We start from the raw sequence: 72,089 nt of genomic DNA, 5'->3' as shown, positions 1-72,089 counted from the left end.
TGGGAATTGAAATCAGCACATCTGGAAGAGTAGCCAGTGCTCTTAACCACTGAGCCATCTTTCCAGTCCCAAGAATGGGGCTTAAATCCAGGTCAGTCACCTTATCCAAAGTCCACTCTTCTGGAAAGAGGCAGAAAAAGAAAACCTCCCTGGGGACATTTGGAATGTTCTTGGCTTGACACATCTCCCAAGAGAGAAAGGGGGCTGTCTCTGAAGCTTGCTTAGGGGTTCTTTGAGAGGTGACCCTTTATCCAACGCCCTTTGATATTTGTTTCTGATATCATCATTTTATTAACAGGTTTATATTGGTCTGGTTCACTATTCTACTATTAAACAAAACAAATTACCTAAGGATTTGGCTCAGTTGGTAAAGTGCTTGCCTTGCAAGCATGAAGACCTGAGTTCAATTCCCCAGAACTCATATTAAAGCAACCTATGCTTGTAAGCCTGGTGTTGAGGAAGCAAAGACAAGTACACATTCCTGGGGCTTTCTGGCCAGCCAGCCTAGCAATGTGAGGAGTTCCAAGCAAGTGGGAGATGCTGTCTTCATAAACAGCATGGATGGTATCTAAGGAATGACACCTGAGACTGTCCTTGGACTTCTACACACAGACACATGTGTACCTAAAGACACATGAACATACAAACAAATGCACACATCTATTCCTTAGGAAACTGGGCAGCTGTTAGCAAAGGATCAATAAGTTTTGGCTTTGTATTAGGTAATTAATAAGATTGGGGAGTGAGTCTGAAAGACCCCCGGAGCGGGGAGACCCTCACTCAAGTCTCAGGATGATGCAACCCCCCAAGAACTCACGTGAGACCATCCTTGCTGTAATAAACATGGGGTTTATTGATAGGAACCAGTGCACTGGGGTCGAGACTCATATCCCATGCAGGGGCAGTGGAGTTCAACCCCCAGTAACTAAGACAAGGGGAATTTAAAGGAAGAAACCTCAACCCAAGCGGGTAGGGAGGGCATCATTGGAAAATGTCGAGAATACCAGTGAAAAATCACAAGGAGGAGCTTCCTGCTTCTCAAGATTGTTTACTTTATGGTCCATCAGTTCCTGGGAGAAGCTTCCTGCTTCTCAAGATTATTCTCTAAGATTTTAATCTAACTTTATGGTCAGCTAGTACAGGTAGAGGGCAGGGTCTGGAATTTGAGGTATTTGGGGATTTTTTAAACGTCTGACTTCTTAGCTGCATTTTTTATTCTTTCATTCCCTACTTCTTCTATTGGCTAGTTCTAATCATAGAACTAAATTTTAGTGTCTTTATAATATTGGCTTTCTTGTCCTCCTAAAGCATGATACTGTTGGCATAACATCAAAATCTGAACAGTACTCACTCTTTCTCTAATGAAGGTAACTAGTTTATTTAACACACATGGACCTATAATCAGAAGCAGAAGCAAAACTAAGAAGGGTCCCATAAGGGAAGATATCAGAGTAGTCATCCAAGGAGATCTACTAAACCAGCTCTTGAACCATCCCTGATGCGCTTCTCTGTCTCTCTGTCTTTTGTCTAACCTTTCTCTAAGTTTATTCATGGAGTCTTTAATTACTCCTGAATGGTCTACATAGAAGCAACATTCTTCTTTCAGTGTAGCACACAGACTCCTTCTTTAAGGAATATCAGGTCTAATCTCCTATTCTGAAGGACTACCTCTGAGAGGGAGGTTAGGTATTCTTGGAGGTCAGCTAAAAAGTCTTTTTCACTCTTTTTATATATGAGTCAATGGCAGTTCTGAATTCTCTATAAGTCTTGCATTGCAGGGCAACAGCAGATGTCCTTGTAGCTGCCCTTGCAGCACCTAGATAGCCTTAAGTAATTCTCAACTCTTAAGATAGCCCTAAGTAATTCTCAACTCCTTTTTTTGTCTTACTAAGTCTTTAGCATCAGGATTCCAATCTGGACACTATCTAAACCTACACACCAAGGTCATGACTATCTTAGAACTTCTAAACTTATGATCCCTGAGGCACAGTCCCAAGAAGTGTTAGAAGTACTAACGCACATAATGCCTTCATAGTAAGGGTATGTTACATCATTTGCAATAGAAATCAAGCCTATCCCCACACCTATCCCAATGGAACCCAGGGCAAACATGAAATTCTTGTTTCTAAGGCACACTCCTTAAGTGAGTATTATAGCAACCTCCCAGTCACATCTCTGATGTATCCACTTATCTGATGTGCAAGTCTAGGGAGCTTTTTGAAGATCTGAGTGTCCCTCTAGGTCCCAGCTCTCAGCCCCAACAGCTAGTACTCAGCTGGTGAGGGCTGAGACTTGATGACTGTCAGGGTGGTCAGCAGCACCAGGTACGGTCCTTTCCAGCGAGGCTCGAGTGTCTGGGCTCCGTGTCATTGTATGTAGCTGTAGTCTCCAACCTGGAACTGATGAGATGTCTCAGGGGTCCCCGGGGCATAGGCTGCTGCCAGCTGTGAGCAGATTTCTTTCTGTATCACCTGTAGGTATTTTAGCCTGGCATACAAATCATTATTACTATGACATGTTGGTTCAGTAACATCATCTAATACAGTCAGAGGAGCTGAGGCCCCATATAAGATCTCAAAGGGGGTAAGGCTGAATCTGGAAGGGGTATTTCTTGCTCTGAAGAGAGCAAGAGGGAAGGAGTGCCACCCAGTCTGCGCAAGTCTCCATGGTCAATTTGGTCAGGGTCTCTTTTAGAGTTTTATTTATTTACTCTACCTCTCCTAAACTTTGAGGTCTGTAAATACAACGTAATTTCCAATAGACCTCTAAATACTTGGCCACACCCCGGCTTACCTTGGCAACGAAAGTAGGGCCATTGTCTGACCAGATTACCTTGGGCACTCCAGACCGGGGGAAGATGTCTTCCAGTATCTTCTTGATGACTACCGAGGCCATCTCTTGCTTGGTGAGGAAAGCTTCTATCTATTCCTGAAAAGGTATCTACAAGCACTAGGAGATACTTGTGATCATATTTTCCTGGTTTTATCTCAGTGAAGTTCACTTTGACTTTTCACTAAACTCTCTAGATCTCTTTGCCCTGTTTGCTTGCTAAGCATTCACTTACTGACATACCTTATATTTTTTACTGCCTCTCTGGCTAGAATCTTAAAGTCTATTACATACACCTTAACTACTTGGACAAGCTTCTTATCTAAGTGAGTCCATTTCTGTATTTGGCAAAGTGAGTCTTTTGTTTGTTCTCTGAGGAATAGTTTTCCCTCAAGTGTGCCATTGTCTTTTTTTCGTTTAAGCAATTTGGGCCTTTTCTTCTGTTGTACATTCTAAGTGAGGCCATCCCTTAGTCCAATCCCAGTTCCCAGTGGCTGTCTCTTGCAGGCCTGTAACCAGGATAGGCTCCTGCATAGCCATTTCCCGAGCCACTTTATCTGCTTTGTTACTGCCCCATGCCACTGAATCTCTTCCTTCCTGATGTCCTGGGCAATGAATAATACTCACAGTTGCTGGCTTCATCAGGGCATCCAAGAGATGGCAAAGGCATCTGTGGTGCTGTCGTGCTGGGAGGTTGAGGTTCAGCCATCCCAGATGACATTGTGTTGTCCACCATGGCAGCACCCACTTATCTCTGACCTTCATGAAGAGAACTGTTCCCGTCTATGGACAAGGTAGATTCAGCTTTCAGCAGGGGTCGATCAGTCAGTCACAGAGGTCTTCCCTCCACCCATGGGCTTCTGCCAGTGCTTGACACTCGTGCTGCGGTGGCTCCAGGTCAGGATTGGGCAGCAAGGTGACCAGATTGCCCCCAACAGGTGGAGAATCTAGTCCATGTCAGCTGACCAGTGATCCCATCCTCTGAGACATTCTATTCAAAGGCAAAACATCAGCCACTCTATCACAGTTTAATTCCTGGATTGGGTGATAATTGTTAGTGCCCGGCTGGCAGGAGTGATATGTTCCAAGCAGAATGGCACTAAGCCACACATCTCCCAGCATCAGGTAGTGGTGCACTGAGACAAGTCTTAAGCTCCACATACACAGTCTGCAGATATGCATACACATGGCCTCACCCAGCCATTTCAGCCCACACAAGACATTTTGGAGAGCAAATTTCCTATGAGCAAAAGATAGAGGCAGTCAGGGATGACCATGAACTAGTGGGTTACCCAGCCCACACCAAGGTCCACTGTTCTTCGGGCAGTCCATAAGTATTGTTTGTTGCCAGTAGCCCCCTGTACACCTTGGATACTGGCCCACTGGGGCATAGGAGCACAGAGTGTTGGGTCCCTGTATCCACAAAACAACTGGGCGGGCTTCCCTTCTATCTCTGCGCATAGCCAGCACTCTAGGACTGAGAGGCTCTCCAGTGGCCCCTCTTGTTCTTTCTGGGGCAGTCCCTGACCCAGTGTCCTTTTTCTTTGCATTAGGCACACTGATCTTTAGCCAGGAATTCTCTTCTGTTGCCAGGTACTGCCTTCCTAGGTTCCCTAACTACTGTCTGTGGCCAGTATATGTTCCTCTCTTGTCTTTTATCTCTTTATCTCTCTAGCTTCCTCTTCTTTTTGTCTCTTTTCTTCCCTAGCTTTCTGCTCTTTTTGTCTTCTTTCTTTCGTTCTTTTTTCAGTCTCTCTGTCTGCATCTTCTTCTACAGCTATTAGTTGCTGTCCACTTTTGTGCACAGACCCTGAACCACACATCAACTTTACTTACAATAACTCTCTCAGTGACTTAGCTTAACCCTTCAAGTTTCTGCAACTTTTTCTTCATATCTTTTCCTTACTTTAGCCAAATTGGTGGGGCGTTTTTTCAGCCCCTCAGAGACCCACCATTGGAGTCTGACAGTAGACCTGGCGCTCCCTACCTTCAGGCATATTGAAGTCAACAGGCAGAAGTGAGGGCCTTCCATCCGTGTCTGGAACATTTTTTCTGGCCTCTAGTAGGATTCTGTATCTCCTGTAACAGCTACTAACAAGCATCTCAAGTGGGATGACAAGAAAACAAGAGTCCAGAAAATAGAGGTCCGCTGAACAGGACAAATAACATTCAGTCACACAGAAAAACCATCAAAAGATTAACAGACAAAAAATAGAAGTGCACACAAAAACAAAAAACAAGCGGCCGCCTCGAGATCACAACAAAACTGAACTAATTTAGAAGGGAGCTTACAACGACAGATGAAGGAGAGCGGATTCCACATCACTCTTCCTTCTCAACCACAGACAGTTGAAGGGGAGCGGATTCCACTTCACTCCTCCTTCCCAAGGGGACACCAAAGATAGATGAAGGACAGCAGATCAAAAATAATGGTTAAGTCAAAGGTGCCTTCTGGAGGCCAGCCAATATCAAACGCTGGCCACTCCAAGGAGCAAAAAGTCTGCCACGGTACAAATTGTGTGCTCTAGCAGTCCAGTGGTCTAAAGTCAAACTCAGGAGTCCCATCATCAAAGTCACAAGTAACACAAAACAAAGACCTAAAACACACAAAGACCACTCTAGAAATACAGACGGCTGGGAGGACGGGTCTTTTCTCCAGTCCAGGAGAATCACCAAATCCTCACCCAGATGGGAATCTCCCAGGCGTCCCTGGGGTTCCCCCAGACCTCCTGGGATGTCTCCCAGGGCAGCACAATCGGTGAGCCCCTGGCACGTCTACCGCTCACACTCGAGTCTCTCCTGAGACACGAGCCTCCCTTCTCAACCCAAGACGGGAGCGACTGCAAAACCAGAACTCCAGAACTCGCGGTCAAATACAGACCCAGAGTAGCAAATACAGACCCAGAGTTTAGCCAGCACAAAACACAAGGACACAGACAAAGACACAGATGCTATCTCACCTCCAAGTGGGTCTTCGGAGATGAGGGTGGTCGATGATCCCGGACGAGCCCCCAAATGAAAGACCCCCCGGAGCAGGGAGACCCTCACTCAAGTCTCAGGATGATGCGACTCCCCAAGAAGTCACGTGAGACCATCCTTGCTGTAATAAACATGAGGTTTATTGATAGGAACTGGTGCACTGGGGTCGAGACTCATATCCCACGCAGGGGCAGTGGAGTTCAACCCCCAGTAACTAAGACAAGGGGAATTTAAAGGAAGAAACCTCAACCCAAGCGGGTAGGGAGGGCATCATTGGAAAATGTCGAGAATACCAGTGAAAAATCACAAGGAGGAGCTTCCTGCTTCTCAAGATTGTTTACTTTATGTCCATCAGTTCCTGGGAGAAGCTTCCTGCTTCTCAAGATTATTCTCTAAGATTTTAATCTAACTTTATGGTCAGCTAGTACAGGTAGAGAGCAGGGTCTGGAATTTGAGGTATTTAGGGCTTTTTTAAACTTCTGGCTTCTTTGTTGCATTTTTTATTCTTTCAAGTCAACCACACTGGTTCATTACTCTGAGGTCCACTTCCGGGTGAGCCTCCATTACCTTTATAGGAGGCTGGTGGTCCTTAGTCAAAACTGAGGGAAATCCAGATTCTCAGACACCTGAACCTAAACATACCTAAGAGGTGAAAAGGAAGAGAGCTGGCCCACGTCCTGGAAGCCCCTTGTTCAGAGAGGTCACTTTGTGTTCCTTAACTGTGTGCAATAGAAACGAAAATCCAGCCAACTTCACAAAAGGAAACGACTGCAATCATTTGGGGACTTCCACATGACAGAAAGATCTGAGCTTAGGAAGGAAGAAAACAGGTCACAGCACGAGGCAGGAAGCTAGGCAGCTGGAGGTGGTAAGGCAAGAATGATCTGATCAGAGCAAACTTCAGGCCAGGAATTCACAGCCCCATGGAGTGGCCATCAAGGAGTCAGACCATTGGTGTAGTCTGCTCACCTGACCTGTTCTGGTTCCCTGTATGAATGTCATGGAGTGATGGACAGTGAGGAAGACAGGTTGTGTGTCCTTCCTCTTTTTCTTTCTTCTTCCCTTTCTTTCTTTCTTTCTCTCTTTCTTTCCTCCCTTCTTCCTTTCTTTTCGCCATACTCCCTCCCTCTTTCTCTTCCTCTCTTCCCCCTCCTTTTCTTGAAATAGAGTTTCATGTAACCCAGGCTAGCCTTGCTTCTGGGGAGTACAGACATACCCCAATACATCCCATCTATACAGTGCTATGAATTGGCCTGAGGACCTTGCATGTGCGAGGCAAACACCCTACCCACTAAGCTAGATCCCCAGTCAAGAAGAGATGATTGTGATGAAGGAAGGAAATTAGGAGATTCTTAGAAGGGAAAATGAATTCTGGGCTGCTCCAAGACCTGTGAAGTTAGCTGGTTGTAGCAACCCTGGCAAGGACCTCCCAGCCCATCTTCAGTCTGTTTTGGAAGTCTAAGTGCCTTTCCATCCATCTCTGAGTTCAGCTCAGTTCAATTGCCCAGTGAGTACTGATCTCTTAACTGCAGCTGAACTCATTCCCACACCTCCCAGAGCCCCCATGGGCCTCTGCTTCAGCCAACATGAAGACAGTTTGACCTCAGGCTTCTCTTTACCATACCACTGATCACAAAGCTGTATTAACTATTGGTCACATGAAGTGCAGCTGGCTGTCCTTCCTCTGCTGTCCCCTCATGTCCTCTAGGTTCCCTAGCTTCATTTCTATTGCTGTGACAAGAAATCTCGCCCAAAACAAGTCAGGAGAGAAGAGGGTGTATACGGTCTTTGATTCTAAGACACAGTGTACCATTGTGGGCAAGTCAAGGCAGGAACTCAAGCAGCTTAGCCCCATCACATCCGAGGTCAAGTGCAGAAAGAAATGGATTCTCGATTCCCAGCCAAATTTCTCTAATCTAACACAGTTCAGCAGGGGCTGCAGTGATGCCTCAGTGGCTAAGAGAGCTTGCTGCTCTGTAAGAGCATTTGAGTTTAGGTCCCAGCCAGAACTTTGGGCAGTTCATAACTGTAACTCCAACCTTGAGGGATCCAACATCTTCTAGTCACCAGCACACATCACACCACACACACACACAGACACAGACACAGACAGACACACACACATAGACAGACAAACACACAGACACACAGACAGACAGACACACACAGACAGACAGACAGACACACACACACACACACACACACACACACAGGCTAAATTTTCCACAGTACAGGGCCTAGCCCATAAAATGGTACCTTCCATTTTCAGGATGCATTTTTTTTTTGCCCCAATTAACCCAACCACAAAAGTCCCTCACAGGCCAAACTGACCTAGATAATTCTGAAACTGAGACTCTTCTCATGTGCCTCTAGCTTATGCCAAGCTGACACATGGAACTAACCAGCACATTGAATATCCATGAGCCTTCACCAAACTCTTCTACACAGAGCACTTCTGCCCTCACTACCTCAGCTCTCACAGTGCCAGGGCTGCCTGCTAACAGTGTACAGAAATGAAAGGAGAAGCAACCACAGGGCAACACTTGAAGCCCCAAGTTCGCTTTCACAAGCACCCACTTCTGTTTTCCGAGGCTAAGATCGCTCCATTCATCCCCAGAGTCATATGACACTAAACAGCTAGTAAATGAACTCTGCTCTTCCCCCAAGGGAGTCTCCCTCTGAACCCAGTCTTCACGAAGGTAAGGGCAGAGAAAAGAGGAAGACAGAGTCTCATTCTCCATATTAACTAGGGTTAAAGACCTACTACTCAGCAAGGAATGGGAAGAGGCCATATTGGTCAATGTCACATGTGCTCTGTCTCTGTCTCTGTTTCTCTCTCTGTCTCTGTCTCTCTGTCTGTCTGACTCTCTCTCTCTCTCTCTGTGTGTGTGTGTGTGTGTGTGTGTGTGTGTGTGTGTGTGTGTGTAATGTCAACTATCTTCCTTGGTTATTGAGACAGAATTTCTCAGTGAAACTGGGTTCACTAATTCAGTTAGACTGACTGGCCAGAAAGCTCCAAGGATTCTCAGATCTCCATCCCCACCCCATCACCCCAGCTCTAGGATTATAGATGTGTGTGTGCTGCCTTATTCAGCTTTTTACATAGATCTGGCCACCTGAACTAGGTCTCCATGCTTAGGCAGCAACTGAGCCATCTACAGCAGTAGTATCCATATGTGTGTGTGTGTGTGTGTGTGTGTGTGTGTGTGTGTGTGTGTGTATCATATACATCTACACCTATAACTAATATACATGTGCATGTACATATACAACTGTAGCAAAATAGACATGATGTCATAGTTGAAGCCTAACCACTCATAAGTGTATGTAAGCTTTGGTGTGTTGTATTTCTATCTTCATTATCTATTAATGTTTTCTAGTATTTCTTGTATGTTTTTATTAAGCATAACTTTTGAAGAGTGTGACATTTAATTTCTACATACTTAAAATGTTTTCCAGTTTTCCTTTAGTTAATTGGTTTCTGATTTCATCTTGTGATTGAAAATACTCAGTTTATCTAACTTGCAAAATCAATTAAGACCAAGTTTGTTGCCTAATGTGACATCTCTTAAGAATGTCCCTTATGCTCTTGACTAGAATGTGCATTCTGTCACTGTGTATTGAGCTTCTGTGTGTATCTGATAGACCTAGTGGGTTTACTGTATTGTTCAAGTCCTTAATTTCTTAACTTGCTGTGCTGTTTAATTTTGTTTATTTATTTATTTATTTTTTCTGGTTAGTTTTAATATCATTGTAGTACCACCTAAAATCACCTAGGAAGATGCTCAATGAAAGATTCTGTACACTGGGCTGGTCTATGGGAAGATCCAGCCCTACACGGGAGGCGTCATTCCCTAGGTCTGGGGGTTCTGAGCTGTATAAGAATGGAGAAATGGAGTTAAGCACAAGCAAGCAAGTGAGATGCATATATTCATCTCTCTCTCCCTCTCTCCTCATTGCAGATGTAATGTGGGCACTTCTTCACAATGATAGACTATAACATGGAGCTGTAAGCTAAAATAAACCCTTTCTTCCTTAGGTTTTTTTGGTTGCTGTTTTGTCAGGGGATTTTATCATTAGCAACAGAAATAAAACTAGGACACTTGCCATGTATCTGATTGACCTGTTATTGAAAGTGCTGTGCTGAAGGGCTGGACCCATTTTTCCCTTTGTTCTGTCAAGTTTTGTTTTATATATACATTTTAAAAATTTATGTTTCTTATATTCATGAGTGCATGTGTGCATGTGTGTGTGTGTGTGTGTGTGTGTGTGTGTGTGTGTGTGTGTATTCAAGCATGCCTGGATATGTGCCACTACATTCACCTAGCTGGTTGGTTTTTAATTGGTTGTTTTTTTTTAATGTGGGTTATAGGGGCAAATTCAGGTCCTCGAGACTGCAAGGCAAGCACTTTTCTACCTGATTCCTCTCTTCTGCCCTCATTCTGACACTCTTGTACAAGTGACAGATGTGCAAATGTGATTGGGTGTGCCTTTCCTTTCTAGTGCATGCAGAAGACAGAGGACAACATCAGATGTCCTGAGTATCACTCTACCTTACATTAGAGGTACACTCCAATATAGAGGCACACTCCATTACACTCTACGACCTATATTAGAGCCCAGATGGCTATACATGTTAAGCCATCTACCAAGAGTCTGCCTGGAACCCCCTGGCTTCAGGTCCTGGGTCTAGGGGACAGCAGGCTCCGTTTTCACTTCACCAAGAAAGTCCACAAATCTCAGGTTGCCAGATCCCTGGCTTCTGTCCCCAGCACCACACAAACCAGTCATGATGACACACACCTGTTCATCACTGAAGGAAGTCAGGATAGAAGCCCAAACCGGGGTGTGGGGTGTGGGCAGGAATCTGAAGGCCAGAGCTGATGCAGAAGCTGCTTACTGGCTTGTTTTCCCCATATCCTGCTTGCTTTGCTTTCTTTCTTTCTTTCTTTCTTTCTTTCTTTCTTTCTTTCCTTCTTTCTTTCTTCTTTCCTTCCTTCCTTTCTCTCTTTCTTCTTTCCTTCCTTCCTTCTTCCTTCCTTCCTTTCTCTCTTTCTTACTTTAATTCATTTTTCTCTCATACATTACACCCCAATTGCAGTTTCCCCTCCCCCTCTCCTCCCAGTCCCTCCCTTCTACTCCTCCTCTATGTCCCTTTAAAAAGGCAGGCTTCCCAGGGATATTGACCAAACATGGCTATCAAGACTAGGCACCTCCCTTTGTATTAAGGCTGGACAAGGCAACCCAGTGGGAGGGAGGAAAAGGGTCCCTAAAGTACTTATGGATCCCACTAAAACCAACCCAGGGATGGTACACTCACAATGGGCTGGGCCCTCCCCCATCAATCACTAGTTAAGAAAATGCCTTACAATTGGATTTTAGGAAGGCAACTTCCTAATTGAGGTTCCCTCCTTTCAGATAACATTAGTTTGTATGTCAAGTTAACATAAGAACAACTAGCACAAGTAATGTCTTTGGGAGTAACTAAAGAGCTTATTTCATGGAAGAAACAACTGCACACAGTGCTTCTGGTAAGGGGTGAATGACAAACATTGCCTGCAGGGTCCATTGCCATATCAGCAAAGGTAGTTTCAGTTGATTGACAATGAGAAACTCCCACTGCGGTTGAAAGACTATATAGTACAGGAGCAGAAGAGTTGACCATACTGGGATAGATGTCTTTTGAGGAAGTTTAATAGAAAGAAGGGGGGGGAGTGGGTGTTAGTTTATAGGGAATTAAAGAAAGCGAGAGAGAAAGGAAGGAAGGAAGAAGGAAAGAAGAAAGGAAAGAAAGAAAGAAAGAAAGAAAGAAAGAAAGAAAGAAAGAAAGAAAGAAAGGAAGGAAGGAAGGAAGGAAGAAAGAAAGGAAGGAAGGAAGAAAGCAGGCTATGGGGGAAACAAGCCAGGAGCTTATGCCTTAGGGTGAACTACAGCCAGGGTTTGTATTCTGCTGTTGGGAGTGCACCAGGGGAGACTGTAAACCCAGGTACAGGGAAGAAAAACCCACACCACTGAGAAGGTGATGGGGACAGGTGCAGAGAGCAACACTGAGGTCCTGATAGAAGCCTGGAAGTGTTCAGGAAATTTTAGAATTGCAGACAGGATCCTTGGACCAGACACTGATGTGGGGAGTCTGGAGTTCTTTCCCTGGTGCTTGGGGAGGCTGGAGTCCTGGCCCAGTTGGTACAGTGCTGACCATGCAAGCAAGAGGGTTAGTTTCAGGCCAGAATTCGTGTTTTAAGAAGCTGTGTGTGTGTGTGTGTGTGTGTGTGTGTGTGTGTGTGTGTGTGTGTGTGTGTGTGTGTTGTGCTGGGGAAGAGGAAACACGAGTATCCCCAGAGCTCAGGAGACAACCAGTCTAGCCTCTAGGCCTATGAAAGAACCTGTCTTAGAAGAGGTGAATCCACACCATACACATGTATGCTTCTCTGCCCCCACCCCAACACATAAAGAGGAGGGCAGAAGTTTCTGGTGAGAGTGAGTTTAATGAAGTCGGGTCTGACAGAGTTGCTTGGGAGAGTGAAGGGAATGAGAAACCGTTCTACAATTACCAGAAAGGCTCAAGGCTCCTTTGCAGTTCATGTCATGTAATTAAACAAGACCAGGGACCATCTGTGTAATCACATTAGTCTCATTTTCCTCCCATTTACATCCAATTTCTGGAGGACCGGGTCTAACCAGGGTCGCAGGCTTTGTCAAGAGCAATGAAGAAAAAGGGATAAGGCAGAGGAGGCTGTGAACAGGAGGCTAATTACAAGCACCACCAGAGCACAAGCAGGTGAGGTGGGAGACAGAACGGGAGGTGGGCAGTGGGCCACAGGAGAATGGCAGAATCAGAGGTCAGAGGTCAAAGGTCCTGAGACGAGGGGTTGTTGGAGTTAAGATGTCAAAGGAATCAAGGAAAAGTAGATCTGCGGCCGAGTGTCCTTGGGGTAGACAAGGAAACAACTGGAAAAGACAGCTATTGAAAATGACAAGGCAGGTGTTAGGGTATCACTTGCCTTGTAAGCAGGGGGATCCCCAGGACTCATGTTTGCTTTTTTTAAAGCCAGCACCAGTGAGATTGTTCAACTCGTGAAGAGCCTACTGTGCAAGCATGAGGACCTGAGTTTGGGTCCCCAGCACTCACGTAAAAATACTCACTAGCTGTAGTCCTCCTTGTCAGCATGTCTGTATGCTCCCCGATTAGTACTGTGGGGGAGGGGAAACAGGCCGATATCCACTACTCGCTAACCAGCCAGGGAAGGTACGTAGTTGGTGAGTTCTAGGTCCAGTGGGAGATTCTGTCTCAAAAGATAAGGTAAAAAGCAATAGCAGAAACATAGTGTTGACCTCTAGCCTCCACACACATGCGTACACACATATACCACACATGCCCATATATAAACAAACAATACAACGGGCATGGTGGTGTGTGCAGTGATCCTAATACTGGGGAGGTGGAGACAGGCTTGTTGGGCAGTTGTTTAGCCAGCCTTGCCTGCTCGATGGGCTGCAGACTCATTAAATAAGGTGGAGAATAAGGGAGGGACAATCCAAATCTGTCATCAGGCTCCCTCATGCACACACACACACACACACACACACACACACAGATGCACACACACACACACAGATGCACACACACACACACAGATGCACACACACACATACAGAGAGAGAGAGAAAGAGAGAGGGAGGGGGGAAAGAGATGCACACACAGAGATACACAATAGAGATAAAGAGGGGGGAGAGATGCACACACAGAGAGAGAAAGAGAGGGAGGAAGGAAGGAAAGAAGGAAGGGATGCACACACACACACAGAGAGAGAGAGACAGAGACAGAGACAGAGACAAAGACAGAGACAGAGTCAGAAAGAGAGATAGAGCGGGAAGGGGGTTCTGAGACCCTATGAGCGTGGGACTGGTGGCTACTGTTTCCCACTCCACATTTGCTACAATTCCTTAAACCTGCTCCTGGGAAGTGTTAATTTTGCTCATGGAATTACATTCCAGTGTCTTGTTTTGCTCTCTCACCAACAAGAATGTGTTTTTGACACCCCATTTTCTTTTTTTTTTTTTTTTTTTTTTTGGTTCTTTTTTTCGGAGCTGGGGACCGAACCCAGGGCCTTGCGCTTCCTAGGTAAGCGCTCTACCACTGAGCTAAATCCCCAGCCCCTGACACCCCATTTTCTAAATTGCACAATGAAAAGTTGGGTCACCCATGAAGACATCAAGGGTTCCAGGAATGCAGGGCGTGTGGTGTGTGGGCTCAGGAGAACTTGTGTCTCGAAAATTAGAGAGAGTTCCTGGCAATCCTAGTTTCATTTCTGTAGCTGTGACAAAATGCTCTGACAAAAAGCAACCTAAGGGAGGAAGAGTTTGACTTACAACTTCAGGTTACAGCACATCATTGTAGAGAAGTCAAAACAGGAGTCTGAAGAACCCAGTCAGATCACATCTACAGTCAAGAACAGAACACCCACATACTCACACACAGCTTGTTCCTTTTTAAATAGCTTTAGGATACAATTGATGTGCTTTCCTTTCTCCCACCTGGGAAAGCATGCTCTTAATAATATGTTTACCTCCACCACCTTGCACCTGTCCTAAATGTCAGTGGCTAGTCCCACCTAGCCTCTGCCAAACATCCATGACCACCCACTTGTAGTAGTGACAACAGGGCCCAGCTCCTCCGGAGACCTTACATGGTTACTGGCTTATTCTCCCTCCAAAGCATGTCAAAATTTCTTCCTCCCCTTCCTTGCCTCTGCCTTTTCCTCCTGGGACCCAGAAGATCTACTCGTACCTTTCTCCCATCAATTGGCCTGTGGATTTCTTTAATGACAAATCAAATCAAGTACCAATTGGGGAACAGGCCCTTTGCATCAGAACCACACCCTAGAGATAGGAACCTCTCTTGTCAGCAACAAAGGCAGCTCATCATGGAGCTCAGTCCTCAGCAACAAACCAAGGGAACCCCTGGGTTCTGATTTATAAACAGAATAAGACTCCAAGCAAGAAAGTGGGTAGTCCTTTTTCCTCCAATACCCAAAGATCCCAACAGTGGGTAATTAACTTCTGCATTTTTAGTCCTAAATACTAAGATTCGACTTGGAGAAGTGAAACACGTACCAAGTCGAAACAGGAGTCTGAAGAACCCAGTGCCATTTCTCTGGAATCCAAAGATAGTTATTTGTACCATTTGTAAGTGGTAATGAATCTCTGTGAACATAAGTATTTGTGAACATGGGAGTCAAATTACATGGAGAGTGGATGGCTTGTGGGAATTGCTTGCATCCTTCCACCTTCCAATGCTTAGCACTCTGGCCATGCAGCACAGTTCCCCTAAAGTAAACAAGATAAAGGAGACTTCTGTCCTTTGAGTGGCATTAGTCTGAGTAAGACAGAGGCACAAGAGCGGTGTTAATCTCCATTGTGTAGAAATGAAAAGTGACTTTTGTGAATGGTTAGTAAAGCTCATCATTGTACTGAAATGGCAAAGTGATGCCTCCACTGGGTGCATGCATGTTTTACCTCAGCCATGTTTGATAGCTGTGGGCAAGACTAATAAAAATATTACAACTGACACAAAAAAGAACAGAGAGATAATGAACGAACACATTGGCTTGTGATCAGCCCGCTCTCTGCATTTACACAGTCCAGGATCCCTGCCTAGAGAATGGTGTCACCCACAGTGGACTTAGCCAGTCTACATCAACTATCTAAATGATCACCCACTGACTTGCCCATAGACCAACCAAACCTACATGATCCCCCATCAAAATTCTCTTCCCTGGTGACTGCAGGTCACGTTAAGTTAATAAAACCACCACGCTGGACTTGCCTGGTTGGAGACCAGTTTAATTGAGTACTGAACATATTCCTCTGGTGTCTTCTTCCCTTTCTCAGACCTTCCCCCTCCTTTGAGCCCCCTCTGCTCCCCCAGCAGCTTCGATCCTCTGTTTATGTCACGCATGCATACATATGCAATTTTGTCTATATAAAATCTTGGAGCCACAAACAAGAAAAGAACATCGCATGTCTGATTTTCAAAGCCTGACTTACTTTGCTTAATATAATTGTCTCGAGTCTCATCCATTCTCCTGCTCCGCCTTTTAGCTGCACATACTCCACTGTATCAACAAGCCACATTTTCTTCACCCATCCCCTCCCTCTGTTGTTGGACACTCAGGTCGGCTTTGTAACTTGGATGTTGCGAATGGTGCTGCAGTGAATATTGATGTTTGAGGATCCCTGTAGTTGTTGACTTAGTGCTCCTGCCAGAGACCCAGGAGTTATAGAACTGGGCAGACGATTCTCCGTCCATTCTTCTGGTCTCAGAGCACACCTGCAGTCCTGACCCTGTGCCCCCTGTGTATGTAGGACACTTCCTCCCCTCAGTGAACAACAGGTGCCCCCATCACCTCCCATCTCAGTGACCCAAGACAAACTTCTGTTGTTCTAGCATAGCAACGATTCCAGCGTTCTTTTTAATTTCTATTTGAATTAACTTTCAAGGTCTAACTTGCATTCTGTGAAATGCTGTCTCCATGCACACCAGAAGAGGGCATCAGATCCCATTACAAATGATTGTGAGCCACCATGTGGTTGCTGGGAATTGAACTCAGGACCTTTGGAAGAGCAGCCAGTGCTCTTAAGCACTGAGCCATCTCTCCAGCCCAGACAATTAGTCTTGATTCATACTTTTCACTTATGCTTAGTTTGTATAAATATTATTTATTTTTGGTTAATACATCTGGACTATAGTCAGGGACATGGAAATCCCAAATGTGTTGCCCAGGCAGGTGTGACTGTTGGGAAGTAGAGGGCAGACACAAAACGGAATCAGGGCAAGATGGCGTTACCTCAGTCACTTCAACACCACAACATTGCTCCACTTGCAGGCTAGAATAAGGTCACCCCAGAACTCTTTTGTTGGACATCCAGACAGCTCACCAGTGAACAAGTGTGGAACCCACTAAGCAATGGGCTGTTGATGTCTGCAGAGGACGCCAAGAATGGAGTCGCACCTCCCTGGGGTCCCTCAGCCTCATTCCTTCCATTGTACCAAAGCAGCATGAGCCCTTAGCTGTCACTTCTGAGAACATCAGAAAACCGGACATAACTCCACTGGGGCCTCTCGGAATGCATCTTGACACTCCAATCCAATTAGATGCACTCTGCCTGGAAAGTGAAACCCAACCCCGGGTAACTTGAACAAGTTGGTCCCCAGATAGAAATGGGCCACCACTTCATCTAGGGAAGAAACAGCCAGATCTGTGTTCCTGGGCATAAAAGTGTTCGAGTGGAGCTTGGGAAGAGACTGTACCCTACTTCTGGAATAGTGTGCTTTGTGCCGAATGGGAGAATTAAAGGATTGCGAAGGCTACATATGGTACGACATGAAGTGTTCCTCACAGTCTGACTCCATAGGTCTCCACAGCGTGCTTCTTTTACAGATGACCCTTGCCCCAGGCTGTAGGCACACAGGGCAACTTTTGGAGTCCCCTGTAATGAAGATGCTATAATGGGCTGGGACCAGGGCCCACGGGAGCTGAACGACTCGGTACGGGGCGGGGGGGGGGCTGCTATTATTAAAATGGTGGTAATTTACTGGTGGTTTGCGCACTGTTGGGTGTTTAAATATTGCATTAAAATATTATTTGGACTGGAGCCATGGCTCAGTGGTTAAGAGCAGTTGCTGCTCAGTGATGAAGACATGAACCTAGAGCTCAGGATCCATGTAACAAGCTAGGTACCTGCCTGCAGGAGTGCAGGGAGTGAAGCCAGAAGGTTCACCAAGTGCTACTGGATTCCAGGTGAGCCCCAGGTTCAGGGAGAGACCTCACCTGAAGAAACAGTCAGAAAAGTGATATTGAAGGACACCCAATGAGCTCTCCTGGCCTCCAGTCACATGTGCATCTACACTCACCACAGACAGGCATTCACACACACAAATATTCATCTTGGAGTCAGGGAGAAAGTTCCGTTAACAAAGCATTTGCCTTATAGGCATAAGACATGAGTTCGATCTGCAGAACCCACTATGAAAAATCAGGTATAACCATTGAACTGAGAGCAGGGTCCCCAATGGAGGAGTTAGAGAAAGGACTGTAGTAGCTGAAGGGATTTGCAACCCCATAGGAAGAACAACAATATCAACCAACCAGACACCCCAGAGCTCCCAGGGACTAAACCACCAACCAAAGAGTACACAGGGATGGATCTATGGCTCCATTCACATATGTAGCAGAGGATGGCCTTGTCAGACATCAATGGGAGGAGAGGCCCTTGGTCCTGTCAAGGCTCGATGCCCCAGTGTAGGGGAATGTCAGGTCAGGGAGGTGGGAGGGAGTGGGTGGGTAGGTGGGCGATATCCCACCCCCTTCATAGAAGCAGGGGGGTGGGATATTGGGTTTCTGGAGGGGAAATCGGAAAAATGGGATAACATTTAAAACGTAAATAAAAAATGCAATTTTTTTAAAAAAAGAAAGATCAGGCATGGTGGCATGTACTTATAATCCCAGCACCGAGGAGGTGAAGACAGCTGTCTCTGAGGCTCACTGGCCAGCAGGCCTGGCCTACATGGTGATTAGTAGGCCAGAGGAGATCCTGTCTCTAAGGAGATGGATGGTACCTGAGGAATGACAGCCAAGGTTGTCCTCTGCTTACACACACACGCACACACACACACACACACACACACACACAATCATATAGTGAGTCTAAAGAGACATATGTGAGTTTCACAGTGAATCTCATCAACTAAGGAATTCTCACAGAATGGAGTTGGGACTCCACACTTCCCCTCTATATGTGATCACTCTGGGATTCTGCTCATTAGACCTCAACCTCCTACTCCTTAGGGACCAGGGCTGAAGGCTCAGGGAGCTGGCATCTGTGGTTCCACAAAACTTCTCCCTGAGAACCTCGGACAGAGTACTGGCTTACACTGGCTGTAGAAGCCATGTTCTGGGTTTGCAACCTGACACCAGTTCTTGGTACTTGTGTGCCTGGCAGCTTCTGTGTTGTGGGTGGGGAGTCCTGTCTCAATAATAAATCCTAGCTTAAGTATTGACGGAGCTGCAGCTTTGTGCTGGGCTCAGAGAAGTTAAGCAGGTCATTTGTAATTGCACAGCAAGTTCGTGAGAGAACTGCTCCTTAAATTTAGTTTTGTTTCGTGGGAGTTATATGTCTATTTGTGTGCACGCACAGGTGCGTGTGCGTGTGTGTGTGCATATGCATGCGTGTGTGTGTGTGCGCATGTGCATATGCGTGTGTGTGTGTGCACATGTGCATATGCGTGTGTGTGTGTGCGCATGTGCATATGAGTGTGTGTGTGTGTGTGTGTGTGTGTGTGTGTGTGTGTTATGGCAAAAGATGACATAACTTTCAGGAATTGGTTCTCTCTACTACATGTGTCCTGATTACCAAGTGTGTGTCATCAAGCTTGGCCGCAAGTGTCTTTTACCTGCTAAGCCATCTTGTTGGCCCTCTCCACTATTTTTCAGTCAGGATCTCTCACCGAACCTGGGACTCACCAAGTAGGTTTGGCTAGCTGGCCCACAAGCCCCAGGGATCCTGGTCCCTCCTTGCCAGATATGGAATTACAGCTGCATTACCATGCCCAGTTTTCTGCATTGGTGCTGGGGACTCAAAGTCATGTCCTCACAGTTGTGCAGGAACACTTCGCCCTCAGCTGTTTTCCTGGTTCATAACTCTGGCTCTGAGACGTGGTCTGGTGGATCCATAGCTCCAGGTGACGTGGGAACAGTTGACATTCTTGAAATAAGTCCCATAAGTGCAGTACTGGCTACTTTACACAGCAGTCTCCAGTGAGCCCCATCCCCACTGTTGAAAGACAGCACTGAGCCAGGGAAAGGCGGGAGGCTTGGGGCAGTCCAGGAGCGGACTCTTTTGCTTGGGGAACTTTCCTTGTATGGGAGAAGCCCCAGTCTCTGCCACCCACACTGACTGCCCCTGGGTTCTGTTTGGAGCTGCCAGCTGGCTGTTCCCCATGACCCAAGCCTGTCCTTTAACCCTCTGTCACAGCCACCCTAATGTGCGTGGGTATACATGAGTGCTCAGAGATCAGAGCACAACCTTAACCATCCATCTTGTTCTTTGATACAGGCTTTCTACCTGGCCCCATGCACACTTGGAGTGCGGTGGGAGGACGGGCAAGCTGACTGGCTAAGGAGCATCAACCGACTGTCTCTATCTCCCAGCACTGGGATTTGAGGATATTCCCTGACATCCAGCCTTTTTATATGGGGGTCTGGGGATTGAACTTAGGTCCTGATACTTGCAAAGTGATGACGAAGAAGATGCACTGAGCAAAGTAGCCAACGTCTTCAGCAGACCAGCTGTTCCTAACAGCGAGAGAGTCACTCCTTACTGCCCAGCCCTGAGCTCCTCAGTAAGACAACAGTGATCAGCACCTCCCTTGTTATGCAAATGTGTAAGGGGAAGTAAGCACAGGGTGGGTGACTGTTCTTCCTTCCCACAGCTTCCATAAGGACCAGGTGGGATTGGCAGCAAACACTGTCCCCTCCACCTGCATCGTAATCATCAGGGAAGGCTCAACAAGAACAGGAGGAATGAGCGTAGGCCTCGGTGAGTCCCAGGTTCAGTGAGAGATCCTGACTGAAAAATAGTGGAGAGGGCCGACAAGATGGCTTAGCAGGTAAAAGGCACTTGCAGCCAAGCTTGATGACACACACTTGGTAATCAGGACATATGTAGTAGAGAGAACCAATTCCTGAAAGTTATGCCATCTTCTGTCATAACACCATAACACACACACACACACACACACACACACACACACACACACACGAGTGTTGTCTGGAAAGCTTACTGATATGCACCCCTCCAGAGTGATTGTGCAAGTGTCTTAATTTCAATTGTGCGTGCTGTAGATGTATATGCACGTGTGTGTGATGGTGTGCATACCCGTATGTGGAGGCTAGAGGATAACTGTGGGAGTCAGTTTTCTCTTCTCACCACGTGGATCATAGGAATCAAGTTCAAACTTCCAGGTTTGGCTACAAGGGCCTTTACCTACTGAGCCTTTTCTCTGTCCCTCCATCACACCGTTTAAAGCTAGGCCTCTCTGTCTCTCTCTGTCACTCTCTGTCTCTCTCTGTCACTCTCTGTCTGTCTCTGTCTGTCTCTGTCTCTCTGTCTCTCTCTCTGTCTCTGTCTCTGTCTCGCTCTGTCTCTCTCTCTCTCTCTCTCGCTCTGTCTCTCTCTCTCTCTCTCTCTCTCTCTCTCTTTCTCTCTCTCTCTCTCTCTCTCTCTCTCTCTCTCTCTCTCTCTCTCTCTCTCATTGCACCTGGGACTCACTGATCGGCTACAGCAATGGCCAGGGAGCTTGAGGAACACCTGTCCCAGTCGGGACACCATTTCTGCAGTGACAGACATTGCCATCACACCTGGTTTTCATTGTTATATTTTATTTTTTCAGTAGGGTCTGGAGATTTGAACTCATGTTCTTATGCTTGCCCTGCAGGTGCTTTAGTCTTCCTTAGCCTGCTTCCTAAACTTTAATATGCTATAAATCACAAAGGGACCTTATCAAACCATAGGTTTGGATTTGGTCTGTGTAAAAGACAAGTGGGCTTTGTTCCAGAAGCTGATCCAAGGCCCCATTAAGCCTATAGATGAACTCAGCCTGAACTGGGTCAGAGGAAGATCTTTGTCTGGGCTGGTGAAGTCCTGGGATAGCTAGCTGGATCTGGATGAATTTGGGAATTGGGAAGGCATAAAGAAGGAAGAGAAAGGTCCACTTGAGTGTCACCGAGGGGCTTGGGGACATGGAGGGTCTTTTCCAAACTTCTTCAATTATCCTTAACAGGCAGCTTCCCCACACAACAGCTCCACTGTGAACAGCCTGATTTTTAGCAAACTCTACATTAAGGAACAGCCCGGTCCCCATAGTCAGGAAACATTGTGCAAATTGAGGATTCCTTGCCAAAGGGAAGTCCTGAGGTCTCCAGCTAGCTGCCGCCGCTAAATGGGAGCCCCGCTTCCCCCTGGGGGAGCATTTCTGCTGGCTCCAGGGCTTTGACCACCTATAAAGCTTAGCAATGGGAAGTAAAGAAACCCTCAAGGAGGAAGCCTTCTTGGGCAGCACAGAAGACGGAGCCGACTTTGACCAAGACATGCTCCCTGTGATGGAGACCTTTGAAATCAATGGTAAAGTACGAGTCCCTAGTAACGCGATTGCAATTGCACAGAAACCTAGGCTGTTGGTGGGAAGCAAGAAGAGGTAAGAGCAGAGGAGGAGTGAGGGTTAGGGAGAGGTAGGCTTGAACCCTGGTGCACTTCCCACCTGACTCTCACTAGCGAGACTCTGTCCATCTGCACTTTCTGGAAAGCTGGCCACAGAGGCTGTGTCCTTGGTGTGGAGTCAATATTTGCTTAAAGTCTGGTCCTTTTTTTTGAGTGTCATACTTAAATACTTTCTATTGTCTAATGCCAGTGCTTGTTAAGCAATGCCCCCTTCGTAAATGAACATCTTATGAGGATGCAAACGGTGTGAAGAAGTTCCTGGGGGCCTCGGAGCCAGCTCAGACAGTAAAGGGTTTATGGAGCAGGCAGGAAGCCCTGGGTTCACTCTGCCGCAGAGCATGAACAGGTGATACACGCCTGTGATCTCAGCTCTGGGGAGGGAGGGACAGAAGGATGAAGTGTTCCAAGTCATCTTTGGGTGTTCGGCAACTTTGGGGTTCACCTAGGCTATGTACAGTTCTGTTTCAAAAGGGAAGCCCACTGCACTGAAACCAAAGCTGTCTATATATTTGGATGGAAGTCCTTTAATACCCTTCAAGGGGCTTCCGTGAGAGCCGACATGATGATCTGAGAGCACGCTTTTCATCTCCGGTCAGCTAAGATGGGCTCTTGCTTCTCTGGCTTTTTTCATCAGTCTGACGCAGATGGAACACAGCTTTCAGATCTTTAAAAATTTTTATTGCAATTGTGTGTGTTTGTGGGGAGGGTGCATGAGTGGAAGGCAAGCAACTTTAGGAGTCAGTTCTCTCCTACCCTGTGAAATTCTGGGATCGAATTCTCAACTGGTCAGGCTTGGTGGGGGGGTGTTCTTACCCACTGGGCTGCTTGGCTGGCCCTCTGAAACTGCTCTGCATAGTTTCTTAGCACTGTATAAGTGATATATCTTTTACACCTTCAGGAATTTGTAGCATTTAAAGTCAGGGGTGGACTTGTTGGCCACTGCAGAGCTCTGACTTCCCATCCTAGAACAATCTTTGAGAATCGTCTTTTGTAATGATCTGCTGGAGTTAAAGGGGGGTCGTGAGCCACCCGATGTGGGTGCTGGAATCCAAATTCAGGTCCTCTGATGGCACAGTAAGTGCTGTTAACCTCAGAGATGTGTCTGCCATGGCTTTTTCACATGAGTTCTGGGGATCAAACAGCTCCTCATGCTTGCTAGGCAACTTCTAAGTCTAGTCTCTTCTAAGGTTGATAGGACAGAAGGAGCTGAGTTAGGAACAGAAATGAGACAGCGGGTGGGGGGGAGGGGGTGACACACATTTAGGTCACACACACACATAAGGATGTCCTAAGAAATCTAAGAAGCTCACACTGTCCTTCAGAACTGGGAGGAGTGCTCAGTGGGGCTGAGGGTGGGACGAAGGATTTGAACCTATCCTGACGTCAGTGAGGGAGATGGAAGCTGCATGGCGGTTGTCGAGCGCTCTGGTCTGTAGCTGAGTTTGCTCCCTCTGGTAGGTAGGGAGACTGGTGGAGAGAGTAAGTGAGAGCCAGGGTGCTCGGCAGCAAGAGATGACCACAGCTAGCTGTAAAGAAGCAGAACGAGCGCTGTGGAAGTGGCTTGGTGGGTTAAGTGCCTGTTGCACAAGCATGAGGGCTTGAGTTCAGGTCTCCAGTGCCCATGCAAAAAAAGTCGGGCACGGTTGCACGGTCTGTACCCCAGAACTGGTGGTAGGTGGAGACAGGAGGATCCTTGGAGCTCCCTGGTCAGCTAATGTAGCTAAGTGGTGAGTTTGTGTTCAGTGAGAGATCTTATGTCAGAAAGTAAGACAGAGATCAATAGAGGAAGATACTGGATGTCAACTCCTACCTCCACTACATATCCCAAAACAGGAACACACACAAAGCAAGGACATCACACACCGACACAGAAACAGACAGACAGACAGACAGACACACACACACACACACACACACACACACACACACACACAGCCCATAGCACAGGAGTGTGGTGTAAAGCTTGCTGTGCAAGTATGAGGGCCTGAGTTCAATTCCTGCACTCATACAAAGCTAGGCATGGTAGCCCTCCCCCTCCACCCCCGCGTCTATAATCCCAGTGTTCCTATGGTTCCTATGGGGTGATGGGAAGAGGAACTAAGCAAATGCCTGGAAGCTTGCAGGCTAGACTGGTGGACTCAGCAGGAAACAACAGAAGAGGGACCCTGGCTTAAACGGGTGGAAGGTGAGGACTGTCACCCGAGGTTGTTTTCTGACCTCTCTATGTGTCAGGCACATGCGCGTGCGCACACACACACACACACACACACACAAGCATGCACACACACACATACACACACGTGCGACACACACATGCACACACACACATGCACACACACATAAGCATGCACACACACATACACACACGTGCACACACGCACACACACATGCACACACACATAAGCATGCGCACACACACATACACACACGTGCACACATGCACTCACACATAAGCATGCACACACACACGTGCACACACACACACATACACACACACACACACACACACATAAGCATGCACACAGGCACACACTCACCACAGGAAAACAGAAAAAGCCCTGGGCAAACACCAGATGTCAGGACTGGAGTCAAAGCCAAAGCACAAGGACTGACTCAAGACTTCTGACTTGGACTCTAGCTGTGCTCCATAGACCAACACTTGAGCCCTAAGCCAAGACCAAACCTTAACAAAGCTCCAAGAGACCAAGGGGGATGGAATAATTTCTACAATGCAGTCAGGGAATATGTGGAACCTTCTAGAGAGCGCCTTTATGAAACAGTAATTGCCGAGAGGTTTAGCAAGCATGATAACCCTCCAGGTTTCCTTTGATAACAGAAATGACCTGGAACTCAGGAATGCAAGTTACTTTTATTTTCTTCTGAAAAAATAAATAAATAAAAACCCAAAAACCCACTGTCATTAAATTTTAACCTGCAATTTCCAAACAAACAAAAACAGCTGAAAAACACGGTGAGTGTTAATGTCTTATTCATTCTGTCCCTTCCCTTCCCCCCTCCTCCCCCTCCCCCTCCCTCCCCTCTACTTTGTTACATCTGGATTGACTTTGAATTCCCAAGGATGGCCTTGAACTTCTCATCCTCCTGCCTCCAACACACAAGTACTGGGATTACAGGCGTGCACCACCACCCCTGGTGTGTGTGGTGATGGGAATTGAACCCAGGGCTTCATGCTTGCTAGACAGTCGTTTTACCAATTGAAATGCCCTCTGGTCTGAAATGCACTTAATAATTTTCTATTGCTGCCCACCTTGAAATATAAAACAGTCTCCCTATTAATACAATGTTAACATTTCCCTTTCAAGGCCTTCACAGCCATGTCTCTCATACTTTGGCCTCCTGAACACTAGGTTTATAAGCCTGTGTCACCACAACAGGTTTTATTAATTTTTGTAACGATTCAGAAATACCCTGGGGAGTTGACTATATACTCCAGAAACTATCAGATGTGAACTTCACAAACCTTTGAAATGTTTTTTCCTTGATAGCATCTCTCTCTGTTTGTCCTCTCCCCTTCCCCCTCTCCCTTCTCCTCTCTCCTCTCTCCCCTGTTCCCTGTCCCCTGTCCTCTGTCCCCTGTCCTCTCTCCCCTTCCCCCTCTCCCCTGTCCCCTGTCCCCTCTCCCCTTTCCCCACTCCCTCTCCCTCGCACTCTCTCTCTTCCCATTCTCATAGTTGTATCATGTAGTTTGACTTTGAAATATATGCATTTTCCTATCACTCTCTCTGGCCATGATGTGTTTCCACAGCCTCTCACGCATCCTTTCTAGTAACAAGTTCCCTTTTTAAGGATCATCTGTTCTGCACTCAGTGTGCCCTGCCCTGGTTTTCTCTTCCTGGATTTGTGTGTGTACTTGTGTGCACATACCAATAAGCTTTCCAAACAACACTCGTGTGTGTGTGTGTGTGTGTGTGTGTGTGTGTGTGTGTGTGTGCGCGCGTGCACGTGGGTCTGCCTACATGCATGTGAGTATATGTATATAGAGATTAGCAGACAACTGAAGGTGTCCACCCACCCTTTTCTTTGAGATAGGGCCTGATACTTGCCTAAAGCTGCCTGATGAACCCCAGAGACCTACCTGTCTGCTTCCCTGGCCCTGGGATTACAAGCCAAACGGCGCTACGCATGGCTTTTTCAAGGGTCTGGATGTCAAACTTGGATCCTTGTACTTGTGTGGGCCAGTACTTCACCAGTCAAGGTGTATTGCCAGCCTGTCCCAAATTCTGTGAGGCATGAGTAAGAATAAAAATCGAATATATCTATAACACACACATGGGTATGTTGAGCAAGCATGGCCGACCAACCACACACAGATCGCTAGATTGCTAGGCTTGAGAGCCATCAAGCCAGGTCCTCTGCCATGAACTAGGGTTGGTGGAACTTTGGAGCCCAAGAGAGAGCTCTTCCACGATCCCTGGGGTGTGGGTGTGGGTGTGGATGCTGCCACCTTTCTTAATCCGGAATTCTTCTTTGTCTATCTCCTCTCTCACCTTGGCAGCTCTTTTTGAGTCTGGAGCCTGCCTAGACTTCACCCACCTAAGCTCTCTGCCCCTTCCCCTTTCCTCATATGGTATACTGTTTCCACACCTCTCTTTCTCCTTGGGCAGCAGTTACTGCAGAGACAAAGAATTGACCAGCATTGCATCTGATATGAGACTGTGGACTACTCAGACCTATATCTATCTCCTACCCTGCCACTAAGGAGCGTCAAAGGAGGAGGGTGGGAAGTTTGTGAGAGCGAAACTGTCTTCTGGACGTCCCAGGACTGCTGCCCTCATAACCTCACAGCAGCGGTGGCTGCTGCACAGGACCAGCCCAGGATTAAGCCAGTGAACACTTCTCTCTGAGGCGATTGACCATGGATAACTTCTGGAGGGGGAAAGTTGGTTTTCTTCAGGGGTGTGGCCCTCGCTAGGTTTTCCATGTCCCAGTCCTGTAACTGAACTCAATGGGTTAAGAAGGGGGTGGAGCATAAAATTGGGAGGGGACTGTGATGAGGGGTCTAGGAGTTTTGGGGGTTTCTAAAGTTGAATTTTGTAATTTCCAGCATACAAATCCTGGATCTGTTTCATTAGGTTTGTTTTGTTGGTTTTTTGTTTGGTTGGTTTTTGTTGTTTTTTTTTTTTGATATTTTTTAATTTATATTTCAAATGTTATCCCCTTTCCCGGTTTCCCATCGATAAGCCCCCTATCCCATCCCCCCTTCTTCTATGAGGGTGTTCCCCCACCCATCCACCCACCCCTTACCACCTCCCTGCACTGACATTCCCCTACACCGGGGGGTCCAGCCTTGGCAGGACCAAGGGCTTCTCCTCACATTGGTGCCCAACAAGGCCATCCTCTGCTACATATGCACTGGAGCCATGGGTCTGTCCATGTGTACTCTTTGGATGGTGGTTTAGTGCCTGGGAGCTCTGGTTGGTTGGCATTGTTATTCTTACAGTGTTGCAAACCCCTTCAGCTCCTTCAGTCCTTTCTCTAACTGCTCCAACGGGGACCCCGTTCTCAGTCCAGTGGTTGGCTGTGAGCATCCACCTCTGTATTTGTCATGCTCTGGCAGAGCCTCTCAGGAGACAACTATATCAGGCTCCTGTCAGCATGCATTTATTGACCTCAACAATATTATCTGGGTTTGGTGGCTGTATGTCTATGGGCTGGATCCCCAGGTTGGGCAGTCTCTGGATGGCAATTCCTTCAGTCTCTGCTCCAAACTTTGTCTCCGTATCTCCTCCTGTGAATATTTTTGTTCCCCTTTCTAAGAAGGACTGAAGCATCCACACTTTGGTCATCCTTCTTCTTGAGCTGCATGTGGTCTGTGGACTGTATCTAGAGTAATCCAATCTTTTGGACTAATATTCACTTTTTTTGGTTGGTTGGTTGGTTGGTTTTATTTGTTTGTTTGTTTGTGATTGGGTTACCTCATTCAAGTCTTTCATTAGTTTTATATCCGAATATTTTCTTTTCTCTGGACTGAAATATTTCCATGGGATGTTGATTTATCATTTTATTTTATTTATGCCTGTGTGTGCATGCGTGTGTGTGTGCGTGCGTGTGTGTGTTTGTGTGTGTGTGTGTGTGTGTGTGTGTGCGTGTGTACATGTTTGTGGGTTCCTACGAAGGCTATAAGAGGCCACTGAATCTCCCAGAGCTGGAGTATTAAGAGGTTGTGGTTGCCGGGTTCTTAGCTCTGATCTTCTGAAAGAGTAGCCAGGGCTTTAGCGGCTGTCTACCATTTCTCCAGACCAGTTCGACTATGTCTAATTTTGGTTACCAACTGCTTTTTATTAGTATATAATGATGCCATTGAATTTTATATGTTGATCATGTATCTTACAGCTTTGGAACTACTTATTAGTTCTTTGGATTCTTTTGAAAGATTATGAGGGATTTGTTAAATAGACACGCACTTCTGCAAATAGAAATATACTTGTTCCTCTCCAACCTACATTCCTTATTCCCTTTGTGCTGTTCACAGGAACTCTTCATGACCACATTAAATAAGAGGACAGGAACCAACATTCTTCCCTTGGTCCAAGACTTAGGGAAAACCGTTGTGTCTCTCACAACTAAATGACACCAGCTTTAATGTTTGCAGATGCCTTTATCATCACAGATTTGGTGTAAATTATTTATTTTATATGTGGATGTGTGTGTCCCTGTATACATATGCTCACATGTGTGCCCATAACATCCATCCAGAAGAGGGCATCAGATCCTCTGGAGCTGGAGTTGAGGTCGTTGTTGGTCACCTGATGTGAACTTGGGTTCTCTGGAAGAGCAACAAGGGCTCTTGACTGTCGAGACAACTCTCCAGCCCCATTTTCTCACTGAACTTGGAGTTCATAGACTCCTGGGTGAGAAGCCCCAGGAATGCTCCTGTCTCTGACTCCTGAGCCCTGGGATTACAGAAGAGCATTCCTGCACATGGCGTTTTACGTGAATTCTCATGATGTGAACTCAGATCACTGAGTTTGTGTATCAAGCATTTTCCTGACTGAGCCAGCCCCAACCTCACTCTCTCCACATGCTAATGACGCCTGTTTTATGACCCAAGATATGGTCAGTTTTGCTGAATGTTCCATGTATGATGGAAAAGCATGTGCCTGATGTTTGATGGAGTGTCCTGTATGTTCATTAGGTGTTTGTTGATGGTGTTTGATCCTTTGGTGTCTTTGCTGGGTTTTATCAGTCATTGAGAGCAAGGTATAAAACTGAAATGCCGTCTCATTACATTTATCTATGTGTATCTTTCTCCTTCCAGATGAGCCAATATTTGTTTCTTCATTTTGAAATTCTGGTTTCCTCTAGGTAATATGTAGTTCTGTTATATCAGCTTGTCAACATCTGTGCTGATTGGCAGGCTGGGATAGATTACAGATATATCAATTATCAATATGCTAGGGCTTTAAAAGACCATCTTATTGCACTATTTCTGATTTTTCCCCTTGTTTTCCAGTGTATTATTTGAATACTTTTTGGAATTCCATTTGAATGCATCACATGCAAGGGCTTTTTGTCTTGGCGGTTTCTTCCTTGCTGCGTTAAAATTTCTTAACAACAGCAACAAAAACACCAAAAACAAACAAACAAACAAACAAAAACCTTAAGAGTTCGGCTCAGAGCTTCAGAGGGATAGAGTCATCACAACTTGAAAGACATGGCGATGGGCTGGGAAGGCACAGTGGCAGGCAGGAAAGACAAGGCATCGGGGAGCGTAAGGTGGCTGTTCACAAGGCGCTAGCACTCAGGAAGCGTTGCCTTAACAGGAAGTGGGAGCAGGCTATAAGGCCTCAAGGTTCTCCCCAGTGACTCGCTTTGTCCAGCAAGGTTCCACCTCCTAAAGGTTCTGTAGCATCCAAACAGCATCGCCAGCTGGAGACCAGACCACACACACGAGCCACTGAAACCACAGCGGCTTCTTTGGAAGTCTCTCCCAGCATTGAAATGCACTTACAGAGCATGCCACCATCTGTCAGAATTAGTGTTTTTCCCATGTCAGGTCAAACAGAGAAATTTCATTTCAATTTTCGTCCTTCTCCTCTTTAAAAATACAATGATCTTAAGAATTTCCTCCACCATAGGTTATATACAATATAAGAAGACAGTATATTTGTTTTCAACCATGAGGTGAAACTTTAGAAAGCCAAAGAGGGGTGTGTGTGTGTGTGTGTGTGTGTGTGTGTGTGTGTGTGTGTGTGTACCTGTTTCTAACCATTATTCTTTTCCTGTTTTGAAACTGTAGGTCTTCTATTCTCATCTCCTGTTTGGAGAAGTCCCTTCAAATTCTCTTAGTCTCCCTTTATCTGAGAATGTCTGTATCTCCCATTCATTCCTGAAGGATCTTTTCATTCACAAGAGAATTCATGGTCTGTAGTTCTTTCCTTTCAGCACACAGAACACAGTGTGCCACTTGTACCTGATCTCCATGGTTTCAGATAATCTGCTGCCGTTCAGGTAGTATGCCTTAGCCGATAATGTGTCTTTTCTAACTGCTTTCAGTACTTTTCCTTTAGTTTTTAAATGTTCTCTGCCTTTAACTTCATACATTTCCATGTACAATGTATGTTCCTGTGGGGTGTGTGTGTGTGTGTGTGTGTGTGTGTGTGTGTGTGTGTGTGTGACTGCTCATGTATATGGAGGTATCAGAGCTCAGCCTCTGGGTGTCATTCCTTAGACACTAACCACCTTTCCTTTTAAAGACAGGGTCCCTCACCTCATCGGAACCCACAAAGCAGACTGTCACAGTGTGAAATGTCTTCCTGAAATTTCTGCCCACTCTCCACTTTTACCCCAGGGAAGGCTCTGAGGACCTATATGGTGGTTTGAAGATGCTTGACTGAGGGAGTGACACTATTAGGAGGTGTGTCCTTGTTGGAGAAAGTATGTCATGATGGGGGTGGGCTTTAAGACCCTCCTACTAGCCACGTGGGAGCCAGTCTTCTCCTGTTTGCCTTTGGGTCAAGATGCGGAACTCTTAGCTCCTCCAGCCCCAGGCCTGCCTGGACACTGCCATGGTCTCACCTTGATGATAATGGCCTGAACCTCTAAATCTGTAAGCCAGTCCCAATTAAATATTGTCTTTTATAAGAGTTGCTTTGGTCATGGTGTCTCTCCACAGCATTGGAAACCCTAAGACAACTTACCAGAGTTAAGTTGTTAGTCTCTTAACTAGGGAAGTTCTTCTTCAGGAGCCAAAACCCCTTAGAAGAGACATTTCCTTTGCGTTTCTCCCACCTTCGAAGAGATGAACTAGCAAATGTGAACATAAGAACTTCATCTGCCCTCTACTGTCTGCACGGCAAGTGAGATACACTTACAAAATACAGGTCCCCAGTTCCTAAAGCCCTGTCTTAGGACAGAGGGAACTCAGAATTCTTTTGGCATATGTTAGTATGTGTGCGGTGTGTGCATGAGTGTATGCATATTCACATGTGTGTGGATGCATTTCGAGGTGTACGTGGACACCATACTGATGACTTCCTTCACTGCTCTATACCGTATTTACTGAGACAGCATCTTCCCTGAATGGAGAGCACATTGATGCAGCCGCTCACTATCTTCCAGTGCTGACATAGCAGACAGGGGTAACCACACCCAATCGACATTTATGCAGGTTCTCGGGATCCAAACTCTGGTCCTCACACTTGCAAGGCTTTACCCATTAAGCTATCTCCCCAGCCCAATTCTGAAAGCATTCTGAATTAGGACAAACATCCACAACCACTCCCATAGTGAGACCTCTCTTCTGCTCATTGTTTCTCCTCTGTGCTCTTAAAACATTTATATCATTTTTCATGCTTGTTCTTACTGTCCCCACCTTGACCTCTGATGCCTGGGACCCCGGCACAGTTCCCTTTCCTATCCATTGCATGTCACCTCTCACACAGGAGTGTGTGGCTTCTATGCAAACACCACCCAGTATATAAGGAACTCAGTAATCTCTGTATTTTTGATACCTTTATGTGGCTCTGGAGCCTTCCTGCATAGACAGCAAGGAACCGCTATATATGTATGTGTCCAGGCACAGAAGGGACGACGGCAAAGACACACCCCTGATTGCTCACAATGCACACCCCAGCAGGCTGGGACCTTATTGAGCTGAGGCAAGGTCATGATCCCCTGTCATTCCTGTTTCTCTATTGAATAGCTTGTGCTGAACATGATTTGCATGCACACACAGCTTCCGTACATATATGCACACTTATGTTCACATGCATACTCACATACACAGAGAGACAATCAGATATGTGCATACACTCTCTCTCTCTCTCTCTCTCTCTCTCTCTCTCACACACACACACACACACACACACACACACACACACACACACAACCAAAGACCAAGGAAGGAAAGACACGAACTGCACTCCTGCATCGTATGTGCTAGTAAGTTACTCAGTTCTCTGAGGCTCACAGAGTGTTTAGGAAACAGGAACAAACCACTTCATCCTCTCAGACTGTGTAAATGCAGCCTGTGGCTTCAGTGATTCGTTGTGTAAGCATTGGTGACTCCAACACAGACCATGCATCACATTCGTGTTCAAGACTGAGCAAGATTGATGCATCTGGTTATACTTATGTGAGCATGGGAGCAGTCAACCTCAGGTGTCATTTCATGGGTACTTGCCAGATTTCCTTCTCTCCCCTCCCCTTCCCTTCCTTTCCCTTCCTTTCCTACTTCTCCCCGCCTCCCCTCCATTCCCCCCACTTCCCCGTCTCTTTCTTCCCCTTTCCTACCCTTCCCTACCCCATCCTTCTTCTCCTTCTCTTCTCTTTTCAGGAAGCATCTCTTACTGGCCTGAGCTCATGAAGAGGGCTAGTCTGGCTGGCCATCAAGCCCTGGAAGTTTGCTTGTCTCCTCCTCTCCAGCCATACATATAAAGGACTAAACATGGAACTTCTTGCCTTGTGGCAAAAACAGGAATAAGAAAGATCTGGATGCCTTTCCCGCTTTCCCAGGAGTCTCCTGCTCAACTGTGTGTGGCCTGGCACAGGTTGGCTTCTTCTCTGTGCCTCTGAAGCCATCATTTCTCCTCTTCTATTTCAGATCCGGTGCCCAAGAAGAGAAATGGAAGGACCTTGTGCATGGCAGTCATGGCCATCCACCTGATTCTGCTCACAGCAGGTACTGCCCTGCTGCTGATTCAAGGTGAGGTGCTCCTAGCCCTGGGCCACCTAAGCTCCTCTGGTGTAAGGTTCAGGCTGACTAGAGGCATCTTGAGGGTATTGCTGCCCTCCTGCTAGGGCACAGTGGTTAGATCCACCAAGGTAATGGAGGAGTGAAAAGTGAAGAGAGGGTGTGTGTTTGTGTGTGTGTGTGTGTGTGTGTGTGTGTGTGTGTGTGTGTGTGTTGCATATGAAAGCCATTTCAGATGCATTGCCCATTTAGAGACAGAGTTTCTTTCTAGCCTGGACTTCACCAAATGACTATGTTGGCTGGCCAACAGGTCCCAGGGATCTGATGTGGGGAGTCCATCCTGTTTCCTTTTCCCCACAATGCACAGAATTTGTGTTTGGAACTCCATGCCCTATAGAAGACATGCACATGTACACGGACTATCGGAAACCTGCCCTAATGTCTTAGGCTTCAATGAGGCCCCTAAATGATGCTGTGGGTTCCAGTTCTCAATCTGCAGGAGCAGTTCCAGAGCCTAGAGATGTGTTGTGACAATGGAACACTAGCTGCTGAGGACAAGCCATTCTTCTCTCTGCAGTGGGCACGTCCCAAAACACACATAGTATCAGGAGCACAGGGGCTGCAAGCCTTGCAGGCCCAGCTTAGCTGGGTCCACACCAGCCAGGAGCAACTGCGTCAGCAAGTTGACAACCTCACTCAAAATCCAGGTACCACCACACCCAGTTTCTGTGGTTCTGGGGATGAAACCCAGGGTTTCCATGCATGCTGGCTGAGCACCCTACCAACTGAGCTACACGCTCAGCCGGGGCAAATCAGCCATTTTGACCAACGCAGATGGGTTTAGAACAATGCTGGTATAGGCCAGCAATCTAAGTGTTTCAGTACTTCCACAACTTCCGGGGCACTGGTTCCTGGTCTCTCTAAGCTTAAGAACAAATTCAGGTGTTATTGTTCAAACCTCTTAAGGCTAGAAGACCCATGGGGCCCCAGCCTTCCAATATAGAGTCTGTGAGCTCTCTGTGGGGCACAGGAGCAAAATCAAGCTTCACTCTACACCCTGCTCAGTTGCAACCTTCTCTCCTTCCCTTACAGAGTTGTTCCGGATTAAAGGTGAACGAGGCTCTCCAGGTAGGTTCACCTCCAGTCTGACCCACTCTTCCCTTCCCTAGAACCTTTGCTGGAAGGCTCCTTAGCTGGGAGCCTTCTATGGATTTTCTAAGTTCAGCTCACTGACAATGATCTGGTCAGTCCATATGCTACCTGCTTCATAGGACCACCTCTCTATCCCTGACAGTGTGAGGACACCTGACTCAGGACCTCTGCCTTCCCCTGAGCCAAATGATTGCCTTCTCCCTCCAACCTACAAATGCTGCCATCTTCCTAGGATAGTATGTGGACATACCTATCTCCTCCTTCCATCTTGTCCAAGTGTCCCAGGCTTCCAGAACCTTCCTTGTCTCCCGGAAGCACTCTTATCAAGCACCTTTGACTAGCTTGGTGTTGGTATCGGCCCCTCATCTTGTGTGTTAGGCTTGGCTCTCCCAGAAGGCTGTAATGACAAGAGTGCCGCGTGCTCGTGACATAACTCTCATCTCAAAGGGAAAAGGGACTGTTGATTCTGAAAGCAAACAGAAATGACTGAAGCCCAGGTACACGGTCTCAGGTTACCTTACACACCCTGTTTTGGTGTGATAGGTTTCCTGAAATTTTGATAGTAACAGAACAAAAGAAAGTCATAAATCAAGGTACTTGAAAAAATACCTTGATGGGAATATCAAGCAGGTAAGTTAAGACAAAACAGAAAAATACCACATGAGGCCTCAGACGCTATCTGATGACATGCTTAGCCTTTGGGTTGATAGATGCTAAGGGGTCTATTAGTCCATTCTAGACGGATTTTACCTAATGGTCATGAGGATGTTAGACAAAACACACAGATGGGTAATAAATGGTTATTAAGGTGCTAAAGATAAACCAGGATAATTTGGCTCTGAACCTGCAACATTCCAACTCTCCACAATCATTCACCCCTTAATTACTCATCAGCCTTGTAGAATTTTACCATAGTGTGGCTCATTTCTGGGAACTGCGGCTCCCCTTTACCAGACCTAAGCAGTGCTGCGCCCTTTACCAGACCTAAGCGGTGCTGCTGGGAGCCAGCACAGCTGAGAAGTCCAGATTCCCATCCCCTAGGCTACCCGCTCTCTCTCTTATTTCATGGTTTGCCTAGCTTAGTCAAAGCCCTCAAAGACTCATTTGATGGCGACCTGGGGGGCTGGGGGAGCGGGGAAGGGAAAGCATAAAGTTCAGAAGTCCTGGCTTTGCCTCAGGGATAGGCAGTTGTTACAAGCAGTAAACGTGTCTGCCGAGAGCCATAGGCTTCCTGACACAGATAGGGGGCACAGCCTCTCAGGCAAGTTTAAACTGGTCCCTGAAGCCACATCTTTGTGGCTGAGCCCCCCTCAGACACCATCTATACAATTCTTTTTCATTTTCCTGTGTCTCCCAGACCATCCGTTTCTTGGTACCACCCTGGATCTTTTGTATCCTTCGTGGACTCACCTGCCCTGGGAGGCTGAGTAAATGTCTTATCCATTGCTGCTCGACTAGCTGCCTCCTCTGTTCTTTTTTATCCTCCAGGTCCAAAAGGGGCCCCGGGCGCACCGGGAATCCCAGGCCTGCCTGGGCCATCTGCTGCGAAGGGAGAAAAGGGGGCTGCGGGTCGTGACGGAACTCCAGGTACAGTCTCTGTCTTCTGACCCTATGTTCTTTCCCTTTCTCCCCTATACTCTGAATCTTTTCTTCCCTCTCTCATGAATGGGGAGATGTCTCCTCTGGATTCCCCCTGATCCCAGTCATGGCAGGAAGAAGAAATCGCACTGGGACACAGGTAGAGTGGAGTAGCGAAAGGTCTGTTGGGAAGGCTCAGCGGTTAAGAGTACTGGCTGCTCTTGCAGAGGACCCGGGGTTGGCTCACAAAATCCACGTTGAGTGACTCACAACCCCCTGTAACCAGCTCCAGAAGACTCTGCAGCCCTCACATGTGATGTATATCCTCTCTCTCACACACACAAAAACATGTGAACAATATGTTTCAAGGGAAAAAAATGAAATATGTCCCCCAAGAGTAGAGCACTGTCCAGCCCTGGGCCCCAGCAGCTGACCCCGCCGTTGTATGGACTTATCTCTTGTCTATGGTTTCTCCCTTTGTCTCCCTGATGCTTCGGGGCATTCCTTTTCCTGAGCCAGGAGGAGGCTTACTTTTGAAAACAGTTTTTATTGGTCTGTAAGTTCTGTTTTTCTGATGACAAGTAAACGTGCCTGGGAATGGGTGTCAGGGCAGTGCTGAAAGAAGCCAGATAAATCCCTTGGAGTCGTGCTACAAGCATTTGTATGGCCCTGGGAACTGAACTCAGGCCCTTAGCAAGAGCAACTCACCTGCTGAGCCATCGCCCAGTGCTGAGGGTGGAGGCGCACCCACAATTCACTCTGTTGCTATTAGCTGTAGAAATGCGTTTCAAGGTGTACTTACTTGCGGAGTTGAGAAGTTCATTAGGGGAAAGAGCAATGGCGCCTTGTGTATGAACTTTAGGGAACGGTTTGGGGAAGGTGACCCAGGTCCTGCTGAGACCAGCTGAGTTGGCTCTGGTTTTCCGGGTCCTGACCTTCCTCATGCCCTGCCAGCTGCAAGTATTATCTTCCTAACCTCACATTTTAACCCTAACGTCTCCAGGTGTCCGAGGACCCCAGGGCCCACCAGGCACCAAGGGAGAGGCAGGTGAGTAGGTGTCACAGGAACACACAGTGGGCTTTCTCAGTGACAAGGACCCACACCAGAGACTAAACCCTGTGGGGTGGGCCTGCACAAGGGGAGGCAGCTTGTGTGAGACCTGGGGTGGGCTCAGAGGTGGGGGAGGGGGAGTCCACAAACGGTAGTATTGCTCAGTGCTGCCTCAGCCTGGACAGGTTATATAGGGTGTGGACATCACGGTTGAGCCTTCTCTGCTGAGGACTGCAAACCTATGAGCCCGCAGGGTACAGTGCAGCCCATGGCGGCTGAGTGGGTCATTGTGGCCTTGCCTCCCGCACCAGCATACACCTCAGTTTCTTTATACATAAAATGAAGCTGAGGCGTTTGCCGGGCATTGTTCATGTATATCTCTGTGTGTATGTGCACATGTGTGTTGTGTCCTAGCCCACATGTGCTCACATAGAAGCCAGAGTCAGCCTTGGTGGTCACTCCTCAAGTACTGTATATGTCCACCTTGGTTTCTGTCTTTGTATTCATTTTTAGTTTTGTCTTGTTTCATGATAAGGCTAGTTACACTGGCCTGTAACTTACCAAATAAACTAGGGTAGCTAGCCAGTGAGTCCCAGGAACCCACCTGCTGCCTCTGCCTCCTCCGTATGGAGACTACAAGCGCACACTGACACTCCGAGCCACTTTACATGGGTTTGGGGGGTTAAACTAAAGTCCTCCTGCTTGAAAAGTGAGCCCTCTCCCGAGAGAGCTATAGCTTCAGCCTCACCTGCCCAGCCTCAGCTTATGTCTTAGCCACAGACCAGTAGTAGAATCAGAATGCCCTCTTCCTCTCCCTCCCCGCCTCTCCTTCTCCCCCTCCCCCTCCCACGGCCCCCTCCCTGGAGACAAAAGCCTAGGAGAGTGACTGTCAGTCTTCACAGAGCGCCCCCAGTACCCCACTAAGACCTTTTAACAGCCAGAAGCAGAGCCAGCCAGTCTAGATAAAAAGGGGGAAGTAAACAAACCAGCAGGTTTGCCCCTCCAGAAAGCGCCAGCAGTCACAAAAGGGGTCTGGTGAGCAGAGAAAGCTACTTCTAGGAACTGGCTCTATTAGGAAGGTAAGCTAATAGGATCCCCAGGAACCCATTGTTCTCTGTCTAGGCAGGGCTTCTTCCAAAAGGCTTTAAAAATCAGAAAGGAAGATTTCAGTGCAGTGAGGAGCAGGCATAGACACTCATACACTCACCCATTGCACTACCACATGCTCTCTCTCTCTCTCTCTCTCTCTCTCTCTCTCTCACACACACACACACACACACACATACTCACAAGCACATGTCTACACACATCATTGTGTCTTCACACTCATATGCTACACACACACACACACACACACACACACAAAATCCCGCATTCACTCATGCACACATATAAACACTGGTGCCTGCACATGCATGCATCCTTACACACACAGGGCCACACATTCATGCGCATGTACGGACACATGTGTATGAATACTTGCACAGTACATTCATGTACTTATGTGTATGTATGAACACACATTTTGGCACAGATACTAGCTCCCAATACACAATCATGGAAATACACACTCACATATTCATGCACATGTGTGAGCACACACTCTAGTGCTCACACTTATACATAGCATACACATACTCATGTGTGTGCACCTGCAGATACTCATGTGACCTACACACAAACAGCCTCACACCCACACTCACACTCACACCCACACTCACACAGCAGGCAGGCCACTCAGAGGGGATCCAGTCTCCCCTCTTGCAACTCAGAAAGAGAGGCTTCAAGTAGATTCCCCAGATCCCAGAGACAGCAGGCAACCAGGTCACCTGGAAGGACAGGCTCAGCCCATCCTAGAGGCACAGTCTGAGGTCCCATTCTCCTTGGGGAGGGCAAAGGGTCTGTGATGGAGACCACAAGCCCAGAGCAGCTGGCATCCTAGGAAAGGCTGGAGCCCAGGTGTCCCAGCAAACCTTTCTCCACACCTTGCCTGGCAGCCTCTCCTCCCCTTCTTCCTCACCCACCCTCTGGGATTTCCCCACTTCTCCTCATGCTCACTGTCCTGCCTTGTTCCTCCCTCACCCTGTCCCCTGGATATGGCCTGCCCTTCAGGGTGTAACTGCATGTTCTTCCAGTTGGCCTGGAGGGAGCCATTCTTTGCCAACTCCATTTATCTCCTGTCCTGGGTATAGGATTACTAATGAGGCACCTGCAGAGGGCCCAGCCATCATCAGCCCCATTTTACAGATGATAGCATTGTGGCAAGGGATACTGAGGTCTCTTTTCCAAGGCTCTACCATGCTTGGATAGGCAGCTATGATTCAAACCCACTTCCCTTGTTCTAGAGCCTTCTTCCACCGCTATGCACAGACCAAGCCTTCGGAAAAAGTCGCCTCTGTGTGGGCCTGCCTGGGACTCTACCCCATATGTTTGCTTGTGCATCTGTGTATAGGGTAGAGGGCTCTTATGACTGGGTACCTCAGGGCCCCAGAATGTCAGCTAACTAAAGAAACCAACTACAGTGACTGAGTGCCGTTTCTCCTCTCACAGGCCTCCAGGGATTCACGGGTGCACCAGGGAAGCAAGGAGCAGATGGTAACTTAGGCTTCCTCTCCTGGGACAACCAAAGCATTGACAATGCCCATGGGGCGGCTGTCCCCACGAGTTCTCTCTAGAGCCCCATCCTGGCCCCTGAGAGTGAATGGCTTCCTACTCTCCTTTTCCCAAGTCTTCAAAGAGCTCACCAGAACCACCAAAGAGATGAGCTAATGAGTGTGTGCTCTACGCCTTCCCTGGAGATCCCTTCCCTCACACTCTGCTTCAACTCCAGGAGCCCATCCTCACTAGGACAATGGTGCTCACCCCTATTCTCATCACAGGTGCTCCAGGGCCTCAAGGAGAAAAGGGCAGCAAAGGTGACAAAGGTCTCACTGGCCCCAAGGGGGAACACGGCACCAAGGGGGACAAAGGGGACCTAGGCCTTCCAGGTAAGGATTGTGTTGGGGTCTTGGCATTCACAGTGAAGCCTGAGAGAGCAGACGGTCTTTCATTCTGGCTGAAAACAGGGCTTGGCTCAAGGACTGCATGCCCAGCTGTTTAAGAGGAGCCTCAACTGTACTCTAGTTCTTAATTAATTAATCAATTTCAATTGGTACACAATTGTTCATGCTTGTGAGTTACAGTGTGATGTGTATATCATTCAAAGATTTTTTTTAAAGCCCAAGCAAGATATTTGGCTTCTCTGTCACCTCTACGGTTTTTTATTTCTGTGTGATGAGAGTCTTCCAGATGTTTTTCATGAGCGGCTTGAACTCGTAAGGTGAGGACACCAGACTGAGCTCCTGCTCCCTGTTGGGCTCTTTGTGTCCACGGAATTTGGTCCTCTGTTAGCACTTGGTGTCCTATCAGGAGGTAGCCACCACTTTTAAATGTGTGTGGGGTGTATATGGTGTGTATGCGTGTATGCACAATTGCACATGCATTGTTGGTATATTTTCATTTAAAATAGGCTTCTTATACAATATATTCTCATTACGGTTTGTTTCTTGAGGTAGGGTTTCTCGCTGAACCTTGAGCTTACTTACTGGCTGAGCAGCACACTCCCAGGATCCTCTGGCCTTGTCCTTTGGTGCTCTAGGATCACAAGCATGTGTCACCATGCCTGGCATTTTTATTTGAGTGCTAGGATTCAAACTCGGTACCTAAGGCTCATTCAGCAGGTGCTTTTTCCACTGAGACATCTCCCTGGTCCCAGGAAGCATTCATTCTCCATGTCTCGGATCGGCTAGCCTCCCTCTCAAGCCTTGAACTAACCTAACTCACTCAGACTCAGGGAGGCTGGTTCTTGTTCTTGCTGTCCTCTTCAGAGTCTTTCACTAATTAATCATGTCCTCATTCTGAAGGGACCTGGAAGGAACCTGGCATAGTACCTAAGCCCTCCCCTAGGCCCTTGTCAAAAAAAACAACAGAATAGAAGGCTGGGGAGGTTGCTTACTCGGTGCCGTATTTGAGTATAAGAACACAAGTTTGAACCCAGAACCTATGTGGAAAAGCCAGGCATGGTCACAGTTGTAGTGCTGGGAAGGTAGAGATGGGCAGATACCTGGGACCAACTGGACAGACTGTTGAGTTCCAAAGCAGGTAAGATACCCCACGGCAAAAACAAAACAAAGTAGACAGCAACCGAGGAACAATACCCGAGGTCCTCTGATTTGCAAACTCATGACCACCCACACACTTGAGCATAAACAGGGATGAGTAACTAATACCAAGCAAGCTCACTGTGCAGCCCCCTTCCCAGCTGCCCTGCCCTTCAGGAAGGAGGCTGCCCTCAATTGATATGCACCAGGTACTAAGGGAAGGAGGGAGGAAGAGACAGAGGACTCAGGAGAGGACTGGCTGGATGAGTTCAGAATGCTGATGACAAGTGGAAATTTTGAGATCTTGGATGCCAGGGAAGCCCGTGTCTGCACTGCCGGCGGGTACAGAAATTACTGCATTGTTCTTCTCTCTTTCTCAATGACCTTTGCTGTTCTCGATATCAGGGAGATACTTTCTAGAACATTCAGATTTCAGTCTGAGAGACTACGAAAGATAATCCCCATAATGTAGACAGTAAAATGAGCCCCCAAGGTACTGGATGAGCCCAGGCTATGACTCTTCTCCTCGGGGTAAGGGTTCTGACAGGGGTCCTGGGAACCCAGCTATTACTGGTGTCTGGTCATCCGACCAATTTGTCATGAGTCTGTGTTCTGTCTCTGGGGAAGGGGCTCCTTCCTGGAGGGCTGTGACTAGATCTTCCCCGGCAGCAGCACAGGACACTCTATTTTGGAATTTGGGTGAGACAGGAAATGCCTAAGTGGGGATGTTTTACCCTCCTCCTATGACCTACCTTGATTTCTGTTTTGTTTTTTTTGTTTGTTTGTTTTTTTGTTTTGTTTTGTTTTGTTTTTTTGTTACAGGAAGCAAAGGGGACACGGGCATGAAGGGAGACAGGGGGGTCACGGGGTCCCCTGGAGCCCAGGGAAATAAAGGCGATGCTGGAAAACCAGGCCTACCAGGTAAGAGGTTGTATTGTTGGGCCACAGACCTGAAGGCACTGACCTCCCTGACAGCTGAGGCAGTAAGAGTTGACAACATTCTTATGAGCTCCATCCACTGCAGGTTTGGCTGGATCTCCTGGAGCCAAAGGTGATCAAGGTAGGAGCTGTGGGCATCTGGGCAGATTGGCTGTGGTCCCCAGGAAGAGCCAAGTAGGGAAAGTTGCTAATTATCTCCCCTCCTCCTTCCTTCCACCTCTTCTTCCCCCTCTCCCTCCTCCCCTCCCTCTTCTCCTTCCTTGCCTTTTTCCTTCCTTCCATTCTTTTTTTTTCTTTTCTTCTTGCGTGTGTAGCCCAGGCTAGCCTAAACCTCACTACTTATCTAAGATGACTTTGTACCTCTGATTCCCCTGCCTCCAGCTCCCAATGCTGGGATCTCAGGAGTGTACCACCATGTCAGTTTTCATCTCGTCATGGTGTTAACCGGGAACACTCCAGGAGCTTCGGAGCCTGACTGTCCCTTTAAACAAACTGCCAGTTGGTAGAAGGGGGCAGACTCTACTGAAAACTCTTTACGTGTCTACCTCCTGGGCTGCTGAGGTGCAAAACTGGGTGGTCCCACTCGAAGTTCTCAACCTGTCCATCACCTTAAATTCCACAGCTGTGATGGGGGAGTTGGAGCATACGACATTGTTTCTCTCTCACCCATAGGGCAGTAGATGAATCCTAAAGATGATGGGGGGTGTTAGGAGATGTACGTCATGGAGGGTGGGGAGCCTGCCCTTGTATCACTGTCTCCCTAACCCTGTCATCGCCACTTACCTTTCAGGAAAACTTGGAGTGCAGGGTCCTCCAGGCCCTCCTGGTGCACCAGGACAATCAGGTGCCAAGGGTGAGCCGGGGCGCACTGGTCCTCCTGGGCCAACAGGTGAGACCCTTGATCCCTGCACTGGGGGTGAAATCTCAGCATCTGTTTATTCCAACTCTTACACCCATGTGCTGTCTGTCTTCTAGGATCCCCAGGGATTGCCGGTAATCCAGGGGCTGCAGGTTTGAAAGGAAGCAAGGGGGACACAGGTAAGTAGGTGTGCAGGGGTGGGAGCCAGGATGGCTGGGTTCTATGGATAGACAGGAAGGAGGATTGATTCCCAGTATCCCACAAGAGGCAGATATTCTCTTGCCATCTGGCATTAGAGACTCCTGATAAAGGAAAGTAGTTTCTTCCATTATGAGCACAAGTTCCCTGGGTTATTCTTTTCTGTCCATGGTTCCCAGAGAATCTCGAATGCCATCACCAAACGTGGAGCAACACAGAGGGAAGCTGAAACCTTGTCCTGGCTGGGCTCACCTGTGGTGACCTCAGCGCAGGATTAGGACAGAGGGCAGAATCTCTTCCTTTGTACCCTCTTATGGGAACACTGGTCCAAACCAGGGAACTCATGGAAGCTAGTTTACAAGGCTTGGACAGCCTAAAAGAAGGTCTCCATATGTAGTGGATCTGGGAGTGTTGTCCAAAAGTCGGATCACAAAGATGCTGTCTTCCAGATTCTGTCACATAGACTAAAGTAGAGTCACTCGATCCATCGTAGAAACTAACAGAGTCATTCATTTCTGTTTGATAGACTAACATAGACTCATTATACTCTATCATATAGACTAACAGAGTCATTCTATTTTGTAGTCTGTATTGTAAACAACTTGCCAGATTTATCTGTGTCGCATGGCCTCTCATCAGTGTGGGTCACCTGATAAGACCTGAGCTAATCTGCCTGATATCCGAAGCCGAGCTTCTACATTGTGTTCACCTGGTCTAGAGAGTTCTGCCCACTGCACTGGGCACTGCGTTGATGGGCGGATTGCCATAGGTTTGTGGGCAGATGCCATAGACAGACTGCAGGCATGCTCCAAGTGTGGACTCTCCAGATGCCTTCTGGAAAGCCCTGTGCAGTCAGGAGTCTCAGTTGAGAGTGCTGTGAGGATGAAGGGCAGAGCCATAAGATTAGGCCCATGTCCTTAAGACTCTCAGAGGACCCTCTGCCTTGACCCCTTCCTCTGCCAAAAAATAAGGTTGAGCAAGGTCAAACAACTTGGGCGCTCTAGCCTTTGGCAGGACTATGCACACACATAAAGGCTGGCCCATCCCTGTTTCAACTGGTCAAGAGGTTGGCTGACTCATTCACTCACTCACTCACTCACTCTTCATGCATTAGTACCTCTTAACAGGCCTTGAACTCTGAGTATATGATCTCTGTTTCTTTCTTGGAAGCAGTTAGGTTAAGGTATTATTAGCTGCATTTTCTCCATTCTTTGGTTCCCTTGAGGCTTACAATCCCTCACAACCCTTCACCAGGGTTAGAGAGATAGCTCGTTGGATTAAATGCTTGCCTAGCAAGCATGAGGACCTAAATTCAATCCCCAAAACTCACGTCAAAATAAACCAGCGGGCTTGCTTTTAACCCCAGTCTGATGGAGGTGGAGACAGGTAGATTCTTGGGGCTCTCTGGTCAGACAGCCTAGCCTACCCAGCAAGTTTCAAGAGTGGGCGATGCTATCTCAGAACACAAGGTGGGAAGCATCTGAGGAACAACAGTTGATGTTGTCCTCCAGCTGCCATGTACATGTGTGTGTGTGTACATACATCACACACACACAAGACCCCACACCAGCCATACACAAGAAACATACATACATGCACTTGCACTTCCGTACACAGAATATCACACACACACACACACACATACACACACACACACACACACACACACACACACACCCAAGACCCCACATCTTAGTCTGTGGCTCATTGATCTTCATAGAGCTGGTGAGCATCTTTATGTGGTGTGTGTGTGTGTGTGTGTGTGTGTGTGTGTGTGTGTGTGTGTGTACATATCATCATCCAGGTGGTAAATACCATCAGTCAAATCCTATGGGTCACCCATTAAGTATGGCTCCCTATGTAAACACAATAGATTATATACTCAGTTTATGATATATGATAAGCACCATTTAGGTAGGTGGCTCACCCCAAGGCCAAAGCTTGCCTTGGTGTAACATCTGCTGGCTTATGTGAACTTCCTCTGAAAGGGACTTCCCAGAATTCTGTGGGCTAATGAGTGGCCACACAGATTAGAATTGGTGGTTCCTGGCATGGCTATCCAGAGGGGTGGGTGAGAGATGTGACCTGAATGTCACCTTCATTTTTGACAACATCATCACTTCGTATGCTCACTGTCAGGAAGCTGGTAATCCCCAAGCCAGAGCTTCTGTGGCAGCTATCCAGCTTTGATAAGGCAATCCAGGTTTCAAATTCATGGGCTTCCCATTTTGTAAATAAAACCATGAATCTCTCAATCGACCAACTAGCTGATTCAGATGAAGACAGATGAAGACATTGCACTGGCTTGGCCTGGGTTTCACTATTATGGGTTAATTGTAAGCAAGGAGAGGTCTGTTTGCTGTTAAATTGCCTCTGGGCCATGCCCTGTGCTCTGAACTTCACCATCGCACTCTTGATCTATCAACCCCCACTTGCCTTTTATCTTTCATGGCTAGCAGTCAGAAAGCAGAGACGGGGCTGGGAAATGTCCCAGTCTATAAAAGTGCATGCTACACAAACATGAGGGACCTGAGTTCAGATCCTCAGAATCCATGTAAAAGCCAGACTGACAGAGGCCACCTGCCATTCCAGCCTTCAAGAGACAGAGACAGGGAATTACCAGAGTATGCTGGCTAGCCACGCTAGTCTGAACTGGTGAGCTCTGGGTTCTGCCTTGATAAAGAGGAGGTCATTAAGGAAGACATTTGACATCAACTTCGGGCCTCTGTGTGGGCACTCACACACACATATGTGCCTATATGTACATGCACATTGCAAAGGCTCAGAGAGGCTAAATTTTTGCCACCGGCTGCTAATGCACAGAGAGTCAGAGTTCATCCCACTGTCTGATCCCAAAGACATGCTTTTCCTGATTTTGTTATATGGAGTAGCTCATGTTGTAACTCAAGAGGAAACAAAGCTGCCCTTGGTTAGAGGCTGCCTTAGTGGGGCCCTGAACCAGTAAATTGTTAGAAACATGTGTTCTTGGGTCCCCACTCCAGACTCCAGTCCCACTTAATCAACATCTCTGAGTGGACCCAGTAAGATGTTTCTGTGTAAGTGTGTGTGTGTGTGTGTGTGTGTGTGTGTGTGTGTGTGTGTGTGTGTGTGCAGAAGCCACCAGAAGAGCTTGCCAGATAACTCTCCCTATCAATTTCTGCCTTATGTTTTGAGATAGAGTCAGCCATTGAGCAAGACGTTTGCTACCTATCTCCATTCTCCACAGGGAACCATGCACAGCCATGCACGGCCATGCACGGCCATGTCTGGCTTTTACATGACTGCTGTGGATTCATGCACATGTACTCATGCTTGCACAGGCATTGTTCTCACCCAGTGAACCACCTCCTAGCCCCCAAACAAACCACAAGCAGGCGACTCTGAGACACATTGAAGTTAGACAATGGCATCATTCAAGGGACCCTGGAGAGCCCCTGAGAGATCATTCAGACCAAGCTAAGGAAGACGTCGGGAAGAAGCAAGCTGGGCATACTGATGAGACAAAGACAGCTTAGGGCAACCTTGGGAGCTGGAGTCTGGGGAACAGCCAGGCTGCACTGTTCACTCCTTTAGGACCCTGGATAGATCCCCTCATGTCTCTGAGTGTCATCAGCACCTACTTCCTCTCTGAAACAGGGAACCAGCAGGAATTCTCAGGGGAGTGGATAATGACAGAGGCAGGGCTGGTCTGCACAGACAGTTCTGTTGGTAAAGTACTTGAGGGTCTGAGTTCACTCCCTAGAACTGGTGTGAAAACAAGCCAGGCTTGGGCGGCACCCATTAGTAATCTCAACACTGGAAAGATTGAAAATCCCTGATGCTCAATGGCCAGCTAAAGTCAGGGCATAGCTGAAATCTGTGAGTTCCGGGCCAGGCATGGACTTCCACCCAGGTCCCTCTGCTCCCCTTGCTGGTACTGTGTGAGTTCTGGAAACTCTGAGGAGAGAGTGGTGGGAAAGTCAAGAAGGAACTCTCCTCAGGCCATGGCAAGGAGGTGATGATGGCTCTACATGGTTTCTGGTGATGATACAGGGTGGGATCTGACATGTAGGACTGACCTGTGTCACCAGGTCACCAGCCTGTGTCACCAGCCTGTCAGGCACAAGGAGCTATGAACAGCTGTTCTAGCATCTACTCTTTCTCAATGGCCCACAATAAGCTTGCACTCCCCCAGGTTTGCAGAACTGTCTGAGGGAATAAGTCCCACTGATCTGAAAGAAACCAGTATGGATCCTTAAAATGCTAAAGGAACAGATCATGGCCCACTATGGGGATGCCTCAAGGGTGCTGGAGATAGTGGGTCTTCTGTGTAAAGCTAGTAGTCATAAAGGAGTGAATGAGAGGGGAGGGAGAGAGTAACGCAAGGAAGGAGGGGCCAGTGAAATGGCTCATGGGTAATTTAGTTTGCAACCAGGCTACATATCCTGAGTTTTGCACTCAGGTTCCACAAGATAGAAAGAGAGAACTGACTCCTGAAAGTTGTCCTTTGTCGTAGTCTCCTCCCACTCTCTCCCAAAGAGACAAAGGAACAGGAGCAAAGACCTCTCATATTAACCTCAAATGGAATGACCACCAATAGTTGCCTTCTTATTTTTCCATTTCTGACCATAAGACCCCCTTGTCATGTGGACCTTTACACATCCTGGAAATATGGCAAATAATCCAACAAATAACTAGTTAAAGGTGAGGGCCTGAGTTTATGGACTCCACCAGAATCCACATTAAAACCTTAGCAAGACATGGTATTGTGCTCCTGTAATCCTAGAACTGGGGAGGTAGAAGCAGGATCCCTGGGGGTTTGTTGTGCAGCCAGTCTAAGCTACTTTGAGAGTTCGAGGCTCCAGCGAGACACCCTGACAAAGGACAAGGTGGACAAAGCCCATAGAAGGACACTGGAGGTTGTCCCCTGTCCTTACACTCTCACACAAATTACTATTGGTCCATCTTCTACAGGTGATAACCCCCAAAGATCTGGGTGGCTACTGCACAATCTTTGGAACCCAAGTGTTCTTTTATAAAATATTCTGATCTATCTTCTGAAAATCTCATGAAACAATAAGGATGCAGGTTGGATTTAAGGTCACATCAGGTCACTGTTGTCCAGTTGGGGAAGGCTGGTCAGGGCATCTGGAATCGGCGTACCTCAGACTTTCACCCAGCACGTCCGTATCTTCATCTGTCTGCAGCCTGTCTCTCCTTCCACCCCACCGTGAGGTTTGAAGCAATCACAGAGAACTGGTGTACCCTTCCGTCTGCATTAATCAGACAAAGGTAGAGGCTAAGATTAAAAGCGTCTAATATCTAAGTTTTATTATCGTCTCCCCCTTCCCTGTGTTCCCATCTTAGGAATTCAAGGACAGAAAGGCACAAAAGGAGAATCAGGAGTCCCAGGTAAAGAGCTGGCTTCATTTTAATTTCTCAGGATGATGACTGGGAGGCCTGTGTGTGTGGAACTAAGTCTCATTGGCTTTGAACACTGTGACCTTACCTCAGAGTTGAGGCAGAGACTGAGGCTTGCCACCCAAACCTCTATTCCTTCCCTGGAAGATCTGGGTTAAATGCAGGGCCTCAGTATCCCAAAATGGAAAGAAATTGGGTCAGAGCCTGAGAAGGGTGGGCAGCGTATGCACAGGTGTCAGGCCATGCTACCACCAAAGAAACTGAGTGGAGCCGGTCTCTCCTTAGGGGTTAGGGCTTCCCCATCTCTGCCTTGCTCTGTTTCACCCTTCCTCGCTTCCCAAGTCCTGCTGCTATTTTGATATTTCTCATTAGGGTATCTTTTCTTCTAATTCTTCTTCATCTTCCCCCTCCTCCCTCTCCTCCTCCCCTTCCCCTTCCTCTTCCCCTTCTCTTCTCCCCTCCTCTTCTTCTTTTCTTCCTCTTCCTCCTCTTCCTTCTTCCTCTTCTTCCACTTCTCTTCCCCCTCTTAATCCTCTCACCCCCTCCCCCTTCTCCCTCCTCCTTCCCCTTTTCTTCTTCCCCCCTCCTCCTTTCTTCACTGTCACCATCTCCATCATGCCCAAAGCAGTTTATAAAGAAACAAGTAAATATGAGGTCAGGGGCATGGTGCTGGCTCATTCTCTGCTTTGGTACCATGTGGTAGGTGGTGTCATAATGGAGGCATAGCTCCAAATACCACAAACTCCAATGAGCAAACATAAGAACTGAATCTAGCCTTGTTTGTTTGGTTTGGTTCGTTTATTTGTTTGGGGTTTTTTAGTTGGTTGATTGGTTGGATGGTTGGTTGGTTGGTTGGTTGGTTGGTTGGTTGGTTGGTTGGTAGGTTGGGTTGGTTGGTAGGTTGGTTGGTTGGTTGGTTGGTTGGTTGGTTGGTTGGTTGGTAGGTTGGTTGGTTGGTAGGTTGGTTGGTTGGTTAGTTGGTTGGTAGGTTGGTTGGTTGGTTGGTTGGTTGGTAGGTTGGTTGGTTGGTTGATTGGTTGGTTGGTTTTTTAAGATAGAGTCTCACTATATAGCCCTGATTAGACTATAAACTTGCTATATAGAGCAGATTGACCTCAAACTCACAGAGATCTTCCTGCTTCTGCCCCCAGCCCATGTGTTGTAACTGAATCTTTAAGCAGACTGGTTTATTCAGCCAGCCAGCACATTGGGAACATGGGGATCACTATCTGATCTATCCATCTCAACCATCCATCTATCATTGAGAGCTCAGAACGACAGGAATCCAAGAAGCAGAATCCCAGGCTCTCTTCTGCAGATAGTGCCCTCACATAGCCTGGAGGACTACCCACCATGACCATTCCCTCTTAATAGCCCTTGCCTGAGGCTCAGTCTCCCAACACAAGAACCTTGGTGGGGTGTGCTCAAACCATATCAGTGCAAAAGCAAGTGCTAAAACTGGATGTAGGCAGGCTTCTGGAGTGTTCTGGAGTTACTTATTTTATTATATTCTTAACTTATTAATCAGACATGGGGACCCAGAAACACTCTAAGAAATTGTCACAGAAAGACTAAAACACCTACAATTTATCTCATCTTCTAAGGACTCCACCAGCAACATCCTCCCGTGCATTCTCAATGGCATTAATGTGGGAAACCAGATAACTAGAACAGCCCCTAGCTGGACCAAAGCCTTGGCCACATGCTCACACAGCCCATTACTGGGAGATCTGATAGTCCAGGGTCATTCATCCACAATCAGAAAGGCCCTGTGTCCTCCTAGAGAACAGGGTAGGGCATCTGTGTAGCTAACTATCTCCTCTCAGGTCTTGTAGGCAGAAAGGGAGACACTGGAAGCCCTGGGCTGGCAGGCCCCAAAGGAGAACCTGGACGAGCCGGTCTGAAGGGAGAACCTGGGATGAAAGGTAGGTGCTACTTTTGACATTGACTTAAAGGTTATGGGTCTTCAGAACCAGGCTACTGGAGGTGTCTTTATTGAGTTTCCAAGTTGCATGCTAGGAATTATATTGGAAAAGTATAATCAAGTTTCCCCAGGATGCATATAGCTTTCCCTTCTGTGCTCTACCTCAGACAGCACCACAATCAAATGGGTCTTTCCATAAGTCTTGTTGCTTCCTGAGTCTCTCTCACTAGCCTAACTCCCACCCTTTCAATACATCTGAGGCCTGCTTCCTCTAACTCAACCACGGGTGCATAGATTGCTATCCCCAGAGATCCCAGTCACAGGCAGAGCTGGAGGACAGAAACTGACCCCTCATCTGATGTGGGGAGAAGGAGTGAAGAAGATCGTGGATCAAAGTGTGTGGGTTTTCTCTTCATGACAGGGTCTTCTGGCCAGCAAGGACAAAAGGGAGAAAAAGGTCAAAAAGGTAATTGATGCTTTTATTGTCGTTTACTTATCTTTTAGAGTCAATTCAGTGTTCCATGTTGGGGGAGGCTTATTTCCCTAGAGCATTCTTCACATCTAGCCTGAGCCAGAGGCCCAGGCAGCACCCCACCCGCCTTTCCACTCCATCTTTTCTGCCTCCCCCCGTCCCTGTTCATATCCCCTCCCTTCCTGCTCCCTCTGCCTTCCATCTCTCCCTCCTCCCCTTCCATCTCTCCCTCCTCCCCTCTCCTTCTCTCCCTCCTCCACTCTCCTTCTCTTCCTCCTCCCCCTTCCATCTCTCTCTCCTCCCCACTTTTACCTCCATCATTCCTCACTCCCTCCTTTCCTTCTCTTTCTTATCATTTCTCTGTCTCCCTCACTACCTCATCTCCTCCTCTACTCCCTCCTTCTGTTCCCTTTATCAGTTTTTCCTTTCCACCATGCTTGGCAAGACATGGTTGCACAGAAGCATCTGCCCCTGTGCCTTGTTCCCTCTAAAGCAGAATGCAGGAGAGCAATGCACAAAGTGCTGGAGCTGCAGGGGGGATTATCCAAGCTCTGGTGACATGGTCCTGCTTGTCCTCCTAGCTGCAGAAATTCTAAGAGCAGCAGAAAAATGCACATTGGTGCTGGCTAGCACTCACCTCATCTTACACACATATGTTCTTGTCCAGGCGATTTCAACCTGGTTGTCCGGATCGTGGGCGGCACCAGCAGAGGCCGAGCTGAAGTTTACTATAACAATGTCTGGGGGACAATTTGCGATGATGGTTGGGATAATAACGATGCCACTGTCTTCTGCCGCATGCTCGGTTACTCCAGCGGGAGGGGACTTGGCAGCTTTGGAGGTGGTAAGTGACTCTAAAGCCAGGGACTTTTCTCCTACACATGCCCAAGTGGTACAGTGACAGTGAAGTGATGTACCAAGTGATATAGTGACAACCTTTGGTGAAGCGATGTACCATCGGTTCACTGGAAAGTTCTACAGCTCAGCGGTGGGCAGAGCACCGCTCCACCACTCTGGGCTCTGGACTAACCTCTTTCCAGCTTAGCCACCTGTCTGAAGGACACTGTCACCTTTCCAGCAGTGACAGCAAAGGCTATCAAAAGTTCCGGGTCACTGCCATGGGTCACTGTCTATCTGGTCTTGTCAGGATGTCATGGGGTCAGTATTCTTTATGGAGTGGGGACAAGTGTGTCTCTTGAGAACAGAGGGAGAAGATGGAACCATGGCAAAGGCAGATGTTTGTTTCCACATCTGGAAACTGAAATCGGTAGCTGCCAGAAGTCTTAGCCATGAAGATAACCCCACTTCTGTGTGTGTGTGTGTGTGTGTGTGTGTGTGTGTGTGTGTTTTGTGCATGCATTTGTATGTGCACATACCTGTCCGTGCCTGTTCATATGGGTGAGTATGCATGTGTGTGCACATGTGTATGGAGGACAGAGGCCAGTCTCATGTTTCTCAGTCCTTGTTTTCACAAGACGGAGTCTCTTACTAGCCTAGAAGTACTGAGTTCATTGTGCTGACTGGTCACTGAGCCCCAGGGGGCTGTCTGTCCACCCCCTAGGCACTGAGGTCATAGGCACACACTACTGTACCCTGGTTTAGATTTTCACACGGATTCTAGACTCTAACTCAAGGCTTCCTGCTTGAGTGGGAAGCACTTTGCCTGCGGAGTCATCTTCCCAGCCCCTGTGAGGATCTTTGAAAAGAGAACATGGGAAGTGCGTGGCAGGGACCTGTCACTCCAACTCTTGGTAGGCTAAAACAGCATGACGGAGCGTTGAGGCCATCCTAGGCTACATAGTGGAGCTCTGCCTCAAGAAAAACAAAAGCAAAGAATGAGAAGAAAGAAAAATAAAACCAAGATTTACTACATTCAATTTGAGATATCAGTTTAGACACCCACTACTCCCGCCCTGGCAATGACACTGGCTGGACAACAGGGCACAAGGCCATCCCCACCTTGTGCCTTTCCTTGGGTGTCCTCTGCTTTACTCCACCCTAAAGCACCTACCTGCAGCTCTCACAGAGGCCACTCTCTGCCTGTCCCCTCAAGACAAGTTCTCTCTGAATCCAGAGCTAGGCTGGCAGCCTTTTATGTGGGTACTGAAGATCTGAACTCAGGTTCTCACGACTTTTACAACAAGCATTCTTACCCACCAAGCCATCCTCTATTCTATTGAGCTTGCCTCTCAATAGAAGCTAGCTGGGCTGTAAAACTCTGAATAGTCGGCCACATTAGAGCACAGCTGACTGCAATCCAGCGCTCTGTCTTCTATCCTATCAGAGGGAAGGGGGCTGGCAGAGGCTGTGTTAGTTCCTCCAGAGATATAGATACAGCGGGAGGAAGCTGGACTATGGAGGAGCCGACGGAAGGCTGTGTGTGTGCACGCATACTGTGTGGATTAAGTAGTAAATATTTGCATGAGGCTTTCGCTGTGTGGCTGAGGTCAGAGAGGAACCAGAGATATTATACAAGATGTTACAAGAGCTCCCCTAGCCTCTCTCACCAGCTGGGAGGTGGTCTGCCAACCTGAACCTCTACCTTAACACCCTTTCCTTCTCCTGCCTGCTTCTCTGTCTCAGGCACTGGGAAGATCTGGCTGGATGATGTGAGTTGTCTGGGGACAGAGGCCACTTTGTGGGACTGCAGGAAGAGCTCCTGGGGCTCTCACAATTGCAACCATAATGAAGATGCAGGAGTGGAATGCCGCTGACCTGGGAGCCTGAGAAGTCATCCGTGTGTTCCCAGGTGTCTTTGGGCACCACCCACATGGAGATCTGTGGGCTTGCTGACTCTGTTGAGGGGAAACCAATAAAGCTCAACTAGGGATATGCTATGGCTGAACGTCCTTGAGCTAGCTAGTGTGCTTAACAGCCATGCCAAGTCAACATGTGTTTGTTAGGCTCATAAATATGCTCTTGACCTTATAAGCTGGGACTGGGGGGAGACGAGCCTGAAGCTTGTCAAAGTTCCTGTGGCCAGTCTAGACCATCCCTTCAGTCGTTCAGCACCTTCCATGGTTCCTCCCTCATTCTCCTCATTCCTTCCTCCCATCACCAGTGCATGGCCTGATCTCTGGCTCTCTGCTGCCTAGAGATTAGCTTGCAGATGGTGCCAGGTCACAGGATACACGCGAGCTGTCCCTTTCTATCTGAGGGTACTCCAAGCGGCATAACTGTGAGGACCGCTGTCCATCCCCCACCCCACCCCACGCTACCCTGACTGACGCCAGAGTAGGAACTCAGAAAAAAACTTACTAAGGACGAAGAAGACAGCTCAGTGGATAAAAACCCTACTGCACAAGCGTGAGTGCCTGAGTGTGAAACCAGACCTGGAGAGATGGCTCAATGATCAAACACTTGCTGCTTGTACAGAGGACCTAGCTAGGTTCTGAGCCCAGCAGCCATGTCAGGCAGCTCACAACAGCCTGCAATGCCAGTAGCTCAAATATCCCTTCTGGCCTCCACAGACATCATCGGAAGTCAGAGGAATGGCCCAGCAGTTAAGAGCATATGGTGCTCTTGTGAAAGGCCATACATCAGGCAGCTTGCAACCGTTCCCGACTCCATTTGTAGGGGATCTGACACTCTCTTCTAACCTCTTCAGTCACCTGTGCTCACTGAAAATACACACACATGTTCACCCAGGTTTGCCCAGATTTGCCCAGGTTTGCCCAGGTTTGCCCAGGTTTGCCCAGACTCGCTGTGCTGTGTTTGTGCAGGACACAGCACAGCAGCAGTGCACGTGCCCTTTCCTGCCACCAGCACCTCTGTCTCACGGATGTGACCCGAGCACGTGTATCTCAGCCCACTGGACTCAGCTCCCATGCTCAGAACTCTGAATGCCTTTTCGCTTGTGCAACGTTGGGCTCCAGAAGCCTCCAGGAGGTGTGCGTGGCTGCCAATGAGTGAAACCGTGCTCAGACATCTTTGTTAATATCATACACAAACAGAACTCCCCTGATGAGGTGATGCTAGGTCTGTGGCAACAGGCAGGTGATAATACGCATGGATTTGTTCAAACGCTTTCCACTTCCCCTTCATAAAGGGATAATCGGAGGGACAAGAGGACATACAAATCGCTAATTTACGCAGTAAAAAGAGTCTCGAGGCTGAAGCGATGCCTTAGTGGTTTTGAGAGTTTACTGTTCTTCTTTTCTTAGTTCCTTGTTCCGGTCCCCAGCTCCTAGTTCCTAACAACTCCCATGTGGTGGCTCACAACTTCCTTTAACTCCACTTCCAGGGGAATCCAATGCCCTCTTCTAGACCCTACGTGTACTTCATGCACATGATACACGGGCAAATATATTTAGTGTGTGTCTATAGGGTAGCCCTGAGGATCAAACCTGGTGGCTACTTCCAACAAGGGCAGAAAGAAATTTCCTCAGGCTGAAAGCAATTCTAATTCAGAGAAAATTGCAATTTAAGTGTGAAAAGATCAACAGGGACTGTAAAACACAGGCCATTTATACTACATAAAAATGAGTAAATCTTTTTTCAAAAAGCCTATATGCTAGTCATTATATACACATGTATACATGTGTGTTCATCCTTATTTACTGTAAAAGAAATGCCAATAAGAAAATATATATATATATATACAGGTCAAATTATCATGGAAACCCCATCTCTGGTGCTGGGTTTGGAGGAGGGAGCAGGTATTGCCTGTGGTCTAGAAGTCTAGATGGAAAGCTCGGCTTGTGGGTCAGTTGGTAGAGTGCTTGACTAACACGCACAAGGTCCTGAATTCAGTCCCCAATACTGCATAAATTTATGCACAATGTTTCATAAAGACTGCACGTAAATCCTGTACTTGGTGGGCGTTGACTGTGATCTCAGCTCTCTGAAGGTGGAGACAGGAGGGCCAGACCCCCAAAGATCTCCTTGGCTATGTAGTAAGTTTGAAGCTAACCTGTGATAAAGGAGGCCCTGTGTCCTGAAAACAACGTCCCTTCAAAGACTACCAACTACCGTTACAAACACAGTGTGCTTGTGTTTTTCAGGTCCCTGTTGACCTTTTCACATTTCGATTGCTACTTCTCCTGAATTAGAACTTACTTTCCAATCTAAGGAATTCCCTTCTGCCTTGCTGGGTGTGGCCACCAGGCCTGATCTTCAGGGCTCCCCTTTCCTCTGAACTTGAAACAAGAGGCTCCCCACAGTTGGACAACCTTGGAAGAGACTAGCCGTTACCTCAGTGTTCTGAGAGCAGAAATTGTAGCTTAATGCACCCTCTTCTTAGTGCACAGCACAATACACACTATGTGTGTGCACATGCATATGTCCACCCCTGCGTGTATGTATGTGTGTGTGTCTATATGTGTGCATGTGCACATGCATCCTCTGTGTGAGTGTCTCTGTGTATGCATGTGCATATATGTCTCTGTGTGCATACACATGTATGGGTATGTGCATGTGTGCAAATGGATTATTTACAGTATCTACACTGTATGGGGGAGATATGTGTCAAAAAAACAGGTGTGGCAATGTGAACCTGCACCCCGGAGCTGGGGTGGGGGAGAGCTTGAGTCAGGAGGATCTCTGAGGTTCCACCATTAGCCATCTAGCAGCCAGCAGCCTTCCTGGAACAATGAAATTCTGGGTCAGTGACAGACTCTGTCTCAAAACAAATACGAGAGGGACTGACTGAGGAATGGCAGTCCTGTGTCAACCTCGGACCTCCACATATACCACATGTACCAGCACAGGAAAGTGCCCCTGCACACATATGTATGCATGTGCTTACAACACACACACACACACACACACACAGACACACACACACACGTGCAGGCACACACTGCACTCACATACTTACATGCATGTACACATGTGCACACACGTGCACAAGTGTACACACACGAATCTTTTGTACTAGGACTATGATTGCTTTTCTCCATTGGTGAGTGTTTAATGTTTGGGTGTTGTTGTTGTTGCTCTTGTTGTTTTAGACAAAGTATGCAGCCCTGGCTAGCCTGGAATTTGCTATGTAGACCAGGGTGTCTTTAAACTCACAGAGACCCTACCTGTCTCTGCCTTCCTAGTGCTAGGATTAAAGGTGTCACCACCAAATCTAGTCCTTTTCCATTTTAAACTATTTTTTCATGGTTTTGTAGTTGGCTGCTCTGATGTTTATAAGCAGGATATATGTGTGTACAAATATACGTACATGTAGAAAAATAGTTCAAGAAAACTCTTAACAGTACAGTATGGACCATCAAAGAGGCAAGAATCCTGCCCTTCCTAAGCACAGATTCTCAGTCCTGGCCTCTCTGGGTCTGCTATGTGTGGCTGGTGAGGGTCCCTCAGAGGATGGGAAGAGCCCAGGACAAGGTCTTGAAAACCCTTGGGTGAGGAGCAGAGGATTGTTGGTGAGGCGAGGGATGGCTTCTCATTTTGTAACAAGATACAGTAGGTTTTGCTTGTGTGTCAATGAGTAAGAGGGGGATCAATTACTAAGGAGAAAGGACCCTAGTTCTTAGAAGTAGAACCTTTATGAGAAAGAGCTAGAAGGCAAAGATTCTTGGCAATTGGTGAGAGCAGGGGCAAAAATACGAATAAAAATACAGTTTCTGGTAGATCTGGTGCTGGGAGCAGGGAGTTATCTGATTGTGGGATGTGCTCTCAAAGGACAAGAAGCAAGGCAGCAGCCCTCCCGGCAGATTTGGGGAGGGACAGGTGTTGATGAGAGGGCTCACTCTCTGCTGTCTTGATTGGAAATGTCAGTAGTCAGATTCATGCTGTCTCTGTCAGTGTGCAGAATAACCTGTAAGGAAGAGGCTGAGGGTGCCACTGTACAAATGGGGAGTTATATCAAGCCCCATAGCTGGGGAGAGGAGGGTGTGAGCTCACATGGTTGCCACGGTGACATGTGTGCTGGAGAAGATTCCTGGCTGCACTTTCCTGTCCTACCTGCACTCTCTGCCTCTCTGGGCGCCTAGTTAGGTCATTTGCTGCTCCATCAAACCTCAGTGTGTGTGTGTGTGTGTGTGTGTGTGTGTGTGTGTGTGTGTGTGTGTGTGTGTGTGTTCTCATGTAGGCTGAGAATCTAGTGATCTTGGACCGTTAGCTGCAAAACTGTCCAGGGTATATAATATAGCTACAGGCTATGGCTTCCTCCCTTCTGCAGTCCCAGCTGCAGGGAGCGAGCAAAAGTCGCCTTCACTCTCCGAGCACGAGGGGGCGCTGCAGGCCGCGTTCAGCCTCCAGGCACTGGCCTGGGTCTCCCTGTTACTCACCCTCAGGTATCCAACCAGGAGAGGACAGGCAAGGTTGCCACAAAGGCTCTTCTGGAAGCACTATTGGGCTGTAGATCTTCCACCTAGGAAGAAAGATTCCGCTGCTGCGTCTGCATACAATCCGGGCTTTCCACAAACTCCCTCCTTAACCTTTCCTCCCCAGGTTCCATAGTTGCCGGGACAGATGGCATAGAAAACGGCAGCAAGGGAAGAAACTCCCCTTTACTGACACTAAACACAGTGAACAGGGCTTCTTTGCACACATGAATTCCTCAGGATCATCCTATGAGGTTCTACAGTCCCAAGCACAAAACTGAAGCTCAGAACGTTGAGGTTATTGGTTTACAACCACACAGTGAGCTGCTAATCAGGCCAAAGCCAGTCTGAAACCAAGGCTGACTCCAAATTTCAAGTTCAGCTCCCTCTTTGGCAGCCCCCTTCTCATGTCTTTGCTTCAGGTAAGAACTTTGAGCAGGAAGACTCGACTTCTCCAGGTGGTTGAAGAGAGTCTGAAAGATCTGTCATGGACGACTCCAGCCACTCAGGGCCAGACTCTTATCCCAGTAATCCCAGCTGCTCAAACACTGGCTCCTGATGGTATCAGGGCATCTGTGTGTGTTTCGGGGGAATGTGGGGCTCCTTTCCCTTCCCAGCCAGTTCCCTTCTGCTAATGACAAAGGGTTGGATCCCTTGTCAGGTTAAAAAACAGTCTTATGGTTAATGTGAAGCCAGGGCACCCGGGATCAGGAGGAGTGGGTAAATAGGAGCGATGCCAACTAACACACACACAAGCTGCCCAGATAAAAGGGAGAAAGGGGCTCCCAGCAAAACACTAAAGGGAAGGCTCCAGATGGCTCCCATGAAGACCCCTTGAGAGACAGATGCAAGACGCAATTTTTCTTTCCCCTTGTGAAGACAACTTTATGGGTAAGTTACACCTTTACACATGAGAAATTTATTTATTTATTTATTTATTTATTCATTCATTCATTCATTCATTCATTCATTCATTTGAGACAAGCCCTCTAACCCAACTTGCAAGCTTGCACTTGTGATGCCAAGTATTGAGAGTCCAGGCATGCTCCATCACAGTTATGTGGTCCTGAAGATGGAGCCCAGGGTTGTGTGCATGCTGGGCGGCTACTCTATGCTCAACAACTGAACTACATCCCCAACCCATTTCTGCATACTCTTGTATACAATGCATCTCGTTATAGCAGACTGGACTATGGGTTTGAATGGCTTCAGAGGCTGCCTCTGCCTGTTCCACAAAAAGGCAACTGCACCAGACGACCCCGGAGGTGGCCAAGGGAAGGGGAAATGCTGGTCAAGACCCTCACATCTGTAAATTTAAGAGCTTCTTATCTCCCATGGGCTGTACATGGAGGACTACCTGGATGAACTTCCTGTGAGCGCCGGCCAGGAAGGATGGAAGAAAGCCAGGAAGGGCTCTCATGCACACTATCATGAGGCAACTGCATCTGGAAGTGGGGTTGTGGTGCCCAGAGGACAGGAAGTGTAGACACGCCCTGCCTTTGCCTCAGCTGTCAGAGGGAGCAACTGTTCTGAGAAGAGAAAGTGTAAGTGCCCTTGCCCTCCCTCACACCCTCTGTCATCAGGAGACTCCCAGCGTTGAAAGCCTCGACTCGTCTCCTCAGACTCTCTTGTGTTTCCAGTCTGAGTTTCAAGAGATTGTACCTAGCACATTCTAGGTACCAGGCCATGCCATGGAATAGGGCGATATGACTTGAGCCACCCAGATCTTCAAAGAGATCCAGCTGGCTTGAAAGTTTAGTTCAATCCAGTATGATGTTGTCCAAGGAAACCTCTAGGGCTGATAGACACACACACACACACACACACACACACACACACACACTCCAACCCCAGAGGCTACTGAACAGGGAGGAAAAGGAAAAGTCAGCGGGGAGAAAGGGCAGACCTAAGACCTTTCGAGAGCTGCCTGACCCAGGCAAGCTCAGCAGGGCCTTCAAGGCAGGGCAGCTGCTAAGGCAGAACAGGGGCTGAGGTAGAGGAAGGGGCATGGGATGGAGGGCTCTCGGGTGCCGGAGTACAGGGAGGGGTCAGGACTGATTGATGACATACTGGCTTGTGGCCCAGGAACACAGCTGTGTGAATCAGAAAGTGGAGAGTCCCCTGCAGAGGAACGATGGAGAGATTGGCTTGGGTTTCACCTGTGGGACCTTGTTATGCTGCGGTTTCCTGAGACGTGAGGCGTTCTCTCCTGAAAGGAGAAGCTAAGAGAGAAAGAAGCTCAGCAGAGAGAAGTGAACAAGCAAGCAAGACTTCTGCACTTCAGAAAGTTCAAACTTACCAGAGTAGGCTGCTGGAGAGAGGAGGCTCTCCCACTAGCCAAGCAAACTGTGCGGGAAGCCCGGGGTCACAGCTTTCGGTGTTGTTCCTGATGCAGTTGGGGCTTTGTTTCTGTGATTAACTGCTCTCCATACTCCTCAAAGGACTCCCAGTAAACCACCAGCTCAGTAAACTGGACTTTGGTGTCATTGGTGGGTTTTGTCTTTTGTTTTGGGGTTTTTTGGGGAGTGTTGTCCTAGCTAAATTGACTATATGGTTATTCATGTCTCCCCAGGAAAAGCCATTGTTTAATGGATCTGAGAGGAGCTATCCAACTGCATGGATAGGTGGAACCCTTTCAGGCTACCTGAACCCACCGGGGAGGGTCTTCCAGGCAGCCTGAAGTGTGGCAAGACCTCGGAGGCAGTGAAAGCAGGATTCCCAGATTCCACAGGCACTGATTCTGGCTGCCGCAGTCATCGATAAAAAAAGAGGCCACAATTAATTAAAAACTAGTTTCCTCCCCGTGAGCTTCCTGCTCTGCCTTTAGTGGTCTTTATCCGCTGGATGGATAAAGTTGTCTGTCTCCAGGGCTTCGGAGATGCTCTAACAGCCCCTAGAAACTTCCCACTGGACAAGGGGACAGAAGGTCACTCTCCGTTTCCTAGACAGCTTCCTCACACCCATCCGTCCCCTTGAGAGTAGCTCTGATCCAGGAGAAGACAGACCAGGATGTGACTCTGTTGCTGGAGCACTTGCTCTCTTTACTGCTAGGATGAAGCATGGTGACCAAAGCAAGTTGGGGAGGAAGGGGTTTGTTCTGCTTACGCGTCCACACTGCTGTTCTTCATTGGAGGAAGTCAGGACGGGCACTCAAACAGGGCAGGATCCCAGAGGCAGGAGCCGCTGAAGGAGCCATGAAGGGGTGCTGCTTACTGGCTTGCTCACATGGCTTTGCTCAGCCTGCTTTGTTATAGAACCCAGGCCCACCAGCCTAGGGACAGTACTGCCCACCATGGGCAGGGCTATTCCTGTCAATCACTAGTTAAGAAAAACGCCTTAGAGCTGAATCTGACTGGGACATTTTCTCAATTGAGGTTCCCTCCTTTTAGATGACCCTCGCTTGTGTCGAGCTGACACGAAACTAGCCAGGACGCTTGCCTCGTGGGCATGAGGCATGGTTCAATCCTCAGCACCACATCAACCAGGCACAGCGGTGCATGCCTGCGATCCTGGCACTCTGGAGCTACAGACAAGGGTATCAGCAGTTCAAGGCTGTCCTCGATAAACAGCGACTTTGAGGTCAGCCTGTGCTACATGAGCTTCTGCCTCAAAATAAAATGAGCCAACAGAGGCACATTTTTACCCAAACACTTGTGTCTGTGCTGCTTATCACCCTTGATGGACCAACCCTTTCTATGATCCCCTACCACAATGGTTACTTGCTTCACATTCACATTCAGAACTGTCAGGCTCAGAGCTTGGGCCTGCAGCCCTACTACGCCAGGATGAGCCATCCTGGGCCAATTTAACATGAACATGATAATGAAAAGCAGAGGGAAGTGACTCACTGTGGCCACATTGGGAAGAGGAGCAAAGGGGTCCAGTGAGCTCAAATGCATGGTCTGAGTCCTGACATGAGACTTAGGTTTAAACAGAGGGCAAGAGCTGGGTTGGAGGGATGACTCGGGGTTTAAGAGCATTTACTGTTCTTGCAGAAGACCCAGGTTCGATTCCCATCGCCCATAACGGAGGCTTACAAAGTCTATAACTCCAGCTCCAGGGACTCCAACAGCCTCTTCTGACCTCTAGGTCACCAGGCAAACATATGAGAGGCACAGATATACACGCAAGCATAGCACTCATATGTGTGCAATAAAATAAATTTTAAAACTACATAGAGGGCAAGAGGTAATCAGACCTGGTCAGGGTGTGGTCCAGCCATCATCCATGCTGCAAACGCCCCCTCTGGCTGGAACCAGGCTTCAATCATTCCTTCTATCATCACAGGCTTCTTGGGGGTAAGGACATTCTATATTCTTAGGGCATATCGTCTCAATTGCCTGATAGTCAAAAGGAGAGGCACAAATGTCTCTTTAGACTAACTTCGCTCCTGCTAAGAGCATAATGCTCTGGGACAGTCCAGACAGGATAACAGCTTTTCCTTAAAACTAACATACATATATCACACTAAGCTTGTGGTGCTCAGAAAAGCTGTGGTCCTCCGTGGTCACGTGACACTCCGAAATACAGATGTGGCAGAGTCATCCTAGTTAGAGGTACTGGGTTGGTGTGGCCATTGAAGTTGCAGCTGTGTTGTTGTGACGGTCCTTGCACGGAAATGTGTGTGCAGACACACCTAGGGGTTCACTGCTGGGGATGGAATTGTTGCTGGGTTGAGTGGAAGGTAGATTTGAAGGGCTAATATATTCCCAACTTACCTTCTGAAAAATGCTGGGCATGGAGACACTCATCTTTAATCCCAGCACTCCCAGGCAGGAGCAGGCAGATGGAGCTCCTTAAGTTCGAGTCCAGCTGGTCTATATAGTGAGTTCCAGGACAGCCACAGCTAGAGAGCAAGTCCCTGTCGTAAACAGCAACAAAGATGGTATCACTGGCTCCCACAGCAGAGGGTGCCATGTCCCCATGGATGTGAGGTAAGACCCAGCTGGCTCAGAGGTGACTTAAAAAATGCCACTGCCATTAAGAATGTGTCTCCACTTATGCATCAAGCTCAAGATGTTTTCCTAGAAGCTTTCATCACTAAGGGCTTCCTGTTCACATCTGCTCATCTGGAGTCTTTCTCTCAATGACTCTTTCAACATAAATTGAAGAAACTGCCCTTTTGTCTGTCATATGCAGACGACTTTGCTCTATGTCCCCGAGCTCTCTCCTCAGCTTTACTACTGCTTTTACCTTTTCTAGTAAAAACGTAACATAACATTCTTTCCCACCGCGGCTTCAGGGTTAAGCTGTTACTTAAATATGTTATAGCTTCATTTCAGTTTTCACTTGAATAAAATGTTTAAGTTGCTTGAAGATTGACTTATGGGTCAAACAAAATTCCTTGTGCTTGTCAAGCCTGCCTTCAAATGGAGACAGGCAGGGTTAATTGATGGTAGATAGATGGATAGGTAGGTAATAGATGATAGATATGATGGAGCAATAGATAATGACATACACATCAATAGATCAATAGATAAATAGATCAATACATGCACTACACGTAAGTAGGTAGGTGGCCAGCTTGAAGGACAAATGACTAATTTATCCGTACACTGATTGGTAGATGAGAAAGTGGATGGAGGGGAACAGAGAGGAGGTGATGGATGCTTAACCCTTTACAGAACGTGAGGAGTGTCTGTGAGTTGGTATGTGTGCACATATATGTGCGTGGGTATCATAATTTGCTTTTTCTTGCTGTGATAAACACTGATCAAAAGCCAACTTTGCAGTCCATCATGAAGAGAAGTCAGGACAGGAACTCAAGCCAGGAGACAGGCAGAGCCTGAAGCAGGGACCATGGAGGGATACCGTTTAATGGCTTGCTCCCCATGGCTCACTCTGCTTGCTTGCTTGCCTACACAACCCAGGACAATATGTCCAGGAGTGACATGCCCACAGTGGGTGGGGCTTTCCCACACTAGTCATTAGTCAAGATAATGCACTGCAAACTTGTCTGCACACCCATCTAAGAGAGGCGTGTTCTCAGTTGAGGATCCTTTCTCCCAGATGACTCTAGTTTGTATCAATTGACAAAAACAAACAAACAAAAAAGCCACCACCACCACCGACAACAACAAAAACCTCACCAGCATAGTGAACACAAGTGACGTGTGTGTACGCACGGGTGTGGGAACCAGAGGCTGCCATCAGCTGTCTTCAATCAAGCTCTGCTCCTTTCTTTATTTTATCTATTAATGTATGCATGTTTATGATGTGTGGGGGAGAGGGACACACGCCACGGGCTACATGTATAGGTCAAAGGGCAACTTCACGGAATCAATTCTCTACTTTCCATTTTCTACGGGTTTTGGGCATTAAACTCAGTTCATCAGACTTGTGCCTTTACCTGCTAAGCTATTAGGCTGAGCTTTAAAAGAAAATGGTTTCAAGTCAGAGCCTTTCACGGAAATGGGAGCTTGTCATTTGATAGGAGAATTGGCCAGCAAGCCCCAGAGATCCGGCTGTCTTCACCTCCCCAACACAGGGATAACAGGCATGTGCCACCTTGTCTGACATTTTTACATGGGTCCTGGGGATCGAACTCAGGTCCTCACTGTGTGCCGTTTTCCCCCAACCCCACCTCCAACAAACTCGCATGCTTTCTGAAACGCTCTTTCTCCTTGATTTTCTGGACCTGTCTTGAAGGATTTAATTTACTTCCTGCCCCCGGCTGCCTCTTTGGCTCCTTCCTCTCCTCTGCCCATTAAGAATGACACCAGTTTAGCCCCTCTCTGTTCACTGTTCCCCATGTTGCCCACCAGGGATGGTGCCAAGGGGAGGGCGAATGTTTTCCTCCAGGAGAGAGAGGACAGAAGGAAAATAAACAGAGCATGTGTTTTCTCATTCTTAAGTAAAGCCTGCGTCCAAAAATATCTTTTGAAGGCTGCTGTCGTTTCAATCTTGTTGTTGTGATAAGAACACCCTGACCAAATGCAACTCGGGGAAGAACAGGATTTGGGGCTCACAATTCATGGTCACAGTCCTTCTTTGCAGGGATGCCACAGAGGCAGTGGCTTGAGACAGCTGCTTACACCAGAGCCACGGTCAAATGAACCCATGCCACCCTCGGGCCTGGTTCTCAGCACCCAGCTAGATTTCTCTACTCACAAAGCCCAGGGCCCAGCCCTGGAAATGGTGGCCTCCACATTAAGGGTGTCATCCCACTTCAGTCAACATTCACAACAATCCTACCACAAGCCAACAGGACTCCAAAATCTAGACGATTCCTCAGGTGCTTCAGCCAAAACTAACCAACACAGAGATTTTGCTATTTCTGCTGCTACCATCTAAGTAGAATCAGGTCACTTTCTGTGTCCGTGCAGCCTGGATCTGAAGCATAGACCACCCCCTACTGTGACTTCTGGTACCAGTCCTATGTCCACCATGCCTGGTCCTCCCTGTGTCTCCCCTACACACACCTTCCAGTTCAAAAGCAGGGACTACCTCTTCCCATTCTCACATCTCCTCTCTTCCTTGAAGACATGCTGTTCATGCTAACTCAGATAGAAAACCAAGAGGCTCCTGTGCCTTCCTCTAATGCTTCTGGTTCTGTGACCACATTCTGATGAATTCCTTTCCTGTCCCCCGGGAGCCATTGTGTCAATTCAGACCTTTGTCCTCTTGAAGTCCAAGCACCCTCCAGCTGGTGCAGAAGACCCCTTTGGAATCTCTCTGCTCCTGTGGTTAGAGATTTCTAAAGTCTCATTGGACCTCACGACTCCTTTGCCCAGCTCAGTACCAAGCAGAGAACAGACAACCGTGCTTAAAGGTCCGAGCTTGCAAGTGGACCTAACTTTTTGACACTGACCACTTAACATTGTCATCTGCAGAGGTCTCACCGAAGGACCATGCATTCAAACTATAAAACCAGACTGTAAGAAGCAATCTCATAATGTTCTACGAGCAAGGGCAAGGCCAACTTTCCTTAGTATATCCCATTGTATTGTTCTTGTTTTCTCCGTTTGTGAGGATCACTTTTTCAATATAGACACGTGGTCTTCTGAGGCTTCAGTGCAACCCCTTGCATTGGGGTGTATCCGTAGATAAACTGGGGTGTATATAGCTGTGGGTTGAACAGTCCTGCGTGTGAAACAGGAGCTCTTAAGAGATGTGGACTCCAGTCAATTTTCCAGCGTTTCATGGACTCCCAGGGCCTGCCCGTCACTGCTGCCTGCTTGGGTTTGTTGAGCAGATGAGTGGAGACCTAGCTCTTGGGCACCTAAAGGAGTGATCCAGGCAGAAGAGAATCTAAACAGGGTTTTTAGGTGTGGTGGGTGTGATCGTTATTCTTAATTACCAACTTGATGGGACACAGAATCCCCAGGCACGGCTGTGGGAGAGTTTCTAGATCATACTAACTAAGGTGGGAAGATTCACCCTGAACGTGGGCAGCACCATCGAGTGGGCCGGCATCCTGGAGAGAGCAAGCCGGGCAGAGCACCCATTACTCTCTGCTTGCCCACTGTGGCTGCCATGTGACCTCGATTCCCCTGCGGCCATGCCGTTATCACCTTGAGGGTACCCAGAGGCAAGCCAGGGTGAGCCCCACCCCATCAGGGTGCCTTTGTCAGAGATTTTGTCACGGCAGTATGACAAATGATGATTGTAGAGGGGCCTCATGGTGGGCTCAGAAGGCCAAATGTCTGTGTTGAGAAAAGTGATTCTCACCCAGGGAGAAAACGAAACCAGTACAATAGGATATACCAAGCACGGTTGGCCTCGCCCTGCTCACTGGTTTCTCCCACAAGCTCAGACTCCACCAAAAGTTGCAGTAAGTCATTCCAGATGTGTACTGCTCCCGTGAAGGCACAGGTCATCAGCTCAGAACTCTTCCTCCTCAGAGAACCATTTTGCCACTTAGGACGGTGCCTAGGGTAGAGGTATAGACTGCATAACCCTGTACCTGACATTCCAGTCAATGGGTATATCACAGCAAAGTTAAATTCCACCAGAAATGAACAGGCCTTTGGGAACTAGGAGATAGCTTAATTGGTAAAGTTTTTCCCTCAAAAGCATGAAAGCTGGAGTTCGAGTCACAGAACCCTTGTTAAAATGCGCCTGGCTGGTGGCAGGGGTTTATAATCTCTGCCCTGTGAGGCAGAAACAGCACCTCAGAAAGGGTGTGGTGACGAGTCTGTAATCCCAGCACTCAGAGGCTGAGAAGGAACAACCCTAAGAACCTTAAGTTTCAGGCTAGCCTGGGCTACCTAGTGAGACCCTGTCTTAACACACACACACATACACACACACACACACACACACACACACACACACACACACACAGAGAGAGAGAGAGAGAGACAGACAGACAGAGAGACAGAGACAGAGACAGAGACAGAGACAGAGACAGACAGACAGACAGACAGACAGACAGACAAAGAGGGAAACAGAGAAAGGAGGGAAGGCCAGCAGGCCGGCTGTATAAGTAGCTCAATGGAAGGTTCTTGTGCAAAGCCTTGGGTTCAATTCCCAGCACTGCAAAAAAATAAGCAAAAATAAAATTTAAAAAAAAAAAACCTAAAAATAAAGAGCTATTTGGGTAAATATTGCCCTGACACCACCGGAGAGGCTCACTTGACTGACAGCCCATTAACAGCGCCCCTACAGTGTTTCCTCCCGCTCCTCTGACCCACACTGAGCACGGTCATCATTATTTTGCCAATAAACGTATGGAAAATGAATCTCTCCGTGGAGCTGTGTCTTCTGGTGAGGAGCTGGACCGAGCCTCTTTTCATATGTTTATTGACTGTCCCCGCCCCCACCCCCACCGCCCCACCCCCACGGTCCATGGCTGTATTAATTTCCAATCGATTCTAAATTGACTCATTGTTCTCTTTACTAATTTCTGAGTGCCCCCTCCGACCCCAGCACTCTTCTGATGGCATGGATATGAATATGTAAACCAGCTCCTGGCTTTGTCCCTCTGCTTCCTTTGGCTCCCTCTCACCGAGAAGAATAGCGTTCTCATTTGACAAAGGCTTGTGAAGAGGGTGCTCGTCCTGGTTTGGCAGCAAGGAGGGGGATCCTTCAGTTGCACCTGACAGGAGCAAAGGCTCAGAGATGAGAAGGAACATGGAAGATTAATATGACTGGAGCAGTTAGTGGCGGGAAGGATTGATGAGTGTGAGCTGTCAGGGCAGGAGAGACAGCAGGCAGCCGCAGGGGAGACAGCCAAAAGCTGGATGGGGAATTCTGAGCCACTGCTCTGGGGGGAGGGGAGGTGAACCTGAGTTCAGTCTCTGGGGTCCCACATAGTAGAAAGAGAGAACCAACTCCCACAAGTTGGCCCCTACCACCTCTTCTCTATCTATCTATCATCTATCTATCTATCTATCTATCTATCTATCTATCTATCTATCTATCTATCTATCTCTATCTCTATCTCTATCTCTCCCTCCCCTCCCTCTTTCTTTCCTTCCCTTTTTCTCTCCTCTCTCCTTCTATACACACAATACTCCTCTACAATGGAGGCCGGGAAAGTGGTTGCCTAGCATGTCTGAAGCCCTGACTCCATTCCCAGGATGAGTGGAAGAAGGAAAGGAGGGAAAAGTTTCCACCATTTGGTTTAAGATTTGGGCTCAGGCTGGAGACACAGTTCAGTGTGTCCAGTGCTTGCCCAGCAGGCAGAGTCCCTGTTCCATGCCTCCGTACCACATGAACCCGGTGTGGTAGAGCACACCTCTAATCCCAGAGAGGTGGAGGCAGGAGGATCAGGAGTTAAAGGTCATTCACATCTATACTTGGAGTTTATGGAGTTTGGGGCCAGCCTGCAATACACAAGACATTTTAAAAAGTGTCTATGCCTAAACCTGAACTGCCCCTCCTTGCTGCCAAACCTGAGCTGAACAAGGAAGACAACAGACACATCAAAGGGAATGGGGGGAGGGGCACAGAAAGCCTCAACCCCACAGTAAGAACTCTAGGCATCTAAGTGAATTTAGAGTAGTATAAATAGTCCTTACAGGGACGAGCACACCAAATGGTTGCCCAATACTAGATGGTTAACCCTGAAAATATACATATAAGTAACATTATACAGACTGGTCAGGTTGCATTTAGGAATATATATATATGTATATGTATATGTATATATGTGTGTGTATATATATGTATATATATTGTGTGTGTATGTGTATATATATGTATATGTGTGTGTGTGTGTATATATATATATATAGTGTGTGTGTGTGTGTGTGTACACCCCATATGCACAAGCACAGGCACACACATACATATAAGTATGTAATAACAGTTAATAAAAAAGACGTCAGGAACTTGAAAGCAGGTGGGGAGGAGTGTATGGCAGGGTTGGGAGGTAGAAAGGGGAGGGGGGACATGATGCACCAATTTCATCATAAAAATAGGGGGGAAAGTTCTTGATTCCTTGTAGCACTCTGGACACTGTGCCATGCATTGAAAATGTCTCCTTCTGCTCTAGCTTCACTGGGGTATAGATGCTGTTCTGTTATTAAGCTGGGGAAAAGGTTCAGAAAGGCCAGGAACCTCATGGAAGGTCACACAGCCAATAAGGAGCAGAAGCGCGCCTGCCTGAACTTGCTACACTCGTGACAGCCTGTGACACCTGAGCACAGGGGAGGGCACCCAGTGACCTTGCTTGATCTCATACAACTTGGAAGTGAGGGAATTGGGATTTGGACTCTGACTGTTGACTCCCAAGACCTTGCTGTTCTTTTGTGACATACTCCTGAGCCCAGAGGCCCTGCCATGGGTCTAAGAATATTCCCAGTCCTCTCTGGTGTACCTCTAGGTTTAGAAGCCCTGCCCATGCACAGAGTGTTAAGGCTTGAAGACGAACCCATCCTGTTACCTTCTGCGTGCAGTTCATGGCTTGCCTGGGAGAGCCAGCCATTACCACCCACACCAGGTTGGTTTGTCCAACTGAAACCCAGCCTGGAGCACAAAAGCAGACCTGGATCCCTAGAGCTGCCTGAGCAGGGCACTGAGGTCTAGATTGGGTCCTGGGTTCCTTCCCGAAATTATCCAAAGTCCCATCTGGTACCCAAGACCTTCTAGGACTTATAGAGATGCTTACAAAGGACTCCTGAGCTGGCACGGGCTGCTGCCCATGTTTCTCCCCTTCCTACAGCTCACCTCTGTCCCATCCACAAGATGAGCCTGCTCCAGATGTGGGCATAGGGAAGGGTGGAAGCCACTACCCAGTATGCCTTTTCCTTCCCCAGAGAGCAGGAACCTGGGCCTTCAGAAACGTCTGGATATTGCCTTTGGGAGACTCGGACACTGGCTGGCCAGAGGATTTGTTCTGGGCTCCTTGAACACAGGCCACTTTTTGTGGGATTTGTGCACTGGCTTCCCTCATGGCTTCTGTGTGAGTCTCAAGGATGTGACACCCAAAGGTGGTGAAGGGTAGGAGCAGGCATCCAGGACCCATAGCTTCCTGTTGCTGGCACCAGATGATGTCCCCACACCCCTCCTTTGCAGGAAGCCTCTAAGAGTGTCATGACAACCTCCTTAGCACGTTTGGGGCCAGGGCAATGAACCTTTTCAACTGATGTGTGTTCTTGTCACTGGTGGATCCTGGGATACTAGCCTCCCTGGAGCTTCCTACAATAAACCTCAGAGGATGAAGTCTCCTTGCACAGACATGCCAATCCTTCCCATGAAGGCTAGGGTGCAGGCCACATCGACAGCTATGTTATTCTAGGGTTACGGCTATTGCAGCCTGGCAGCTCAAAGCCTGTCCCTAGGCTGCCTTGTTTATGCTTCAAAATTACAAGTGGTGAATTTAACGTGACAGGAAAGAGATTTCTTGCTCTCGTTTGTCTACATTTTTTTTTTTTTGGCAAGACGTGTACACCTTATCAGGTGTAGAATCACCATGGAAACATAACTCTGTATGTGCCCTTGAGGTGTTTGCAGAAAGGTGGACTAAGCTGGGAAGTCTCACCCTAAATGTGATGGCACCATCTTTCAGGTTGGAATCCCAGACTGAATTAAGAAAGGGAACTGCAGGGATGGTTTAATATACGAAAATCCATCAATGTAATCCACTATATAAACAAACTCAAAGATAAGAACCACATTGTCATTTCCTTAGATGCTGAGAAAGCATTTGACAAAATTCAACATCCCTTCATGATAAAAGTCCTGGAAAGATCACGAATTCAAGGCCCATATCTAAACATAGTAAAAGCCATATACAGCAAACCAGTAGCTAACATTAAACTAAATGGAGAGAAACTTGAAGCAATCCCACTAAAATCAGGGACTAGACAAGGCTGCCCACTCTCTCCCTACTTATTCAATATAGTACTCAAAGTCCTAGCCAGAGCAATCAGACATCGAAAGCAGGTCAAAGGGATATAAATTGGAAGGGAAGAAATCAAAATATCACTATTTGCAGATGATATGATAGTGTACTTAAGCGACCCCAAAAGTTCCACCACAGAACTACTTAACCTGATAAACAACTTCAGCAAAGTGTCGGGTGTAAAATTAACTCAAACAAATCAGTAGCCTTCCTCTACTCAAAGGTTTAAACAGGCTGAGAAAGAAATTAAGAAAATGACACTCTTCAGGGGTTGGGGATTTAGCTCAGTGGTAGAGCGGCTTGCCTAGCAAGCACAAGGTCCTGGGTTCGGTCCCCAGATCCAAAAAAAAAAAAAAAAGAAAGAAAAAAGAAGAAAAAAAGAGAAAGAAAATGACACTCTTCACAATATTCCCAAATAATATAAAATACCTCAGCGTGACTCTAAGCAAGCAAGTGAAAGATCTGTATGACAAGAACTTCAAGTCTCTGAATAAAGAAATTGAGGAAGATCTCAGAAGATGGAAAGATCTCCCATGCTCATGGATTGTCAGGATTAATATAGTAAAGATGG

At 47.6% G+C, this 72,089-nt stretch overlaps 1 protein-coding gene across 1 annotated transcript; it reads left to right on the top strand.

Annotated features, from left to right (window-relative positions):
* The first annotated feature begins 21,583 nt into the window (after window positions 1–21,583).
* Marco (macrophage receptor with collagenous structure) lies at window positions 21,584–53,788 on the top strand. Its single transcript, NM_001109011.2, is given in 17 exon segments — window positions 21,584–21,990; window positions 33,152–33,253; window positions 33,727–33,948; window positions 34,334–34,369; window positions 35,882–35,980; window positions 36,975–37,019; window positions 39,573–39,617; window positions 39,902–40,009; window positions 41,984–42,082; window positions 42,186–42,221; window positions 42,891–42,989; window positions 43,076–43,138; window positions 48,504–48,548; window positions 50,384–50,482; window positions 50,903–50,947; window positions 51,621–51,797; window positions 53,537–53,788. Coding segments are annotated over 17 exon segments (1,560 nt in total). The 5' UTR covers window positions 21,584–21,881; the 3' UTR covers window positions 53,668–53,788.
* Window positions 53,789–72,089: the final 18,301 nt, after the last annotated feature.

This window comes from Rattus norvegicus, chromosome 13, assembly GCF_021556685.1.
Source record: "Rattus norvegicus strain SHRSP/BbbUtx chromosome 13, alternate assembly SHRSP_T2T, whole genome shotgun sequence".
Taxonomy (NCBI): Eukaryota; Metazoa; Chordata; class Mammalia; order Rodentia; family Muridae; genus Rattus; species Rattus norvegicus.
The sequence above is the reverse complement of the archived record's forward strand: the minus strand, read 5'-3'. Positions and strand labels throughout refer to the sequence as shown.